Below are 72089 nucleotides of genomic sequence, written 5' to 3' on the forward strand. Positions count from 1 at the left end.
GTCAGGAAAATCCCCCGGAGATAGGAATGGCTACCCACTCCAGTATTCTTGCCTGGAGAATTCCATGGACAGAGGCGCCTAATAGGCTACAGTCCATGGCATCACAGAATTGGACATGACTGAGTGACTAACACTTCATTTCTTTTTAACTGTATCTTCTTGTACTATTTTTAAGCAGTTGCTCTAGAGACTACAATGTGCCTCCTTAAATAGTCACAATCCACATAGAGTTAATACTGTTTCACTTCATGGAAAAAGTTGAAACCTTATAAGTGCATAAGTACTTTTATTCTCTCATCCTGTTACAATGCCTATTATAAATCCCATACAATCGTATAATTTTTGCTTTAATATACTCTGCTTTATTTCTATTTGAGCATATGCACTGTCAAAGTGAGCACCTCATTTATCTTTTGATCTATTTCTAGACTGTCTCCAATATGTATTTGAACTGAGAGTCCTAAAGGCAATTTTGTAGTGTTTCATGTGTTTTAGATGACTGATCCAAAGATTGTGTTTCTACGTACATGTGTTTGTAAGGGCTGAACTTTTGAAAAGAGTCATTGTAGGAGACCAAAGAAGAATGAACCCATATGGTGTTTGTTGTTGTTTTATTTTAAAATCCAACTTAGTAAGTCCTTGGTCTTTCCAAAAATAAATTTTAACTTCTAAATTTCATTTTTCTATTTTTGCTTTGCTTCTCTTCCACTGACCATCCCCCTTCTTTCCTCTGTGTGACACATGGAGTCAGAAACTCCTTATTTGGATAATTTCAGGTACAACTTTGGAGACAAACTCCAGGAAATGAACCCTGGAGATTCAGTCTGACCCTTATGGTGTCCCACCCTTAGAGACCTCGAGGTTATCATCCCCATATGAACCGCAGCTTTAAGACAGACAGGAAGTGAAATGTCTTGATGGGTAGAGGGAGGTGCAGTCCCAGAGATTACCCCTTTCTAAAAAATGTATCGCTTCATCCTGATTCATCATTCCATCAAGTATTCATGGATGTAAGACGATGTGCCTGCAGGCCCCGTTTAGAGTGCAAAGTGCCCCCAAAGCTCTTTAACGGGCCACTCTTTCTTCAGATACAAAGTGCTTAAAATGAACTGACCTCCAATGGCTCTCATTCAATTATAGATATTCAGATAAAACCTCTATTCATTTTTGCAACTGAACCAAAGTCACCAGGCAATCTAGTGTTTGTCAGACCAAATACAAACAAGTATATATACATGTACCTGCATAATTACCTGTATGTTTTGCATAATTATGTAAGCATGTACCTTCAGAGCTACAAAGTTTATTAAATTTTACAGCTGGGCCTAAGACAGGCATTAAGGTGAATTGTAAATGTAACCTGATTTAAGCCATATTTAATTTGGCTTGAATCTTCAGCAAAGAAACGAGGCTCTTAAGACCCTAATTTAAGAAACCAACAGCAAACAGGAAACTGTTCTTGGTGTTTTTCACCTAATAGATGTGCAAAGAATTTGTACTTGAAATTGGATGATTCATGTATTAAAAGAGAGATTGAGGCTAAAGCCCCACTCAATTAATTTGAAAATATGGAAAAAGCAATTGCCAAAGCATGTAATTTATTAAATGTTGGTGGTCTCCAAACTTCATGTTTATTTTATTTTATTTTTTATTTTTCCATTTATTTTTATTAGTTGGAGGCTAATTACTTTACATCATTACAGTAGTTTTTGTCATATATTGAAATGAATTAGCCATGGATTTACATGTATTCCCCATCCCGGTCCCCCCTCCCACCACCCTCTCCACCCCATCCCTCTGGGTCTTCCCAGTGCACCAGGCCTGAGCACTTGTCTCATGCATCCAACCTGGGCTGGTGATCTGTTTCACCCTAGATAATATACATGTTTCGATGCTGTTCTCTTGAAACATCCCACCTTCACCTTCTCCCAGAGTCCACAAGTCTGTTCTATACATCTGAGTCTCTTTTTCTGTTTTGCATATAGGGTTATCGTTACCATCTTTCTAAATTCCATATATATGTGTTAGTATACTGTAATGGTCTTTATCTTCCTGGCTTACTTCGCTCTGTATAATGGGCTCCAGTTTCATCCATCTCATTAGAACTGATTCAAATGAATTCTTTTTAATGGCTGAGTAATATTCCATGGTGTATATGTACCACAGCTTCCTCATCCATTCGTCTGCTGATGGGCATCTGGGTTGCTTCCATGTCCTGGCTATTATAAACAGTGCTGCGATGAACATTGGGGTGCACGTGTCTCTTTCAGATCTGGTTTCCTTGGTGTGTATGCCCAGAAGTGGGATTGCTGGGTCATATGGAAAGTTCTATTTCCAGCTTTTTAAGAAATCTCCACACTGTTTTCCATAGTGGCTGTACTAATTTGCATTCCCACCAACAGTGTAAGAGGGTTCCCTTTTCTCCACACCCTCTCCAGCATTTATTTCTTGTAGACTTTGGATAGCAGCCATCCTGACTGGCGTATAATGGTACCTCATTGTGGTTTTGATTTGCATTTCTCTGATAATGAGTGATGTTGAGCATCTTTTCATGTGTTTGTTAGCCATCTGTATGTCTTCCTTGGAGAAATGTCTGTTTAGTTCTTTGGCCCATTTTTTGATTGGGTCATTTATTTTTCTGGAGTTGAGCTGGAGGAGTTGCTTGTATATTTTTGAGATTAATCCTTTGTCTGTTGCTTCGTTTGCTATTATTTTCTCCCAATCTGAGGGCTGTCTTTTCACCTTGCTTATAGTTTCCTTTGTTGCGCAAAAGCTTTTAAGTTTCATTAGGTCCCATTTGTTTATTTTTGCTTTTATTTCTAAAATTCTGGGATGTGGGTCATAGAGGATCCTGCTGTGATTTATGTTGGAGAGTGTTTTGCCTATGTTCTCCTCTAGGAGTTTTATAGTTTCTGGTCTTACATTTAGATCTTTAATCCATTTTGAGTTTGTTTTTGTGTATGGTGTTAGAAAGTGTTCTAGTTTCATTCTTTTACAGGTAGTTGATCAGTTTTCCCAGCACCACTTGTTAAAGAGGTTGTCTTTTTCCCATTGTATATCCTTGCCTCCTTTGTCGAAGATAAGGTGACCATAGGTTCGTGGATTTATCTCTGGGCTTTCTATTCTGTTCCATTGATCTATATTTCTGTCTTTGTGCCAATACCATACTGTCTTGATGACTGTGGCTTTGTAGTATAGTCTGAAGTCAGTCAGATTGATTCCTCCAGTTCCATTCTTCTTTCTCAGGATTACTTTGGCTATTCGAGGTTTTTTGTATTTCCACACAAATTGTGAAAGTATTTGCTCTAGTTCTGTGAAAAATACCGTTGGTAGTTTGATAGGGATTGCATTGAATCTATAGATTGCTTTGGGTAGTATAGCCATTTTGACAATATTGATTCTTCCAATCCATGAACACGGTATATTTCTCCATCTGTTTGTGTCCTCTTTGATTTCTTTCATCAGTGTTTTATAGTTTTCTATGTATAGGTCTTTTGTTTCTTTAGGTAGATATACTCCTAAGTATTTTATTCTTTTTGATGCAATGGTGAATGGTATTGTTTCCTTAATTTCTCTTTCTGTTTTCTCATTGTTAGTGTATAGGAATGCAGGAGATTTCTCTGTGTTAATTTTATATCCTGCAACTTTACTATATTCATTGATTAGCTCTAGTAATTTTCTGGTAGAGTCTTTAGGGTTTTCTATGTAGAGAATCATGTCATCTGCAAACAGAGAGAACTTCACTTCTTCTTTTCCTATCTGGATTCCTTTTACTTCTTTTTCTGCCCTGATTGCTGTGGCCAAAACTTCCAAAACTATGTTGAATAGTAGTGGTGAGAGTGGGCACCCTTGTCTTGTTCCTGATTTCAGGGGAAATGCTTTCAATTTTTCACCACTGAGGGTGATGCTTGCTGTGGGTTTGTCATATATAGCTTTTATTATGTTGAGGTATGTTCCTTCTATTCCTGCTTTCTGGAGAGTTTTAATTATAAATGGATGTTGAATTTTGTCAAAGGCTTTTTCTGCATCTATTGAGATAATCATATGGTTTTTATCTTTCAATTTGTTAATGTGGTGTATTACATTGATTGATTTGTGGATATTAAAGAATCCTTGCATTCCTGGGATAAAGCCCACTTGGTCATGATGTATGATTTTTTTAATATGTTGTTGGATTCTGTTTGCTAGAATTTTGTTAAGGATTTTTGCATCTATGTTCATCAGTGATATTGGCCTGTAGTTTTCTTTTTTTGTGGCATCTTTGTCTGGTTTTGGAATTAGGGTGATGGTGGTCTCATAGAATGAGTTTGGAAGTTTACCTTCTTCTGCAATTTTCTGGAAGAGTTTGAGTAAGATAGGTGTTAGCTCTTCCCTAAATTTTTGGTAGAACTCAGCTGTGAAGCCATCTGGTCCTTGGCTTTTGTTTGCTGGAAAATTTCTGATTACAGTTTTGATTTCCTTGCTTGTGATGGGTTTGTTAAGATCTTCTATTTCTTCCTGGTTCAGTTTTGGAAAGTTGTACTTCTCTAAGAACTTGTCCATTTCTTCCAAGTTGTCCATTTTATTGGCATAGAGCTGTTGGTAGTAGTCTCTTATGATCCTTTGTATTTCAGTGTTGTCTGTTGTGATCTCTCCATTTTCGTTTCTAATTTTGTTAATTTGGTTCTTCTCCCTTTGTTTCTTAATGAGTCTTGCTAATGGTTTGTCAATTTTGTTTATTTTTTCAAAAAAACCAGCTTTTAGCTTTGTTAATTTTTGCTATGATCTCTTTAGTTTCTTTTGCATTTATTTCTGCCCTAATTTTTAAGATTTCTTTCCTTCTACTAACCCTGGGGTTCTTCATTTCTTCCTCCTCTAGTTGCTTTAGGTGTAGAGTTAGGTTATTTATTTGACTTTTTTCTTGTTTCTTGAGGTAGGCCTGTAATGCTATGAATCTTCCCCTTAGCACTGCTTTTACAATGTCCCATAGGTTTTGGGTTGTTGTGTTTTCATCAAACTTCATGTTTAAAGTGGGGGGGGGGGGGATGATATAGTTATTCTGACAGTGAATGAAATAATGCACATTGCTTAGTGCAATGTCTAGCATGTAAGAGTTGCTCAGGGCCTTTCACTATTATCATGGATTGTATTAGTATCACATTAAATTGCCAACTAAAGTCAAAGTGAAATAGTGTTTTAAGTCATTGATTAAAAAGAAAAGATGACTTTCAAGCAGGAGCAATGATACTGCTTCTATGTTTTCTAAATCTCTGAACATGTGGGTATTTTAAGGCTCCTGAAGAAGACTGCCGAATTTATAAAAAGAAAGATGATAAATTGGAGACAGAAAGGACCCCCGCAGGTCAGCATCTGTGCTTCAGTGAGGTACTAGCCCCGTGGGTATTTTGTGCATGCTTAGTCACATCCAGCTCCTTGTGACCCCATGGACTGCAGCCCATCAGTCTCCTCTGCCCATGGGTTCTCCAGGCAAGAATACTGGAGTGGGTTGCTGTTTCCTACTCCAAGGGATCTTCCTGACCCAGGGATCAAACCCTCATCTCCTGTGTCTCCTGCATTGCAGGCAGATTCTTTACCCACTGAGCCATCAGGGAAGCCTAGCCCCATGGATGGGAACCAATTGAAAAAAAGATAAATTTGTGATTTTTTTTTTTAAGGAAGCAGAAAACACTGAAAGTGTTTTGTTTGTTCCAGAGTAGACATAACAAAAGTTTACCTGTCATCCCTAGTTTCCCACAGCTCTAAGGCAAGAATCTCAGGTGGAAAGGCAAGAAAAATATGGGAAGCAGCAATGCAAAGGGCAAGAACAGGGCCTTAGGAAAATAAATCCGTGGGCCCTGGGCTCACTTAAGTGGGGCCACATGTGCTTTTCACCTGAACTGTAAAATCCAAAGGGTAGGAAAGTTTCTTCAATTTTGTTCACCGCTGCATCTCCAGGACATAAACCAGTGCCAAGCACACAGTGCGCTCTGAGTATTCTGGAACAAAAGCAAGGAGAGAAAGTGGAAGATACTAAAGGGTTAAGGTAGTAAAAACCTGTCTTCTCTCCTTAGATTTGGGGAATGTAGCAGTATTAGTGTATATGCATAGTGTGTATGTGGGCTACCCAGGAGGCGCTAGTGGTAAAGACCCCTCCTGCTAATGGAGGTTAGACATAAGAGATGTGAGTTTGATCCCTGGGTCAGGAAGATCCCTTGAAGGAGGGCATGGCAACCCACTCCAGTATTCTCGTCTGGAGAATCCCATGGACAGAAAAGCCTGGCAGTTGATGGTCCATAGGGTCGCAAAGAGTAGGACACGACCGAAGCAACTTAGTACACATGCACAGATAATGTGTAGTTAGTAGTAGTTGTAGAGTACTCACATGTAGTACTAATACATGTGAATACTACACAATAATACAAAGTATGTAGTACAATACTATAGTGTGATGCCCGAGCACTATACAGTTGTAATTCAGGGAATTTAAATTTAGAACCAGCATTTGTGAAATCATCTGATTCTTCTTTAAATTCTCAAATTAATTGCTGCCAAAATCTGAGATCCTTCTCAAGCTTGATTCTTATGTCTTTGTAGATTAGGACTCTATTATAGATTTTTGATATTGTCATGGATTATTATTATTAATTTTATGATGTGAATAGATGGTATATAATTGATATATTAATTAACTATGTTAATATTATCACCAAAGCCAGAGTAAAGATGATAGGAAAGTATTTATTCTCAAACAGGTTGATAGGGTTGACAATATACTGGTTTATTTTGATAGTCATGGAAAAGACAAGTACATTGATTACTTTCAAGTAACCTTTCCATTGTACTGATCTTGAAGGAGGAAACAGACAGAGCTGGACTTGATCTTAGGCCAGGCTGCAAACATTAGGCTACACGCATGGTCACACTCCCAATGGACTCTGAACTTTGTGCCTGGTGTCTATAGAAATGGCATACCAATGGAAAACCAGACCCCCCCCCCCCCCACCCCCCCCCCCCGGATAAAAGAGCCTCAGGACTTGGACTCTCCGTTGCCTAAAAGAATATGCTAATTATCTCTGTAACAAAACAAAATGGTAGATTCCATTATGTTTATTGGGACATGACCACAGGCCTATTGGTAAACATCCACTGTTTATCTAGTCTTGTGACACATGAGTTATGGGTTAATTTTGATCGAATCTTTTACCTTGTCCAGACTAGTTTCAAGGAATTTGGGGAGGTGGGTTTGAGCAAGTACACTTAGGGTATATAAGGTTTTCACAAAAACTGGTCGGGGTCCTTGGCTAAGAGGAGACCCTGCCTTGGGCCCACCGGTGTAATAAACTGCACTCCACTATCTGCATTGTTCTTCTGAGTGAGTTTGTTTTCCAGAACTCATGGCTACAACAATCTAATTAAAGATTTCGGTTCTCAAAGTCTGTAATTTTATAGCTAAAAAACACTTCCTCTTCAGTGATTTGAAAACGGCTAACTGTAACAAATGCTGAATTCATTACAATTCAGTGACATTGTATTCTTATTTTAAAATGTATGTAATTTTAAATTAATATAATTGTGTTCTCTTGACACTTTAAAATGTATATCTATAATTAAGGAATTATGTTCGGAAGAAAATGTTGAATAGAATTCTTTGAAAATGTTTCATTAAATAATGCAAAACATAAATGCTCAGGCACTTGGGAAGTGTTGAGGTTTGAAAATTAAATAATCATTTACTTTATCTAACATTATTAGTCCCTCTTAAAAGCTTAAATCAATACCAATGTTTGTAGATGTTGTTGACATTGTTTGAGATGCTTGACTCTGGTTTAGGGAGTTTTGCCTATGCCCTCCAGTTTCCTTTGAATAAGCGGCAAAATATTTCACTCTGGATCCCAAAGGAGAAACTTATTCCTGGCCCCTTCAGCATTAAGTGAATTAATATTTTTGCGGACTGAATTATTAAGAGGCTAAAAGAAGTCTCTATCTCCATTTCACAGAAATAGGTGAAGCTGAGAAAATATAATTGTCAGTACACTTGTCAGAACTCTACAAATCTGCACGAGCCCGTTTTCTGCGTACACTGAAAGCTTCTGCATACCTTCTCTGACCTGTCAGCAAGTGGAAGGAGAGGGAAAAGACTGTTCTATTGGAACCAACTGCAACAGAAGGAAGAAATGAAAGCCATCAGGCGTGTGCTGACAGCTGATCTAGTCATCAGTCCTTTCACACTAAAGCTCCAGCTCACCCTACTGCCAGGGACCTGAGAAGTCTCAAGGTGTTCGGGGACCACTCTGGGAAGGGACTTTTATTAAAGTGGATCTTCTCTCCCACTAGGGCATCCTTGGTGGCTTGGATGGTGAAGAATCTGCCTGCAGTGCATGACACCAGGGCTTGATCTTTGGGTTGGGAAGATCCCCTGGAGGAGGAAATGGCAACCCACTCGAGTATTCTTGCCTGGAGAATTCCATGGACAGAGGAGCCTGGTGAGCTACAGTCCATGGGGTCACAAAGAGTCGGACGTGACTGAGTGACTAACACTTTTACTTTTTCTCTCCCACTAACACATGGTAAATTCAGCCACCCCTGACAGCAGCGGCTTCTCCATAGTCTTCTATGGTTCCTGAAGCTAGAAGAAACCTTTCCTCCATTTGGATCTCTTGGTAATTTTGCCTTTCTTACACTAGTAGTAACACTATTAGGAACTAACACTCATCAGGAAATGACTATGTATCAGATTCTGTGTAACACATTCTTTCCATGAATTACCTATACCTTCATAACAAGCATAGAAGGTACATTCTGTTAACATCTTTTTACAGATCAAATTAAAAGTTCAGAGAAACTAAGTAACTGCTCCATGCCCACCTACTTAATGGTTGTGGAGCCACAATTGGACTCCCAGAATCCATGCTATGACCCCACAGATTATACTGACTGCCTAGGTTCTCTAGAGGACAGGACCCATACACTATCCATCTCTACATCCTAAGTCTTCCTTTTCTCCTGCTGATGCAAAGATAGAGACTTGCCCAAATGTCAATACGTAGTTTTGGAATTAAAACCCAGAAGTGAATTGGTCTTTGGTTTCACTCTGGGCGGGAGAACAGGCTGGCTTGTTATGACTTCCTCACTGAGGGACATGAAGGGGTCACATAGCAATGTGAGTTAATTGAGAACAGAATTGAAGGTAGAAAGGTTTTCTCCCTATGCCTTCAGAATTATAAACCACGTGAAAGGCAAACCATGGTTGATTGTCCGGGTAACCCAGAAAGTTCCTCTTCTCCCTCACCCTGTCTAATAAATCAAATCTATTTTCACTTGGCCACCCCATTGAATACACCCAGAATTCTACCATCTTCCATAAGACAACAGTAGAGAAAGATCTTTAATACAAGTCAGCCTTTGAAAGTACTTAGTATGGGAAAATGTGGTTTCTATGGACAAAAGGCTCAGTCCTGAGAACGTGATGGCACCCGACTATCTCCCAGAACAGAACTGAGGACACAGTATTTTCCCTGTCCTGATGCACATCTACACTACTCCAGCTGTCCTTATTTCTCCTCTGCTTAATGGAGAAAAAGTAGGATGACCAGAGGTGGAGTAAAGAGAAGGATAAAATGTGCATCCAAAAAATGGGCACTGGAGAGGGGAAAAAAAAAAGCTATTTTATGTTTAGGAACATGGTCCACTGTCTAAACCCCTGGAAAACAGAGAAAAACAAACACAATTCAAGTGATAGATTCTTTAGCTGTTATTAAGCCAGTTCTAATGGGCTGCACTGGCGTGTGTGCAGGGGGAGGGCTGCAGAGAGAGGGAGATGAGAGCTGAGAATAAAGGGAAGAAAGGGGAAAAAAATGGGGTCAGTGAGTTTCCAGGCTCTGCAACAGGGAGGTTTGGCAGCTCTGGCTCCTAAGGAAGCCAGGCCTTGTGATTCATCACAGACCAGATTCCTGCTGACTTCAAAGAGAGATGTTCAGGGAGAAGATGCCAGCATTCAGGAGGGAGGCAAGTCTGGCCAAGTAATTGTCATGACCCCTGAAAACGTATGCTACTCATTTAGAGATGATACTAAACTATGGTTTGTGTAGTAGTCATCACCCTAGCAAAGAATGGGAAAGAGAACTTAATGGTCTCAAGCTGAGGCATCTCTCTCTTCCTCTCTGTCCCTCTGCTTTTCTTTTGTGGATGATGACATTGTGGTTTATCTTAACATGTCTCAAAGTCCTGAACTGTGGGGAAGGACAGCATGGATATAATTCTTTTGATCTTTTTATCAAAAATCAGGGCAAAATTAAAACCTCTCAATCAGAAAAGATTATAGGTGTTTGGCCTTATAATTTGCTAGCCATCTGGTCCTGACTCCACAATAAGTGACAGGTGAGTCTGTGCTGCTGCTGGCTGCTGCTAAGTCACTTCAGTCGTGTCCGACTCTGTGCGACCCCATAGACGGCAGCGCACCAGGCTCCCCCGTCCCTGGGATTCTCCAGGCAAGAACACTGGAGTGGGCTGCCATTTCCTCCTCCAATGCATGAAACTGAAAAGTCAAAGTGAAGTCGTTCAGTTGTGTCCGACTCATAGCACCCCCATGGACTGCAGCCCACCAGGCTCCTCCATCCATGGGATTTTCCAGGCAAGAGTACTGGAGTGGAGTGCCATTGCCTTTTCCGGTGAGTCTGTACAGAAACAGCTAAAGCCATTTCCAGTGTCTGCATCTTCACCACATACCTCCTCAAATGGTAGAAAGTGCCTAGGAGACTTTGAGGGTAGACCCTGACAATATGGAATAGTAAAAGTTACACTTCCTACTTTTAAGGAGCTTCCAGTCTAATTACGGACATTAACAGACAGAAGAAGCAAAACACAGCTGCAAAGTCTGTGGGTTCTGAACATGGCCAGATGGGCCCAAAGACTAATTGTGGGCTTGTTTCCACTTGAAATTTGACTTTTTTATTTTGTTCACTGCTTTCAATTTCCTCACCTTTGTGGTCTGGATGAAAATCAAAGAGCTCAATTTTAGACAAATGAACAGTTTGAGGTGATAAGTGGAAAATGAGAAGGAATTAAAATAGTGCAATGGGAAGGTAAACGTTAGTGGGAGGAGGAGGGGGAGATCTGAAAGTCATCTGGAAAGAGGGGATGGCCAAAGCTTTAGGGCATCTTTGAGAAAGTGACGGGAAGAAATGCTGAGGAGAGTGGCAGCAGGTCAAGCATAGCCAGGGTGAAGATGGCAGGGAAGGAGGAGGACCAGAAGAGAGGTGTCTGGTGAATGGAAGGAGATAAGTGTTTCTCAGGCAAGGGGAGTCAGGGTTGACAATTACAGTCATTCTGTAAAATCTGTTAAGGCAGGGACCACACCTGTTCAACTCACTGTTATTCCCAGGACTTAGTACAGCCCATGCCACAAAGCAGATACTCACAGATATTCATCTAATTAAGGAGATTGTTGGGATCCAGCCTTAAGTTCAAAGCCTCCATTCAAACACAGTAGTAAAGGATGCCCTTCTCTCAAGTAACTTGTTTTCTGATTTAGCAATGTATCTGGTGCTCAATAAAGTCAAGTCCATTTTTAAGGCAAAGGTGAATCAAGGTGGGGTAGAGTTCCACGTTGATATAGATTTATCCAAATTGTGGTTTTGTTTTTAAAGATGATTTTCACAGATTCCAAATATGAAACTCAATATCATTCACTCTTCAAAAGTGGTGAGAAAGTTCTATGTTCTGAAAGGTCACAGTGGGTAAAGAAAGTCAGGGAAGGCTAGAGTTTTAAATTCTGCCTTCTGTGAGAAGCGGGATTTGGTGGGTCAAAGTGGAGGAACTTTCACTTTCACAGTGCAGTTAACTCTCTTGGCTAAAGGTTAGTAATGTGTCAATCATTGGGCTGAGAGAGGAAATACTTCTTCTGAAGAAATTGGCCAATGCTTTATCCTTTGTCATTGTGGTCTGTGAACTTTCACTATATTCACAACATGAAAAGTAGATAGGAAACTGTTTTGAACGAGGGCTAGATTAGTATCTAAAGAAAAGAGAGAAAAATGAAGAGATGCAATCCCAGGGCGTGGGAAAGGGAAGGGAGGGACATTCCCCAATTCCCATCCAATGTCGCCATTGTTAGTAAGACCGCAAAGAAGGAGGCGGATGGGTGTGGCAGACAGGAGGTTACCGGAAGAGGGGACTATGAGAAAGGTCAGGTGAGGTGGGGAAAAGACTAGGGAAAAGTTACGCCAGGTATTTCAGACCCTTCCAGAAAGAGCTCCAGAGCCAGAGAATATACATCCTAGTCTATGCTCTGGTATATCAGAAGGTTTCAGATCGGTGTTGTATCAAAAGAAAGCAAAAGACAAACTCTCATTCAAACATTCTCATTCCTAAAAAAGGTAGGAAATATCAAGGTATGGGGTAAAGACAGAGCACAGACTTTAGAGGCAGACAAACCTGAGTTCAGTGGACATGAACTTGAGCAAACTCCAGGAGACAGTGGAGGACAGGGAAGCTTAGCATGCTGCAATCCAAGGGATCACAGAGAGTCAGACATGACTTAGCAACTGAACAACAACAGACTTGAGTTCCTTACTTAACTCAGGAACTTGATCAAGGTACCTGTTTATGTGAATAAGAAAAGTTAGTCTTTCTTCATAGATGTGGGTAGGAGAATTAAATGAGATAATATATGTAAAAGGATCTAATGCATAGTGAATGCTCGACTAAGTAATCTATGCTGGTTCAGGAAGAAGGCAGCACATGGTTAAATGCAAGAAACAATTGTTTGGTTCACATCCCAGCCCTACAATTTACTTCCTGTGTGACTACAGCAAGATTTTTAACCACTTGGGGCCTCACATTATTGCATCTATATAATGGGTATAAGAAGATCTATCTCTCAGGATTTTTATGGGCATTAAATGACATGATATTTATAGCCCTTGGCATAGTACCTGGCTTATATTAAATGCTCTGAATAAATGTGTTAGATACTATCATTGAAAGATAATCAAAAGCTGTACATGCGCTAAGTTTAACATAAAAAAATTTCTACATGAGAGATCCAGTGTGGGTTATTTATTTATTTATTTATTTTGGAGAAGGGTAAAGTAAGACATAAAAGGCAGAGTATGTGCACAGAACTGTAAGATACATGTCCCCATGACAGAAATAAAGAAGGCAGAGATTCACTGAGGGGGGAATTCATGGACATTTATGGTCACATTATTCTGATTGGCTGAGGGGATCAGCAGGCTTCTGGCCAGTTTTCTTTCCGTTCACGGAAATAAAAGTTCAGTGTGTTTGAAAATGAACTAAGTTTATTCCCCCTTATTATTCTTGATAGGAAGGATTTATTTATGTAGTCAGAGAAGGCTTGTTTCTGCTAAGTGAAAATTTGGCCTAGGGAGTATAATAATAAGCTAAATGGAAACTGGATAAAAATATGTTTATTATGACATTATTTAATTTGTTGATGTCCCTACATTCCCTACCTAATACCATGAAAGAAATTCTCAAATAATAATACAGTTGGTCAAACTGTTAAAAGTGGGGTCAGCTTGTCTGTATCTGTCTGAGCTGGATTAATGGCTAGTTTCTCTGAGCTGGTTACCTTGACAACCCAACAACTCCTCTCCAGATGTGCCATCCACATCAGGGGTGTGCATATGAGAAATGCAGAATCTCATGCTTCGAACTTCAGACCTACTGCATTAAACCCTGAATTTTAATAAAATCACCAGGCAATTTATCTCTAATATTAAGATTTGGAAAGCACTGAGTGTGTGGAGTTATGGCCACATAATCTTAATCATTACAGTCATCACTTCAATCCAATTAACATGGACAAGAGCTATGATAATTAGGAGTGAGTGGATATAAACAGCAACATTTGTTACTTGATAGATTTCGCTCAGTGCAATAAAGAGTTCCCTTAGCTCAGGAAATCTTAGGAAATAAACCTGAAATTTAAGAAAATAAAATGATGAAAGTATGACAGTAATCAACCAGAAACTATATGCTCAACAGAACAACAAAACAATTAGGTTCTGTACTTCCTTAGAGTAAATTCAGCCTGGACTTTAGAACTTCACCTCAGCCACTTTATAACCAGGTGACTTTGGGTAAGTTGCTGCAACAAGTTTCTTATATCTGAAACGAGATGCTAATGGAACCTACTTCATGGACCTACAGGGTCTACTTTAAGTTATGAGGCTTAAATGAGTTAGTATGAATGCAAAGAACACACAAATGTCTGTGTCAAGATTAGTTATTATTAAGCATTAGACATTTTAATATTATTAGATATTATTATGAATAATGCCTTAGTTTTGTTGGATTTCACAGTTCCCTTCTCTTTAAACAATTTTTCCCAACATATTTCCATGGTTTAAATAAAAATAAATTTGAAGAACAATCTTAGAGTATTGATAAGCCCCTTGGATGACTTGGAATTTCCAAGACTTCACAGCCAGGTGAGTGGAAGATGCCTGCTTTGGGTCTGTGCTCAGTCCCAGCCTCTCCAAACCCCAGGAGACTCATAACCACTACAACACAGGAGTCTTCTAAAGAACCACCCTTCCCAGAGGGCAGTGTGTGTACAGGAGGAGAGGATGCTTAGAAATTTAAAACTATTTTAAATCGTTTATTTATGACATCCTCCCTTTTGGGGCATGTCTCATTACGGGTTTGAACAACTTGATCATAATCATCGAGGCACACACAAAGCAAGTTACTAAGTTATTTGTTCTTCGTCAACACCCATCTGATAGACTTGAACCAGCAAATGAACTATGGATATGGCACAAACTGGGCATGTAATTTGCATTTGGTTCTTAATGAAACCTTTGGGCCAGTCTAAGTAGTCAGGTCACATATGAAGAGATCTGATCAGAGCCAACAACAGATGATCATGGGATCAAAAAATCTGAGCCAATGATTTCTTTTTAGTTCTTTTCCAGAAGGTTTAAAATATACCTTCCTTTGTGGAGAAGCCAAGATGAGGGGCTGCAGGCCACGCTTATGCTCCAAAAAGCATAAGGTAAGTAAAAGGACGCTGATGGTGATAACTTTGGGACCAGCCCGTGTATGTTGTCATCCATAAAAGGTGCTAGCAATCCAAGAGGTTTTGAGAGGACATTTGCACACCGCAAAAGTTAAAATAAAGTTGCAAAATTCAAGACTGGCTCCCAAGCAAAGCATTGTGCTGAAAGTGCTTAGGTTTACCAGGTGAGAAAACTGAGGCTGAAAGAGGTTAAAGCTTCTCACAGCTGGTGAAAGAACTCATTTAAATCAATGGGCCTATCGTCCTCACTCTTCTGTATTAGTTGACGAAGGCCATCTTCTGCAGAAAACCATCTACGTCCTTCTCTTCATGTGCTCTGTGCTCTAAATTAGACTACTGTTCCCCTACCCTCTCTTTTCTAATACCTTACTCCGCATTCTATCTCTAGCTTTACAAGACTCTCTGTAACCCTCCTTTATCTCTCACCCCCCGTCATCTCCCTTGAGCTCTCACTTAGCCTGTTCTAGTGGGAAAGGCTTGGGCCTCTCCCAGGGTTTCCCCCAATCTCATCCCTCCAGCATCAAGTGGGGCTTAAGAGGCAATGTCTGCCCCGGACTCCATACTGCTCTGACATCTCTTGATGTTGATATTATTACCCAGGTTTGCTGGTCTTTTTTCTGGTGGTCATTTTGGAGGCAGAGAGGAAGGCTAAAACAGACAGACTTTCATGCCTTATGTCAGCCTTTTCAGTACCCTTACCACTGGTGGTTTGGGAAACATTTTTAGCGGTATGAGGGCAACTATTTTGTTTCAATAGTTATTTTTACAGATACCTTCTATCTTTGGTAATGAATGCTGATTTTCCATTTACGGTTACAATGTAATGCTCTTTTTTTTTTTTCTATTTCTATAACATCTATTTTTTAATTTATTTTTTAATTGGAGTATAATTGCTCTACAATTTTGTGTTAGATTCTGCTGTACAACAACATGAATCAGCTCTGTGTACACATAAACCCCACCTTCTTGAGCGTTCCTCCCACTCACCCCCATCCCACCCCTCTTGGAGCGCCCAACTAAGCTCCATGTGCTATACAATAACTTCCCAGTAGCTATTTTACACATGGTAGTATATATATGTCAATCCCGATCTCCTAATTCATTACACACATATACACACTCTCGCTGAGTCCAGAAGTTCATTCTCTACATCGTCCTTGCACAGAGAGAAGTAAGTCAGAGAGAGAAAAACAAATACCATGTATTGATACATACATATGGAAGGTAGAAAAATTGGTACTGATAAATCTATCTGAAGGGCAGGAATACAATGTAACATGTTATTTTAAAAATAAATTGCTTAAGAAACAATGCAAGTTGACTATATATATATATATATATATATATATATATGTTAAATGAAAGTACAAGTGGACCACAGAAATAGCAAAAGATAGACTGAGGTTTAAGAAATATTGCCTCAAGATAAGCCTTAAATCTCATATGCCCCAGATGAGCTCTTCTTGAAAAGTGGCCCCTATCTTTGCATGTGTGGTTTGGAACACCTTGAATGGGCCCACTTCTGTTGTGTGGATTCATAGAAAATCTGTGCTTTCAGGGCACTCAGGGAAGGAGTGTCCAATTGGATTACAGAACCAGGACCTGCAGAAGAACTGTTTTCTGCAACCACTTGCTGCTCAGAGTGCACTCTGCTTCTTACCCACTACAGTCTTTAGATCGTCCCTGTTGGCTCCGTGGTGAAGAATCCATCTGCCAATGCAGAAGATGAGAGTGAAATCCCTGGGTCGGGAAGATCCCCTGAAGAAAGAAATGGCATCCCACTCCAGTATCCCTGCCTAGGAAATCCCATGGACAGAGGAACCTGGTGGGCTCTAGTTCATGGGGTCACAAAGAGTCAGATACAACTTAGCAACTGAGCATGCACGCCTGGGAACTAAGATCCTACAAGCTTTAGGTTCACTAAGCCTGCATGCCGCACTACTAAGCGTTCTCTGCAGTCTGTGTGCCACAACTGGAGAGGCCTGCATGCCGCAACAAAGATCCTGTGGGCTGCAACTGAAGACCTGACTCTATCAAATCAGTCATAAATATTAAACAAATAAATGCTCTTTAATCCATTGTCTTTTTCAAGTTCTTGCTCAAGAGGTAGGCTGATATATCAGGTTTCAAGGCAGAAGACATTGGGAGATTGAGGAACTTGCTCCATAGCCCAGTGGCCAAGCTTTCCAACCTCTGTCTGTGAAGCTTCAAGTATTTGCCTCGGGCTGGACCTTCAGGCCACGATCACACTAATACTGGAAGTAGCATAGAAAAGCAGTTGTAAGCTACTAAACTTGTCTTTCTTTCCACCTGAACTGTGACCCCAATTAGCAACCTGTCCTGTGAACACACCTCATTTAGGAAGAGCAATGATAAAGTAGTATTTATTGAATGTGCTAGGTGCTTTGTATACATCATGTCTTTAATCCTGGAAGAATGTTCTCATATAGGTGAAAATGCCTAGATAATCAGTTCACAGATTCTCTCTCTTCTTTCTTCCATTTCCCAAGAACCCAAATATATTTTTATTTGAATGAATCGAAACCTTGTTCAAGTTGCTTCATCATTTGGCTGATGTGGTATCTGGCACCCTCTAGTGACAGAAAGATTCTTTGGCAGAAGTGACGTTCCTAGATCTTCAGCCATCTCTACAGGCTTGTTTAAGACCCATCGTCCTTACGGAAACTTTAACAGTCTATTTGTAACAACTAATTTTGATAACAGAGAATTTCTTATACCAATTATAAGCTCTTATGACCTACTTGTTAAGGCTCTTTTTAGCTGTAAGACTGTGGCTTAAACAAACGTTGAGACTGTATTGAGAAGGGTAACTGTAGGTAGTCTAACTTTCGATTTCAGGACTAAGTCAATTTCAGACTCAGGCGACACTATCAGGCTTGGCCCTTCGGTGTGATTTCTTCTCATCATGGGTTGACTCTGCCTTCAGCTCTGGCAGGAGCAACCTCATCAGTTCTGTGCCACAAGTGTTTCCACTTCAAATACAGTGGAAAAAAGAAAAAAGAAGAGCGTGTGTTCCACTGATTCCTGGAAAGCTCACAACAGAATGTGATGTGCTGGTTGCATTAACCAAGTAGGGTTCCTTGTCCTCCTCTCCCTTGTTTTACATACACACACAGACTCTAGGATCGGTGTCACCCTGCTGTAATGATTAATCTTATGTGTCACCTTGACTAGGCCACAGGATCCAAAGACTTGGTACTTCTCTAGGTGTTTCTAGGTGTATTTCTTAGAAGGGATTGATATTTAAATCAGGAGACTTTGAGTAAAGCAGTTCCCTCCATAGTATGGGTGGGCCTCGTCCTATCAGTTGAAGGCCCTAAGAAAAGGACTGACCTCTCTTGAAAGACAGGGAATTTTGCCAGCAGATGGCCTTTGCAATTCTCCCTTGGGTCTCCAGCCTGCTAGCCTACCTGGCACATTTTGGAGTTGTCAGCCTACATAATCACATAAAACAATCCCTTACAACACATCTTTCTCTCTCTCTCTGTTTATATATAGGTCTATGTAAAAATAGATAGATAGATATAGTTATATAAATCTTGGTATCTATGGCTAATCTGTATGTATCCTACTGGCTTTGTTTTTCTACAGAACCCTGACTAATGCAACCACGTCAGTAGCTAAGAAGACGGAAGAGGAACAAAGGCAGCTTGGAAGATGTTGTTACCAGGAAGAAGGGGAGAAGATGTAGAATAATCATGAATGTGCACTACAGATGGGGGTTATTAAAATCAATTTGCTGCTATTTAGTAAGAGAAATTTTGTTGACAAAAATTTTAAAACATTAGGGGATAAGAAATAAAAAGTCTTGGTGGTAAAAGGGTATTGGGGGTTTTCTTCCTCCCAGCTTTTTAAAATAAGTAGACATATGTTTAAATGTTATTCAGAATGAAAAGTTCAACGGCAAGGATTTCTTTAGAGTAAAGCAGCAGGCTTTAACTTACATGGTATGGCTTGAGTAAAACCAGAATGGTTGTCCAAAGTGTCTCCCACATCTGGTGGAGTGCCCGAAACTCTATTATTAAAATTGTATCTCTTTGCCCTTGAAGGCCTGTAAAAATGTGTTACTAAAAGAAACTGTTAAAGATGTCTGAACTGTTTCTTCTAGAATACCAGCATTCATCAGGTGTTCATTCAGTAGGTGTTCTTCAAAGAACTCCATAAAGAAGACAAAGGAGGCGGGGAGCAGTATAGATCACAGTTCCATCTTAGACAGTCAGAATGCATATTAGCGTATTGAGGGCTCAGAGAACTCTTAGATTAGGAGACCTGTTTAAATTAACCCAGAATTTTCTAAAATCATTTGATCATGTTAAAGTTCCTACTACTATTTCATTAAACTTAAGGGTTAGGTGTGTGTGTGGAGTGGGGGAGATTTGAGGGGAGTTAGAAAGAGCAATGACTCAGGAGCAAGAATATCTAAGTTTAATTCCTGGATCTACTATTTACTAATTAAACTGTCAATGTTGCTTAAACTTTTACGGCTACAATTCTTTATAAAGCAAATATAATAATTAGCCACCTCACTGGGCTAAAGGTGGCAAATATTAGGTATGGAAGAAGCATTTGTGAAAGTTGTTGACTTATGATTCACTCACAAGAGATGTTGATTTTGTCAACTGTCTCACTCTCCTCTGTTCCTTCCTCCCTCCTTTCTTGCCTTTCTTCTTATGATTTTTTATTTCAATAAACTTCTAATTTCAGAATAGTTTTAAACTTACAGAAAAGTTGCAAAGATAATACAGAGTCTCCATATGCCAGTCCCTCTACACCCCTCCCCCCAACCTCCCACCATTCACTTCTTTTTGTGTCTGTTTTGGGTTGGGAATTGTAGGAGCAGGACTGGTCAGCTAGGATCTTCTTAACAGCACTAACAATCTGCTGGGCAGTGAAGCAGGAGACAGATAAATCCACACCTGTAAGACAGGGCCATGAGTGCAGAGCAGAAAACAAGGAGAGCGAAAGCATTTAGGAGGAAAGCATTCAGCTCCCAACCTTGAGTTGGGAGTCAGGAAGATCTCCCAGACGAAAATGTCTTGAAAATGTCTTCAGAGAGGGATCCGGATGGATGAGGGATGAGCCAGGCAAAGCGGGGGAAAGGAGAGTGTTCCTAACGGGATACAGCCAAAGGGCAAATGGACAGCACAGCGCAGGTGCAGAGCTTAGTGGAGGATGCCAGAGAAATACTGACCATTTCACCGGTTCCCAGCTTACCACCTAATTCAGAATCACGCTCATGAAGGATGTCATTATACAAACCTTCTTCTGTAAAACTGTTGCAAAACTGGCTAACCGGAATGATCAACTTTTCCAAAACAATAGTGACTTCGAGCTGTTAACCAAAGCACTAAACTATACTTTTTTTTTTTTACTATAAAGAAAATTGGCCAGGAAATAATGAGTAACAAAGGAGAGGAAGTAATTGTAAGCTTTTAATCATGTAGCGGGAGCTGTGTGATTTGTCTTAGGATTGAGCTCTGTACTCCTCGTGAGAATAAAATATAAAGGGTCCTCCCTCTTCGGAATCCCCACAGCACAACATCTGAACCTCTGCCTTGGAGAACTGCCACTTACAGACACTCATCCGGGGTTCCTGTGAGCCTCTAACGTCGACACCACGGCACACGGAGCTGAGCCAAGACTGGGTCTGCTCTGAGAATCCCAGCAGTCAGCCGAGGCTCCTGCTCCGAGCAAGACGTGTGCGTTCCGCACTTCGGTCCTCCCCAGCCTCCCCAGCTGAAACTGCAGAAGAGTTTAGAAAGGACGTGGGGCCCATTCTCAGGATCCTCACCTGAACCCGAGCATGCCAGTCGATCGCGGAAACGCTCCCAACGGGGAATGCCCGCTTGTGCAACAAACGCTGGCTCTTTCCCCGCTCCCCGTTCAACACCCCGGCCCTCACCCCACCCCCCACTCCAAGCGCCGGGTTGCAGAATCAAAGGCACCCTCCCCTACCCGGGCGTTCCCCAGCTAAGCTTCCTCCTCCAACCCCCACCCCCTGGCTCCGGGGACGTTTCTTTTGGTCTTTTCAAATGAGCCACCAGCAGGTGTTCAGACACGCTGCTGGAGAAAGAGGAAAGCGTCCCGAGAGTAACAGTGCGTGAGCCCCCGGGGCGGACCCGGGAGTGGCGCACTCCTCCAGGCCGGCTGGAGCGCGGGGTGGGGCCAGTCGGGGCGCGCTTCTCACCGGGTGCGTAGCTCACCCTGGTGCCGGTTGGAAAGGCTCCTTCACTTCGGCGATTGCTGCACAGCCATGTCCGGGATCTGGGTTCTCTTGTCACTGGTGAGTCTTCTCTGCTCGGCCACTGGGCTGGCGCGGGACGCACTCTGGGGGCGGCCGGGGGGGTGCGCGCGTGGGCGGCGGACTTAGCCGGCTGGCTCCGCATGACTGCTGGGATTTCTCTTGAGGGCGAGGTCTCAGGAAACCAGGCTACTCGTTTTTCTTGGGGCTGGATGCGAAGCTGCGAGCCCGCGAGGCAGGCGGAACATCCCTGGGAACGCGGTTTGCGGCGCCGAGGGATTGGGCGTGGGGGGGCTGGCCGGCGCCGGGGAGGTTTGGGGGGTCGCTGCAGGGAGAGCCCCGTCTGAGGCAGGAAAGGGTCTTCTGGACAAGTCCTTGCAAGTCTCGCTAAGGCTGTGCTATGAACATATGCGCCCCGGGGCGGTGAGAACTTGCACTCTCGAAATTGAGAATACAAGTTTTTCCAACACTTCCCAACTTTAGGGAATAAATCAGCCTCGAGGCAGTGGTTACACCAGAGGCTTTGGACCGCACCGTTTCTTTCTTGAAAACGTTATCTTGGGGCTGAATGCGCCTTAAAGAGACTTGTTTACCTTTTTGTCGCTACACAGAAAAAGAAACTGTTTTGTTTCCCTTCCGGGAATCCCTCTCCTTGAGAGGGTGAGTCACTATCTCAGGTTTGCCCTTTTTTTTTTTTCCCCTCTCTCTCTCTTCCGTTTTTTTAATTTTTATTTTTAAATCTTTCGTTGTTTGCTGGACGGGAGCTAACCCGGGCCCCGTTGCTCAGGCGGTGGTACCTGCTGCCACCGCGCACGCGCTGAGCAGCCTGAACTTGGCCTAGAAGCCTAAGCCGCATCCACCTCTTTTGGAGAGCCCCTACCTCAGATATCCCGGCTTGGTGATGGTGATCGAAGACTCTGGCCTCAAGGGGTTCATGTGGGTTCCGAACTCTCTGAAAACCAGTGGATTCTTACTTACTGGGACTCATCGATGTGCTAGGCAGTGTGATAGGAATGTTTATGAGTATGATCTCAGTCATTTCTTGCAGCAGCTGCGCAGTATCTCCATCTTACATATGGCAAAATGGGGTTCAGACAGCTTACGTAAGTCGAGTCCAAACAGTAAGAGGCAGGACTGAATTTAAATCCAATTTAGATCCCATTCCAAAGCCTGGGGGGGTGGGAATGGGGGTATCGACCACACTTATGTCCAGAGGACACCAAGAGTTGGGGGGGGGAAAAAAATCGATGTCTGGAGCCGTCTTATGGTTGGAAAAAAAATTCTCCCTGGTCCTTTTGGAGGTAATGTACGATGGTTGGGCTCCTTTAGAAATTTTCTTTGAGAAAATTTGAGATTCAAAGTTGGGAAACCATTTATACAACCTCAGATCACATTCTTCCTTGTCAAGAACCACTGCCTTATTGCAGTCTTGGTTGCTTTGACAATCTCTTAGGTCTTGGAACAACAATTCTAACAAGTATAGCAAAATTATCAAAGCCCAGAGCTACATTTTACTTTTATAATAATACTATAGTGTCTCTACCAGGGGTACCTGTTTAAAGCACCACGAACTGCTTTTCTGAAAGAATGCACACGTATTCATACACACATATGTGCAAATACAGACTTATATTTATTTGTATATGCATATTATTATATCTATGATATAAAACATTCATTTATTATTGTTATATGATATAGAGCCTCAGAAGTGAATGTTTATTGAATAAAATGTGTTAATACAGATGTGTAGAAAGGAAAAAATCTGATATAACTGTATCACCTAGATAGTCCTGTTTACACTTTATAGTATATCCTCTATTTCCCTTTTCTTGGGTTTAGTTACACAGAATCCTGCCCTGCCCCCATCAGGAGCCCAGCATCACGCCTTTGTTCTTAAAGAAGTTTCCACACTATTCTGTCACCTTGTGTGTCTCCAGAAAATGCTTGCTTTTATGACTTAGCACTTAGTGGGGCTTATTTACTAGTCGCAAATAAATTAAACCAATTAAATCGAGGCGTGAGTGCTAACTGCATGGAACACAGAAGCAAATTTAGTTCAGCCATGTCAGTGGACTGTAAGCGGATGGGAGGGAGCAGCCAGGCTTTCTTTTTTCCTCTTTGTTTCTCTAGTCCTCTCATCTCTAGTGTGATCTGTCATCAGCAAATAGCCCACCCTTTACCTCTTTGCTTCTCTTTCCATCTTTCTTCCCTCTTGAAGTTAGCTTTCTCTCTCTTAGTTTCTGGGCATCGTTCAGATACAGAAGAAAAGGCAAAGTTACTTTAGAAATTTGTGTGAGAAATAGCTGTGAGCGCTGCTGCTGCTTCTTTTAATAGCACATAGTTCTGATAGCTTTTGTTTTGTAGTATTTAGGTCTATGGTTAGGCAATTACTAGATAGCCATTTTCCTGTCCTTTATTTCTTGTTTTCATTTCTTGTTTTCCTGTCCTTTTATTTCTTGATTCAGTTTTCAAAATTATGGGCAAGGGAAAGGAGAGGGCAGCTGAAAAAGAAACCGGTGTATTTAAAGTAATCATATAGGAGAGCTTTGAGAAGAAAATAAAGGACAGTTGTTTAATTTGTAATTTAATAATTTTTCCATAAACCAGGCTAAGAAGCAAGAAATAGGTTGTGGTATGTTTCTGTTTGTTGTTGTTTTTAGCAGGTTTTCCTTATCTCATGGTAGACTTGAAAATTCTTTTGAATAAAAAAATATTATGAAATGTAATTTAAAACATTAACAACCAGGATGTAAAAACATACATTGATAAAAGATGGCAAGATTGGGAGGCAAAAATGAAATTGATATATGAAGATCCTCAGGACCTTCACTGCTAGCTTCAATTAGATGAATGAAAACTCTTTTATTGTCCAGCTCCATAATACAATTACCACCCTTAGTGGCAAAACTAGAGTTTAATTTAGCAAAACAGTTTTTACTCTTGCATTGAGTTTATAGAAGGAGAAAAGTGAGATAGAGGCAAAGAGGACTCAGGATTTTGATGCTGTCTGTAAGTAAGTTTCTTTGGAACACTAAACAAGTAATTTACTTCTAAATAGTTCCTAAGAGTGGACATGTCCGCATTTCAAAGGAACCTCTCTGAAGGCTACTAGCAGTATACCACAACTGCTAAGGAGTAATCACTTTCTAAGAGATGATCAAAAACCTGAATAAGGAAATCCCCCACTTGAAAACCCCTAATGAGTTAAGTGCCTTTTGGTAAATTATCTTGGGTTCCAAAAGTCCCTTAAATGAGCACATGTTTTGTAATAGGTACTAAAAACTTATTGACTTATGATGAAAAGTAATATAAAGGTAATAACATGTATAGCTTGTTAACCAAAAAATTATTTGCCGAATCACTGTAAGTACCTTAATGGACAGTAGTATTCTTTTTGCTATGTGCTTGCATCTATTTACAAAAGTGGGAAAACAGCATTTAACTACTTAATAAGTCCTTTCATTTCCTTTCATTTCCTGGAAGACCTTTGCTTTGAAATGAAATAGATAAAATGAATAAATAAACAAAAATGAAATAAAGTACTGTATATTTTGCTTTGTATGTAATTGGATTCCTAACACCAATTGAGTATCTTCCATTCAGTCTTAATCAGGAGCAAATAACTCAAATGTACTTGCCTACTTTTATTTTCTTTGATGTGAGAGTAAGACCCAAATTAGAAAGTTGATCATTGTAAGACTATTAACTTCACCTTCCTCAGAAGGAAACAGGCTGGTTCTCCTCTTTGATCACAGTTCCCTTCTTGATTTGGAATGAGCTTTTGTGCAACTGAGTCATCCCCATCTATGGACCAGTTAGAAACAGCAGCCATTGCTTACTGGACACCTGGCTAGAGACCCACTAAGTGGGGGGTGATAGTAACTTTTGTATGAAATTATGCATTTTCATTAAGGCTAGTCTTATAAATTAGCAATCTGACTGCAAACTCGTTCGGCAGATATACTCAGCCCAGCAAAGCAAGGGAACCTGCTATATGTAGGTATTGTTAAGCCGTGAACTGGGATGAACTTGGGAAATTAGAATAAACTTTTTTTGGAGTCATTAATGTCAGGCTGTCCTATAGCCGAGTGATGCTGCATTGTAGATTTAGTCACCTCTGTGTTCTGGGACACCATAAAAATATAACCTGTGAGAATCATCAATACTTTTGATTTCTGAGATCAGAGATCTTGGGAAAAAGAGAGAGAGATAGAAAGAGAGAGAAAATGTAATCAGAACATGTGGCATAAGGTTCCCACCCCTTGCTGAGGTTTGAGCTTTGGTTTTTAGCCATCTTCACAAAAGGATCTTTGTACCTCATAGACTGTTTTTTCATATGAATGTCTGTCTTGGGCGTGATTTCAAAAATTGGACTTACATTGCCCCAGACTGTGTTTTTATTTTTTAATATTTATTTATTTGGCTGCACTGGGTCTTAGCTGCAGCATGCAAGATCTTTAGTTGGAGCATGTGGGATCTAGTTCCCTGACCAAGGATCGAACCAAGGATCCAATCCAGGCCCTTGCATTGGGAGCATGGAGTCTTAGCCACTGGACCACAAGGGAAGTCCCCACCCCAGACTGTATTATGACTATGCTGCACTGTCTTGACACATACAGACTGTATATAGGCAGGTATGTATTTTTAATATGAGTTGCCCCATTTAAATGTTGGAGGATTTTGATTTCTCTTGGAAAATGAAAGGTCTGGACCCACATGCCACCTGGTCCCCACCCTCCTGGATCAGAAGGCTGCCCCTTGGGTCCAGGTGGACCTCTTCATTTTGACAGCCCTGCCTACACCTTGTTGTCTGTTCCACCTGGATGCTTTACTCCTGTGACGCCTCTGGGCATTTGAGATTTCTTGGGCTCTAGTTTAGGACTCGGTAATCCTCCCATTTCCTCCACCAAAGATGACTTCTCTTCCTTTCAGGCTTGTTTTTAGAAGGGTCATTATTTCTCCATGCAAAGTCAAATTCTGATTGGCAAGTGCAGAGCACAGAGGCTGTTGGTCTGTAATACTCTTCTCACATGTCCATGTACTCACCTGCTAACCTCAGATTTCGCTTCCTCCAGCCCTGAAGACCTTCCCAGGTCTTTAGCTGGGAGGAGCAGCAAAATAACCAGGGTTATTAGATACTAAATAACAAGGTTGAGCATAACCATGAGGAGGCCCCATCCTCAGAGATCCTGATTCTGTAGGTCTGTGCTGGTACTGAAGCGTTTCTTATCTTTAATGTATCACTGTGTATGTGTGTGCTGAGTTTTGTCCACCTCTTCGTGACCCCATGGACTGTCGCCCACCAGGCTCCTCTGTCCTTGGGATTTCCCAGGCAAGAATACTGAAGTGGGTTGCCATATCCTTCTACAGGGGATCTTCCTGACCCGGGGATCGAACCCGCATCTCTGTGTCTCCTGCATTTCAGGTGGAAACTGAGCCGTTGGAGAAACCATCGCTACATGATTCTAATATTTTTCAGGGTTTTGAGGACAGTTTTTCTAACTCTAGCACAAAACCCCAAATCTAATCCCAGATAGAATTCTCTAGGTTTCCTCATTCTATTTTATTTATGACTTGATTCAGTCAGGAGTCTAACCAATCACTTAATCTACTGACTTGACTATCTCTCTCCTGGTCTTCCCAGAAACCAACCTTAATGAAGACCTTACTGGAACAAGATTACCTTGTGTGTTTTTATTTACACACAAAAAATAAGAACGAATGAAATCTTCACTTATCTCTTTAATACTGAAAATTTTTTCTGTGTTTAGAAAATTTAGAATATTTGTTTTTATTTCAGTTTTCCAATAATGCACCTACTACAAAATACCATCACTATTAATATTGTCTCACTTTCTATACAAATATATTAGAGATGCATTGAACAATCAGAAATGGTGGACTATTAATGGTTTTTTAGAAGTTCTTTTTCCTAAAGTGTTGATAAGTAACTAGAAGTCTGAAAAGGAAATGACCAGTACTCATCTGTTGTTATAGTTATGTCCTGGACAGTAGGGGACAGTGAAATTTCAACTTCATAGTGGTCTGTAAGACTGGGAAGTTCAGGTTCTTACGGCCCCTGAGGATTCCAGTTCTGAAGACCATTTTCAGTCTCTAGTCTGTTCAGCACAGTGATGGTTGAAGATGGGAAATCCTAATACTCAGCTGCAAGGGATTCCCAAATGTGTGTGCACCACGGACCTCCCTCAAATCCAGACTCTGAGGGAATCAAGAGATGGTGGTGTGGGCCGATAGCATTCATTTCCTGTGGCTGCTGTAACAAAGCACCGCCAACTGGGTGGCTTAAACAACAGAAATGTATTTTCTCTCAGTTCTGGAGGTTAGACGTCTGAGATCAAGATGTCGACAAGTTTGGCTCCTTCTGAAGACCCAGAGGTAACGATCTGTTCCATGCTTCTCTCCATGGCCTTCTCCCTGTGTCCTCATATCCTCTTCCCCTTGTCTCTGTGCCCAAATTTCCTCCTCTGAGAGGGACACCAGTCATATTGGATTAGGGTACACCCAATGACCTCATTTTAATTTCCTCTTTAAAGACCCTGTCTCTAAATATGGTGACATTCTGGGTTACTTGGGATTAAGACTTCAACAGAAGAATTTGGAGGTGAGGGAGAGACAACTCAGCCCATGAGAGTCTGACTCTCTTGATCCAGCTGTATGACATGGACCAGTCATCCGACCGCCAGTTTGGGGCAGAGCTTCTTCTAACAGATGAAGGGCTTGGGTTGGTCATCTCTAAAACTCTTCCCCATGATCACTGGAGAGCTTGTAGTCAGTCTGAAGTATGTGCTCAGTATGAAAAATTCTCACTGACCATTCTAAGCATCTGTCTTCTTACTCTGGTCATTTGAAGGACTGTCATTTTTCACCTTCTGACACCTTTTTTTTTTTCTCCCCTGCTTTTAAAAATTCTTTTCCTGTTGTTTTGAACTTCACTGAGAACAGAAAAAAAGATGATTTTTTTTTTTTAAACTTCCTTTTCAAACCCTGGCTCATCTCTTAGGGCTAATTGCCACACTGATTCTTTGAAGTAACCCTAATGGGATTCTCAATTTTTTCCAGTAGTTTGTATAATTCAGTCACTGTGAAGCTACTCTATTTTTAATTGCCCTGTTAGATCTTGAGTGTTTACAATTCCTGGGAAAGCATGGTGAGCTTGTCAAAGGGGAGTGATACGCCTCAAGGGTGGTCATCGATTTCTGGATCTGGCCCTTCCTTTGTTTTTTCTATGTAGTAACCAAGTTGGCTATGAAAAGTGATCTATCATATGAGGCAATTAATTAATATAAAGTCAACCGTCATCTGATACAAGGGACAAACTCTCCTGTCAACCTGTTTTTGAGAGTTTCAAAGGGAGCAAGTGCAAAGATCAATGGTAGGCTAGGAGGATTCCTGGTTCCTAGCTATTCATTGCAAATCCCTGCCCCCACAAGGGACTCACAGTGCCTTTGATGGCAGTGCTCAGAAACTCAGCACCCAGATGGGAGGAAGGGAAACCCAAACTCCCCTTCTTTTCAAGAAGCAGATCAGGGCTAGGAAGTTTCCCCTTCCCTGCCAGCCAGAACCCCAGCCTGGATAGCCCTGTCACAGTTTTCCCAGACTAGAGGGCTTGGGATGGACTTCTGGTTTTCAGAAGGTTCCTGCTAACTTCCTCCTCCCTCAACATGCATTTGTTTTGAAGGTTCATTGTAAAATTAACACTCAGGCATCTTGCCCACAATTGTCTGAAAACAAACTGCAATGTTTGCATGCCTAAATGGAGAAAGCAATTAGGAAACTGATTTATAAACCAGAACTAGAGTCCAGATTTGCATCAGAGGTACTGAGTCTTCCCTTAGCCTGTCCTAACGGGGATTATCCAATGAGTCATTTCACATACTCTGTTCAGCTTCCTCAGCTATAAAATAAGAAAGTAATAATTCCTCATGTGTAGGTTTATTGTGGCGACCATGAGGTGATATATATGAATGAACTTTGTAAAACCCCAGGCAAATGTCAAGGGAGAATAGGTAAATGACTCTAGGGTTTGGTTTCCTGACAACACTTTCATGAATGATTCAGAAGGACTCTATCCATTCCTCCTAATGACATTATGGTCATAATATTCTCCTCACTTGGGATGCTAGATATGAATTGCCACTTCATTGTCAGAACTCTCAGTATTCTTAATTTAATAGACTGTAATATTTTTATGTGCCATTTCTCAAAATGAATTTCACCAGGTTTTAGGCTTTATGCTGTTAACGCATCTACTAGGCATGCTAAATAACAAATCTTACCTTTCTTCATCATTTCATAAGAAATTTTCTGATTTGCAGAAAATATTAAAATCTTGTAGATAATGAAAGACTCAAGGAGATCCATTTTTTAAATCTCTGTAGAAGTTGAGCAGATAGCTACATGGTCCCTTTCTGCTCTGATGTTTCAGGATTCTACAGGATTGCAGTATCTGTGGTTATGATTGGCTCTATGATCCCACTACACTATGTCTTTATTAGTCAACATGTTAATTACCTGTGTGGTTCAGGAGACATTGATCTTTATCTCTGTTAATAGCTAACTGCTAATAATATTTTTGCTGAGGACCTCAGGTATGTCCCCGTTTGGGCTAAGCCAAGTTCCTCTGGGTGTGACTTGCCTGGAAAGCCCTGTCAGCTAATCATCTACTTGCAACAAGTCAGTTTTCTTATTCAGTGACCTTCACAGACAAGTCTTCCTAAATGAGCACTGCCTCACACCTCAAATTTTCCGTGCCCCTAAGCTTGCCTTATTCCTTTAAATAGTCTTATCCCTCCTGGTTATGTCGCCTGTTTCTTTGTTTCTTCATCATTTCCCTCCATGTGATGCCTAATATTATTTGTCTACATGACTGGACCATGGCACCCAGATATTTGTTCCAACAGTACTCTGGATGTTTCTGTGAAGGCTTTGTTTGTTTGCTTTGTATGAGTTGAACATTTAAAGTGCTAAACTTTGAGTAAATTAGATACCTTCTGCAATGTGTGTGAGTCTCATTCAATCAGTTGAAGGCCTTAGTAGAACGAAGACTGAGACCCTTAAGGTAGAAAGAATTCCGCCAGACTGCCTTTGAACTTCAGCTGCTCTCCCTCTGACTCTCCAACATACTGACCTACTCCATCAGCTGAATCTGGACTTGCCAAGCCTTTCCAGTTGTGTGAGCCAATTCCTGAAAATCAATCAGTCTCTGTCTCTTCATACACACACACACACACACACACACACACACACACTCACACTCACTCTACTGGGTCTGTTTCTGTTGAGAAGCCTGACCAATACACTTCATGTACACATAAATGCTATAAGAGCTCAGAGAAGGCAATGGACCCCACTCCAGTACTCTTGCTCGAAAATCCCATGGACGGAGGAGCCTGTTGGACTGCAGTCCATGGGGTCGCTGGGAGTCCGGACATGACTGAGCAATTTCATTTTCACGCATTGGAGAAGGAAATGGCAACCCACTCCAGTGTTCTTGCCTGGAGAATCCCAGGGACGGGGGAGCCTGGTGGGCTGCCATCTATGGGGTCGCATAGAGTCGGACACGACTGAAGCGACTTAGCGGCAGCCCCAGCAGCTATAAGAGCTGAGTCTTTATCTGTATACTGCTCTGTTCCCGGAGTCTGTCTGGCACAGAGCAGGCACTCAACTGGAGAAGGAAATGGCAGCCGTCTCCAGTATTTTTGCCTGGAAAATCCCATATATGGACAGAGGATCCTGGTAGGCTATAGTCCATGGGGTCACAAACAATCAGACAAGGCTGAGTGACTAAACAGCAACAAAGGTACTCAGCAAGGTATTTGCTCATTTAAATAATTGATTAATGTATCAGCTAATATTATTCCCAGCAGAATCTAAAACTGAGGTCCTTTTGACTTTTTAACCTTTGTTATGATGGTTAATTTTATTCCTTTTCTCCCCATTTGGTTATCATTTTCTTTAGTTTATCTGCTTTTCAAATCTTTAACTAATTTTCTGGCCTTTTCAGCTTTTTTGAAAAACAATTTTTGAGCATTCTGATCATTTAGTTCTTTGTGGATTTCCTGCCTTGTCACAATTAAAAACACCCCAGTTTCTGCTAGGAAAGTTTGGGTTAAATCTTTGCATACTGCAAACTTGAGCTAATTTAAAAACTTAAAAAGATGCAAGCTGTGTGGAAACTGCTTACATCGTATCATGTAACAGTTAGAATATGCTCTTTAGACCCATCTTTCTTTTTTTAATACTTGACATAATTGTTTGATGCTGAAGTAAGTAGGAAATGTTTCCAGAAATTGAACTCTCTGAAGCTGATGTGATCAAATATGAGGTGAGTTTGGTGCTGCCAGTATCTGCTTCAGGGCCAATGTGAATGTCTTTCACTGGTCTACTCCAAGATTCATATTTCTCAAATTCTGAATGTATTTTGAACAGAGACTTTTGATTTCCAGTCAAAAACTTCAAAACTTAAGTGAAATGTATTAGCAAGGACATTTCTTTCAGACAGTTCCAGAAAGTTGAGTATATGCACAGTGTTTTTAGAAATAACACTAATATAACAATTCATAAATGTAAAATGTGCTGCTCGTTTGAGCACTTGATCATTTAAACCAGGAATTGTGGACCTGCTCATAATATTGTCACATGATTATTGAATGAAATTAGCATACCAAGGAAGATGGGCCCTATAGCTGGAGGGCACACACACACACACACACACACACACACACACACTATTGTGCATCAACTTTGAACACCTTTGAGCTGTCAGTTTTGACTAGTCCAATTTTGACTCAAATCTCTTTGAGTTTAAATCTGTGGCATTTTCTTCAGTTTCTGGTGAGAAACCAGAATTGAAAGAGGAGAGCAAGTAGTATCTCACTGTTAACTCCCTCTTTCCAGGCCTTGAGGTGGCTAATAACACAAAGAAATTGCTCCTACTCAGCTTGGTTGCTTAGAATCAGTTTTCCATTATCTGTTGTAGAAGGGGCTTACCTATTTCTTCTAGCTACAGATATTTGTACATTTGTGCAAGAATTTTCATGTGCTGGCATTGTCTGGAGTGTTATATGGTTAGTATATTTAATTCCTGACTGTCACATAGAGCAAAGTTTGTGATAGAATGAGGATCCTAAAACATGAGTGATTTTCATTTGAAAGCCCTTCCCATCTTAACAGTGAATGCTTTGGTGTGATTTCAATTACATTATTTCCTAAAGTGTCCAATTCAGTTACTGTTCATTAGCTATTGATTCTATGATTTAGAAGAGGGACTAATATTAACAGGATGATCTTCTGTAGAGAAGGTAAGAATTGGGGAACTGTCATCTTGAAAAGAGACATTAATACTGATAAATATCTTTAGTTCAGAGATGCTTTAGAAAAAGACCATAGGTTCAAATGTGTTTTAAAAAGTAAAAGTCAGGCAAGTAGAATGTTAAAAAAATTCCCAAATGATTAATATATTATAAATAACACATCCCTGTGCAAGTCTGCTTTTGGAAACTTAACATTCATTTTCGATGATAATCAGTGTTACACAGCTGTCTATTCACAGAACCTGGCACAGAGTATGTGCTAAAGAAATGTCTGTTGGGTTGAAAAGGCAGTGGTTTGATAGTGAAGCCAGCACACTGAGGCATAATTCCTCTGATCTGTTTACCAGCTCCAGTTATTCTTTAAATAGAGTCGTTGACATAGAAAAAGTAAGCTACATTTTACGGTGAGTTGGGTGAGCAAGAAAAACACTTAATATGAGTAAGGTGACTTAGACAAGTCCTAGCTCTCTGCTTTTTGCTCATGAGTACCCTGGATAAGTCAGGTATTTTCTTGATATTCTGGTGTGATTTTTCCTCCTGGAGTCTGGATGTTAGTAATGGATTTTTGTTTTTTTATTTATTTTTAAAATATTTTTCTTCCTTTCTTTCTTTGACTGGGCTGGGTCTTAGTTGCCACATGTGAATCTTTGTTGCTGCACAGACTGTCTCTCTAGTTATAGCATGTGGGCTCCAGAGCTTGTGGGCTGCAGTAGTTGTGGCATGAGGGCTTCGTTGCTCCTTGGCATGTGGGATCTTAGTTTCTCCAACCAGGGATCGAATTCATGTCCTCTGCATTGCGAAGTGGGTTCTTAAGCACTGCACTACCAGGGAAGTCCCTGGAAATGCATTTTTAAAATCAGCCATCCCAGAAGGAAAAGATGGCAACCACAACTCCTTCATCCTTCCTTCCTTGGAGGTCCCATGGTATCTTGTGACTTAGAGGGGAATGCAGGCTTTGGTGACAAAGGTGGAAGGGCTAAAAGGGAAGATTTGGGGACTCCTGTGACAGGATTTATACACAAAGAATGTTTAGTTCCCTTAACCCAGGAGATGCCATGAAGTAGAAAAAAATAATGTATGCCATGAAAACTGTGAAAAATGACCTTGAGGGAAAAAACCCTCAGAACTAGTAGCTTAAAAAATTTTGATGCTTGGCAATGAATTTACATATTCCACATAGAATGAAAGATTATTTAACTTTGTGTTTGGAGAGACAAACAATAAATGTTTAGAAAACCTGAGAAAGAAATCAAACAGACATTAACCCCAAATGTTTCTATACATTTTAGGAGCTCATTTTTCTGAGGAACTCAAGTCTACAACTGACTAAGATAAATCTGACACAGTGTCCCTTATGGATTTTGTCTCCCAAACAGAGGAACCAGTATTAAAAGAAGTTCATTTTTCCTGAATAAAAGTGAAAAAAAATCCTGTGGGATTTATTGTGAAAGCCACCAGGCTCTTCTGTCCATGATTGTCCAGGCAAGAATACTGGAGTGGGTTGCCATTTCCTTCGCCAGCAGATCTTCCCCACCCAGGGATTGAATTTGAGTCTTCTGCACTGTTGGCAGATTACTCACTGTCTGATTCACCTATTAGTGCTGGTTAACCAGGAAGGATTTCATCAGCACTGAAGATTCTGTCACTATATATAAAAAAGGGAGAAATAGAAAATTCTATAAGCTAAGTACCAGGTTTGGGAGAAATTACCACTTTTTATCATCACAGCCCTTCAAAACAGAAAGTACTGTTGTCCCTTACAGATGAGGACATTGAGGATCACTGAGGTTATCTAACTTGCCCAAAGTCAATGTCAACAGCAGAGCTAGGATTCAAACCACAACTGTATTTAAATTTCATGTTTTTTCCCAGTCTGCCATGTTGTCCCTTGCTGGAACTTTATGATAATGCAACAATAATAAATAATAATAATATTGCTTACCAGACACCTGTTTGTTGTGTGTCTGGAATTGTGCTAAGAGCTTTAAACGCATTATTTTATTTATCACACCAAACCTGTGAAGAAGAGATTATTTCCACCTTACCGAAGAACAGAGACTTGGAAAAATTAGGTGACTTTTCCTTCAATCTTGTGGCTGGTAAGTGGGATCCTTGACTTTTGAGGCCAGAGCTACCATCTATGATGCTGTTTTTCTGGGGTGGTTTGGAGAACCTGAGGTTTGGACTGTTATGAGGTTGACCTGCTCCTTTTTTGGAGATGGGTCTGTGGAAGGATGCCTACGTCGATCTGTGTGCAGCAAATAAACACAGCCGTTTGGGGTGAGTTAACACCTTTTTACCAAGTTGCTTAGTTCAAAAGTCAGTAGAATTCTCTTCATGCTTTTCTTTTACAGATATTTATCTCTGTTGCTGGACCATTGTCTAAAGGTGAAAAGGCCCACGTGGCTGGTATCGACTCTGAGGCGCTGAAATTGACTAAGAATATTACTGAAGTGAGTTCCTGCCCAGAAGGCCTACATCGTGAGCACCAATTTTGTTGTCTGCCTTGTCTGCCTGGTATGTTATACACACGCAAACAAAAAAATCCAGTAATCAGAGTGAAAATCAGGGTAAGGAGTAGCATGTAGTAATACTGAAGAGTGTTTATACGCATTTAGTTCTCCTGCATTATGGCATGACTGAAAAGAAAAAAAACTATGACATTATTTTCCCAAGACTAACTTTTACATTTATTTACTTTTTAATTGAAGGATAATTGCTTTACAGAATTGTGTTGGTTTCTGCCAAACATCAACATGACTCAGCCATAGGTGTACATATGTCCCCTCCCTCTTGAATCTCCTCCCCACCCCACCCTTCTAGCTTGTCACAGAGCCCCTGTTTGAGTTCCTTGAGATACACAGCAAATTCCTCTTGGCGATATATTTTATATGGTAATGTAAGTTTCCATGTTACTCTCTCCCTACATCTCAGCTTCTCCTCCCCTCTCCCCATGTCCATAAATCTATTCTGTATGTCTGTTTCTCCATTGCTGTCTTGCCAATAAATTCATCAGTACCATCTTTCTAGATTCCATATATATGCATTAGTATATGATATTTATCTTTCTCTTTCTGACTTACTTCACTCTGTATAATAGGCTCTAGGTTCATCCACCTCATTAGAACTGACTCAAATGTGTTCCTTTTTATGGCTGAGTAATATTTCATTGTGTATATGTACCACAACTTCTTAATTCATTCATCTGTTGATGGACATCTAGGTTGCTTTCATGTTCTAGCTATCGTAAATAGTGCTGCAGTGAATGTTGGGGTGCATGTGTCTTTTTCAATTTTGGTTTCCTCAGGGTGTATGCCTAGGAGTGGGACTGCTGGATCATATGGTGGTTTTATTCCTCCAAGGCTAGCTTATTTTATCTTTGTCACACTAGTTTGATGTGAGCATGAGTAAATATAATTTGTAAATGACATGTACCTCAGAAGTGAGAGGATTTATTTGTTTAGCTCCATTTTTCAATACCCAAAAAAGACTAGTTTGTGGATATTAAAATTGACCACATCAGAACTGGTTAGAATGTATCATAATAATTGTGGAGCTCTAAAAGCAAGAAACTTCTACTCTTAAGAGATATGTCTCAACACTTCCCTTCAATCAGAAAGTCTCTAAGAAAAATGTTTGTCCTAGCACTGAAGCCTGCAAAATACATTTGCATTTTGCAACTGAATAACTAGATGAGCTAGAAAAGCAACGGATAAAAACCAACCATTTTTTAAAATCAGTATTTTTGAAATGAAAACCCAATTTCAGATCGGAAATCCTCTGAACACTAGCAAATTAAAAGCTAAGCGAAATGCAGTTGTGCAGACTTTTATTTTCAACACGGAGTAGAGTTGACTACTATGATATACAGATAAGCATTTCCCAGCTGCATCATGAAGGAAGACAGGAAGATAATGGAAAACAGCACATGGGCATATGCAATAGATTAATAGAACCATAAAGGATGGTAGTAGGTTTCATATTTGGCTTTCCAGGCCTCCAGTACTTAAGCTGCTAGACAGATGTGGGCCCTGTTTATGAAAAGATTCTAACCATCTTACTTGGCCTTCTCTCCAGGTTTTAACAACCCTTATGGAAAATCTGTCATAATCCAACCCATTTATATTTAAGCCTATTTATATTTAGTCTTCTACAAATGAGAATAAAGAATGGCTTCCTGGCTTTTTGTAATCTGCTGGTAAAGAATCCACCTGCAATGCGGAATACCTGGGTTTGATCCCCGGTTTGGAAAGATCCCCTGGAGAGGAGAAGGAAATGGCAACCCACTCCAGTACTCTTGCCTGGAAAATCACATGGACAGAGGAGCCTGGTAGGCTACAGTCCATGGGGTCGCAAAGAGTTGGACACGACTGAGCGACTTCATGCTCACTCACAAACACCATCTACTTGTCTTATGAATTGAGATCTTTACTCATATTTTTAAACCCTAAAATGCAAATTAAAATGAAGATAATATGCTTTGCATATCAAGCTGTTAAGGACTTTTGTTTGCTTGCTTTTTTTGTTTTGCTTTATTTTATTTTCATTTTCAAAGTGATCTCAGTCCTAGTGAGTTTGCTTATGAAATAAGCAAACTTGCCTACGTCACTCTTGGAATGTAAATTGTTAAAACATTTTAAGAAAGAAATCCTGATATGCGGGTCAAAAATTTGAAAATCTACTGATACTATAATAGATTTGCATATGTATAACATTTCACTGTGATACCCAATGATGTGAGATTAAGTAAATTTCAAAGTATTCAAAGATTGGAAGACTATGTATCAATCAAAATCATGTCTTCTGATATATTTCTGATACAAACCTCAATGTATATAAATTTCCTTAAGAGAGTTCTAACTGATCTGCTGGCTGGATTAATTGATTCTCTCTGCTCCATCTCTGAAACATCCTGGATGGTGTTCAATATGTACTAAAAATCTTCCCACTTCTATTCCTTTTTGAAAAAAAATTTAAGCTTATCAATATCCAAATTGTTTCCAAAAATTTTTGCAATAGTAATATATAATTTAACATTACATAAATCAGTAAACAAATACACAGAAAAAACATTTAATTTCTATGAAAATTATTTTTAGTGCTTTGTAGAATTTCAGTAAAGTCGAGCTACTAAAAAAATTATTAATGAATTAGGTGGAGGCAAAATACATGGGAAAAATAATGAAACTATGAAAGCCTTTCATACAGATTATTGAAGTCTTTAACTTTTCTTTCCATCAAAAAGAAAGGAAGAAGGAGAAAGAAAAAAGAAATTGTAAGTGATACATTTTGTATGTGACTTAAGTGTGAAAAAAGCTGGAATTCTAATAACTTGTTTCTATATCACAAAAGTGGCAAATAATTATACAGGTATACTTTATAAACTGAATTATTTGTAGTAATTTTTCTGTGATCCCCTATGTGAATTGACATTTTTTTAATAAAAAAAAAGTCCTTATCACATCACCATATCCAATAAGAAGGATTCTATGGTACACTGCATACATTGCACATATATGTTTATATATATATATTAATATATATACACACACACACACACACACAGGTATGTATTTACTCACATGTATATATGTGTGTATTTATATGTGTAGGAATGCACCAAAATAATATCTCAGAGTGGTTGATATATAGGTGCTTTTTACACTTTCCTAAAATTTATACAGTGAGCATATGTAGTAGTATACTCAGAAACAAATACATTTTAAAATATTATTTTCAAGAAAACAACTCCTTTTTTAATATTGATAAATTTAGGTTTTACACATTGGAAGAAAGAAAGAACTTGTGCTATTATATCCCTGTCATGCCATAAGCATTCTGCAAGGTAATTCATTAAAGAGGTCAGTCCATTTAGAAAGCAGTATAATTCTACTGGCAAGCAATTCAAGATGTACTTTGACTTGGTTTTCTTAAACATACTGCTGCAATGATATAGAACCCTGATACCCTGTATTTAAATTTGGTTCTGAGTTTCCACAATTTGTTTATTTTTTCCTATTGACATATCATTGCCTTTGTTTACTAAAGTATATATGTTTAAATTTCATGGCTTGTTTATGTATTGAGTAGTATTTTGTTTTATCAAAAAGAATGCTGTGAAAAGAAATTATTAAGAAAGTCATGTTCCTAGGAAAGATGGTATACATAATTTTTGCTGTTCATGCGAATAGGGCAGATTAAAATAAAGTGCATACCAGCTATCTTCAGGAAACATCCTGGAAGATATTACTGGACACTTTACTAACATCCCATTGGCCAGAATTTAGTTACATGACCATGCAAAGGAGGCTGGGAGATGTAGTCTTGACTCAGGACAGCCATGTCTCCTAGTAAACACTCTCTTCTTATGAGAGAAGGAAAAATGGATATTAGGTGAATCAGGGATCTCTGCAACATTGATTGATCTTTTACAAAGTTCTAAATTAAGAAAAATGTAAAGACATTGTAATGTGTTGAACTGTGTAGTAATCACCATTTGCAGTTAGGTTTTTGGCACCTATAGTGGGCATACCAAGTAAGTAGTTCCCCAGTAAAGCGATCCCAGGAAGGCAAACAAGGAAGCTTTGACTTCAGAGAGCGAGTTACGGGACAGTGTTAAAAAGGAAAAGGAAAGCAAGTGAAGAATCATGTTCTGGTACACACATTCTCCAGTGCAGCAGGTAAGCCACTGGGACTGTGAGATGAAGGCAGAGAAATAGGACAGATCCCCTGACCTGTTTTATCAGAGCCCCTGAAAAGCTTTGTCATATTAATAGCTTGTAATATGATAGCTGACATCTTTACCAAGCAGATATTAAATTGTGTTTCATAGTTTAAGTTCGGGCATGACACTGCTTTCAAATCTTCCATCTGACACTTACAGGATGATCAGTGTATTCGGGTTTGCCCAAGACTTCCCCAGTTTTAGCACCGAAAGTCTCTCATCCTAGGCAAACAGGGATGATTGGTCCTCCTAGCTATTTACAAGCTTCATGTCCTTGGGCAAGATACTTGATTTCTTTGAGTCTGGTTCTTTAACTGTAAAAGGGGAGTAGTAATAGTTCTGACCTTTTGTGATTATTGTGAACAATAAATGGAATGTGTTAATAGTGTGTAGCAGAGTGCTTGGCTCAATAAGTGTTAATATTATTATTTATTGTTACCATTTTAAGAATTATAACAGGTTCATGTACATTTGAATGGGTTCATTTGAATGGATCTGATGAGTTCATATACATTTTACCTGCATTCTTCTGAATAGAACTACATGCTATATTGGAATAAGTGAAACTGAGAATTTGTGATGGTCCTATAACATATTGCTCATGAATGACAATGAGCTACTGTAACTGAGGAATTTTCTTTTAAAATTTAACATAAATCTCAAGTGTTTCTTCTCTCACTTTCTCTGTATACTAATCCACTAATCTTTTGTTGTTACTGCCATGGAATCTGAAATGAGAATATTTTCTGAACAGTTACGTAAAGTAATTGTCTGAAATGTTACAGTAAATTCGAGTAGCACTGTCATATATACATGCTGGTTCTGGGCCCTAGCTTGAAAGAGCTGAAATCACCTAGTGGAATTTTAAGTCAACAGACAAGCCAGCAACTGAGACAATCCCACCTGTACTTAAAATGGCTCCCCTGTTCTCACCTAGAGCCTGTCTACTCCAAGTATAGTTTATAAGCCAGCAAAATCCACATTACCCAGGAGTTTGTTAGAAATGCAGAATGTCAGGCCCTGCCCCAGACCTACTCAATCGGACCAATGCCGAAACCCTCATTTAGAGATTCTGATTTAATTGCTCTGAGATGGGACCTGAGTGAGAGAGTGAGTGAAAGTCGCTCAGTCGTGTCCAACTCTTTGCAACCTCATGGACTGTAGCCCACCTGGCTCTTCTGTCCATGGGATTCTCCAGGCAATAATACTGGAGTGGGTTGCTGTTTTCTCCACCAGGGGATCTTCCTGAGCCTGGGATTGAACCTGTGTCTCTTACATTTCCTGCACTGGAAGGCGGATCCTTATGTATACATAAAGCTGATTCGCTTTGTTATATAGAAGAAACTAACACAACATTGTAAAGCAATTATACTCCAATAATAAATTTTTTAAAAAAACTAAGAAAAAGACAAATAATGCTATGAAGTTATTAAGAAAGTCATATACCTGAAAAAAACAGAATAAATTATTTTTGCTGTTCATACTAGGGGGGCAGATTAGATTTTGCCTATTCTTTTTATTTAGATGATTACAAGTTTAGACACTACTTAGGCTTTTCTCTTAAACTTCCCTTTATATTTTCTCTTTCATCTTTCTCTGTTCCCTTGCTGTTCCCCTTATATTTTCTCTTCTTTCACTGTTCCTTTGCTATAACCTAGCTTCCCCCACAGCAATTATCATCACTTGCCATCTGTATTTATTTGTGCATTGCCTGCTTCTACCTTGAGAATGTGAAATCTTTGGAGACCAAGGACTTGTCTTCCAAGGGTATCTCCAGCTCCTAGAAAGTGCCTGGCACACAATAGGTATTAATAAACACTTCTTAAGGAAATGAATTTTCCAGAAGACAGTGTTGTATGAAAAAGAAAGTGAAAGTCACTCAGTTGTGTCCAACTTTGCAACCCCATGAACTATACAGTCCCTGGAATTCTCCAGGCCAGAATACTGGAGTGGGTAGTCTTTCCCTTCTCCAGGGGATCTTCCCAACCCAGGAATCGAAACCAGGGTCTCCCGCATTGCAGGCAGATTCTTTAGCAACTGAGCTATCAGGGAAGGCCATTGTTGTATAATACTTAACTAATAGCAATCCAGTGATTCATTTTATTTTTAAAGTAAAGGAAAACAAACATGAATATGATTTAAAATGTTGTGTATTAAGATAGCAAACCTGGTAATAAAGTTCATTCCTACACATTATAACAAACTATGTCACTTAGTGGCAAAGGAATAGAAAGAAAGAGGAGTGAAAAGGAAACTGTGAGCACTTACTGGGCAGGTCCCTTGCAGTTCTTTTAGCTGTGCAAGTGAAGTGTGATTATCTCCAACACATGTATGAAGAAATTCGGTTCAGAGAGATTAAGCAGCTTGTTAGAGATATTATTGCTGTTCAAAAGTTAACCAGTCTTTAGAACTTCAAATATTCTTTTCCTTAAACAATACTGTTCTTGCCAGGATTTGTGGACTTTGGAAAGTCAAATGAGAAGTCAGAGCAAGAATTGGGTCATCTCAGTGGCCAGTGGCAGTCATCTCTTAATATGAATATATACTTAGCAACCTTCTTCCCTCCTCCCCCCAAAGCTGGTAAAGGCATCTCTTCCAGTGCTTTTGGTCATTCTGACCTCTTTTTCATATGTTCCTATTGCTAATCATCCTATAGATGTAGGCATAGGAACTTCCCTGGTGGGCCAGTGGTTAGAAATCTGCCAATGCAAGGGACGTGAGTCCGATCCCTGGTCCAGGAAGATTCCACATGCTGTTGGGCAGCTAAGCCCATGTGCCACAACTACTGAAGCCTGAGTGCCCTAGAGCCTGTGCTTTAGCACAAGAGAAGCCACTGCAGTGAGAGGCCTGCACACCACAACTCGAGAGTAGCACCTCCTCGCTGCGACTAGAGAAAGCCCGTGTGCAGCAGCAAAGATCCAGCACAGCCAAAAATCAACCAGTCAATCAATAAAAATTTTTTAAAAATGAAGTAGGCATAGCTCTCAGTAACTCTTTTAACTTTTGTCTTGGGAGAAATTCTGTCTCTTGATACGATTTTTCAACAACCTTCTCCACTACTATATTTATATTTCATTAGCTTAGCCCTTCCACTCATGTTTCAGCAGTGTTTTTTTTTTTATCATCCCTGCAGACTTCCCTTGCTGTTGCATGACCACCTTGTGTTTAAACACTTGCTCCATTTTTTCCCATGGGCAGGCGAACGGAAAACCAGTGATTGCAAACACGACGGAGGTAAACCAGAATGTGTGTTCTGCATAGAGGGGAAAGAGTACACAGACACAAGGCATCATTCTGACAAATGCATAAGATGTAGCACCTGTGATGAAGAACACGGTAAGTGTCTTTAAAAAACATTCAAAAGGGACAGATCATGGTACTGCATGTAGCACCACGTATAATACAGTCAGAAACTGGGACCTAAGCTGGTGCTATGTCAGCCTACAGGAGGGAGAGGGTGGGGCTGATGGGGATGAAGCAGGATCAGGTACTGTGTGAATGACCGGTCTAGACATTTATGGGTCAAGTCTAGGCAGTTCTTCCAGATGTAAGAGAATGACTAAATGTAAGCATGATGAACAGGACCCATCAGCTCTAATCAGAATTGCAGAGACTTTTTTTCCTGCCTTGATTTATGCTTGTAAAATGGCTTTTGTTCTTAGCCAGAAAGAGCTCAGAAGCCTGCAGATACAAGGACAGGGAAACCCAAGAGGTGGGTGGACTGCTCCCCCTTTCTCTGAGGATCTGGCTTGTCCTGATAATTACTGTTGAGGACCTGAATTTTCATGGATATTCTAGTCTGTCTTGAGGGTTCAGATTAAAATAAAGCAGAAGTACTCCCCATTTTGTTAGACATCAAGAACTCTCTGAACATAAAGTTTTCTTGTCCCTGTTCAGTCTCTAAAGCAGTATTTCTCAACCCTGACTGTATAGTGGAATCAAACAGGAAGCTATGAAAATTGCCAACATTTAGATCCAATTTCAAGGGCTTCCTAGTGGTTCAGATGGTCAAGAATTTGTCTGCAGTGCAGGAAACTCAGGTTCGATCCCTGGCCTGGGAAGATTCCCTGGAGAAAAGAATGGCTACCCACTACAGTATTGTTGCCTGGAGAATTCCTTGGACAGAGGAGCCTGGCAGGCTACAGTCCATGGGGTCACAAAGAGTTGGACACCACTGAGTGACTTTCACTCACTCTCTCACTCAGGTCCCAACTCAGAGTAATTAAATCAGAATCTCTAAGTAAGGGTTTTGGCATTGGTCTGATTGAGTAGGTCTGGGGCAGGGCCTGACATTCTGCATTGCTAACAAGCTCCTAGGTGATGCTGATGTTACAGATCTATAAGCCATACTTTGAGTAGCCAGGCTCTAGACAAGAACAGGGGAGCCATTTTAAGTAAAGGTGGGATTGTCTAGGTTGCTGGATTTTCTGTCTGCTTAAAACACTGCTAGATGATTTCAGCTCTTTCAACCTGGGGTTGTCTATTTGGCATTTAAACGCTAGTTATGTTACTAAAGGTTTGATAGTTTGACTGCTGATGTCAGCGCTGGATCTCAAAAACCCATGCTGCTCCTGCCCATCCTTTTCATTGTTCATTCATCAAATTGGTTTTCTAGGGCTAGAAGTGGAACAAAACTGTACCCGGACCCAGAATACCAAGTGCAGATGCAAATCAAACTTTTTTTGTAACAGTTCTCCGTGCGAACACTGTAACCCTTGTACCACGTAAGTTTTAGTCTTTCTCTGGTTAAAACAGTAGGCATATCTCGAGAGAAAATGATCTCCTGAAAGGGAAGCAACACTGGCTGAGAGTGAAGAATTTGGGTTTTAATCTTGCTTTGCCTCCAAGAAACTAGATAACCATTTTTTCCCCCAAACATCCTGTGTCTAAATATTTATTGAACACCTCCTGCATACTTGATTCTGTGCTGGCTGCTCAAGCCATTGATGTATGCAGACACATGCCTGGTCTTGAAGATCTAAGGCTAGAGGCAGAGAGTGTCAAGGAAGATGATGGTTATTATGTTCAGACCATATGGTAAGACTTGTGCTTCAGATTTTGAGTTATATAGGAAAACCTTTCAACTCTGGGGGGGTGGGTAAAGATATGACACATGACTTGAGTCTTGAAAAAAGGAAGGAAAGATACTTACCTGGTATATACAGATAGAAAGGACATTTCAGGCAGGGGAACAGCAACTGCAACAAGGCAAATGGAAGCTCTGGAGAACAAAGGACCTGGCTGGAGTTTAAGAAAGACTGAGAAGGAACCAGGTCAGATCATGAAGGACCTGTCTTTCATGCTAAAGTGCTTGATTTTAACCCAAAGATAGGACACCTGATTCTAGGTTTCACTTTTCTTCCGATTAATCAGGTGATTTTGAACAGATCACATAACCTCTCTGCACTTTGGTTTCCACACTCATTTTGTTGTTGTTCAGTCACTAAGTCATGTCCAACTGTTTGCGACCCCATGGACTGCAGCATGTCAGGCTTCCCTGTCCTTTACTATCGCCCAGTGTTTGTTCAAACTCATGTCCATTGAATTGATGATACCATCCAACCATCTCATCCTCTGTTGCCCTTTTCTCCTCCTGCCCTCAATGTTTCCCACCATCAGGGTCTTTTCCAGTGAGTTGGCTGTTTGCATTAGGTGGCCAAACTATTAGAGCTTCATTTTCAGTATCAGTCCTTCCAATGAATATTCAGGGTTGATTTCCTTTAGGATTGACTGGTTTGATCTCCTTGCTGTCCAAGGGACTCCCAAGAGTCTTATCTAGCACCAGAGCTCAAAAGCATCAATTCTTTGGTACTCAGCCTTCTTGATGGTCCAACTCTCACATCCATACATAACTAATGGAAAAACCATAGCTTTGACTATATGGTCCTTTGTCAGCAAAGTATTGTCTCTGCTTTTTAATACACTGTCTAGTTTTGTCATAGCTTTTCTTCCAAGGAGCAAGTGTCTTTTAATTTCATGGCTACAGTCACCATCCACAATGATTTTGTGGCCCAAGAAAATAAAGTCTGTCACTTTCCATTTTTTCCCCCATCTATTTGCCATGAATGATGGGACTGGATGCCATGATTATAGTTTTTTGAATGTGGATGCAAATAATACTCACTTGTCTTATCAACATCTTTTCTGTGACAATCAGATTGGGTAATATGTGCTGTAAAAATTTGTCAAAGCTCACCTAGTTAGGGAATGGGCAGAGCCAGCTTATAATTCAGATAATTTGTCAGTATTTGGCTGTCTGAAGAAAATCCTACAGGGACTTCTTGAGTGCCCTATCACTAGTTGATATAAAAAAGGAGGTCTTTAGGGGCTAGCTAGGTAGACTCCATAAGCAGCAGCCTGGGCAGTGGGCTATTATCTGAGCATTTTACTGCTCCATAACTGTTTTGAAATTGCTTTTGGCAATTTATGATTTTAAGTTTATTAGCTAATTAAACTTTATTTTTATGTCTATTCTTTTTTCTCACATGTTGATATTTTAATGCCTTTTTTTTTTCCTCAAGGTATTTTTAACCCATAGTCATTCTTTAGGATATTTTCCATCCAAACACCCAAATTATGTTACGAATTTGCACCAAGTAGATGCTAAAAGAAACTAAGATCGTGTCATCCGATCTCATTAGGCATGCATGCTTAGTCGCTCAGTCATGTCTGTGTCTTTGCGACCTCATGGACTGTAGCCCGCCAGACTTCTCTGTCCATGGGTTTCTCCAGGCAAGAACACTGGAGTGGGTTGCCATTTCCTTCTCCAATCTGGTCCTATCACTTCATGGCAAATAGATGGGGAAAAAATGGAAACAGTGACAGACTTTATTTTCTTGGACTCCAAAAATCACTGTGGATGGTGACTGCAGCCATGAAATTAAAAGACACTTGCTCCTTGGAAGAAAAGCTATGACAAACCTAGACAGTGTTTTAAAAAACAGAGACATTACTTTGCTGACAAAGGACCATATAGTCAAAGCTATGGTTTTTCCATTAGTTATGTATGGATGTGAGAGTTGGACCATAAAGAAGGCTGGGTGCCGAAGAATTGATGCTTTCAAACTGTGGTGTTGGAGAAGACTCTTGAGAACCACTTGGACAGCAGGGAGATCAAACCAGTCAGTCCTAAAGGAAGTCAACCCTGAATATTCATTGGAAGGACTGATGCTGCAGCTGAAGCTCCGATACTTCAACTGCCTGATGTGAAGAGCCAACTCATTGCAGAAGACCCTGATGCTGGGAAAGATTGATTGCAGGAGGAGACAGGGATGACAGAGGATTAGATGGTTGGTTGGCATCACCGAATCAATGGACATGAGTTTGAGCAAACTCTGGGAGATGGTGAAGGACAGGGAATCCTAGCATGCTGCAGTCTATGGGGTCGCAAAGAGTTGGACACGACCGAGTGACTGTACAACAACAGAAAGCTAATCTAGAAATATTTGAGGGAATATGTTTGCCCGAGATGCAAAAACAGATAAAATGTCCCTGGATTTACAGTACGTTATTGAAAATGATCAAGGAATCAGTCCATCAGACTTTTTGAATTCCCTCTCTGTTTTTTTCTAGGTGTGAACATGGAATCATTGAGAAGTGCTCACCAACTAGCAACACCAAATGCAAAGGTTATTATTTCTTTTTATGATTATACTCTTCTTTCTCCCAAACTCACTGTAAAATACGAAGAAAAGGCAATCCATTTTGATTCTATGAGTACTTTGTTTTCATCTTTTTTTTAATAATCTTAAGAAGTACGTACTTTCATATACCATGTACAATGTTCCTATCTACAGGATCCAGATCTCACTCAAACAGTTTATGGGCCCTGCTGATCCTCCTCATTCCAATAATTCTAATAATATACAAAGGTAAGCTCTTACTTCATTCAAATGGCAGGTTGAAGTGACTTGGGAAGCCATTGTTTACAAGAATTCCCTTCTGTCTTTTACTTGTAAGAAAGCTCCTAGCAGGTAGCAACTCTGATATAGAGTTAAATTCCTACTTCTAAATGCACCCCTGAGAGCTGATAAGAATAGATGATATTATCCTTCAGCTACTGTTTTTGAGCAACCATTCTGGGGCACTGATTGGATATTCCCATCCTCCCCACGAACAAGGGCATTTTCATTTAGACAGCAGCCAAGTTGGCCAAGAATTGGAAGTAGTCCTTCACTCTACATTGAGATAATCCCCTGCATAAAGAGAACTCCAAGAGCAAAGGGATTGCGGCAGACGCTTGAGAAACTCATCCCTCTCTGTGCCTCTTCTCCCTTGTCCAGACCCCATGTTTTTTAATTATTTAACCACTTTAACCTTAAAGACTGTGGCATACCTTTTATGCAAGAGTTACTTAGTAAAATCATCAGGTAAACAAAAATTTGGAACACTTACAATTGTACTCTGGGCTTCTCAGGTGGTTCAGTGGTAAAGAATTTGTTTGCCAATGCAGAAAACACAGGTTCGATCCCTGGGTCAGGAAGATTGCCTGGAGAAGGAAATGGCAACCCGCTCCGGTATTCTTGCCTGGGAAACCCCATAGACAGAGGAGCCTGGTGGGCTACAGTCCATGGGGTCACAAAAGAGTCGGACACAACTTAGCGACTAAAGCAACAGCAATAATTATTCTAGAAAACTCCCATTAGATCATTCATACAACACATAGCAGAGCCAACTTTCAATAGCACTGATACATCCAATTTTTCTTTTCTATTGGAACAAACCACTGTTTCTCCAGGTCAACTGAAGATAAAAAAAAATTATCTTGCCTTGAGAGGTTGTTTAGCTGAAAATATAAACTCAATGTTTAAACACTTTAAATGCCACTTCATGGCAAACCGATGTCAACTTTCTGTAACCTATGGCTTCTCTGCCCTGCTGTAGCCATGTTACCCAGCTTCAAGCCAGTGAGACGGAGTGGTGATGGCCACACAATAAGGCAAAAGCCAGCTTCAGACTAGGCCAGTGTGTGGTAACTGGATGGCTCCATTAAGATGTGGCATATCAGGACATTCCAGATGGTCCAGTGGTTAAGATTTCATCTTCCAGTGCATGGGGCATGGGGTGTAGGTTCGATCCCTGGTTGGGGAGCTAAGAGCCTACATGCCTTATGGCGAGAAAACCAAAACGTAAAATGGAAGCAATATTGTAACAAATTCAGTGTGTGTGTTAGTTGCTCAGTCATGTCCTAGCTCTTTCTGACCCTAATGGACCGTAGCTTGCTGGACCCTTCTGTCCATGGAATTCTCCAGGCAAGAACACTGGAGTGGGTTGCCATTCTCTTCTCCAGGGGATCTTCCTGACCCAGGGATTGAACCCAGTCTCCCACGTTGCAGGCAGGTTCTTTACCATCTGAGCCACCAGGGAAGCCTTAACAAACCCAATAAAAGACTTTAAAAATGGTCCACATTAAAAAAGTATCTTAAAAAATTTTAAAGAAAGATGTGGCATATCTCTGTACCACTTGAATCAGTGGGATGGAATTTTCAAAATCAGGACAAATCTGCCTCTTCTGGTGCTTGGTTGCTGTAAATTTTAGTGAATGAATTTCTCCTTTCCTCTCATGCTTCTCTTAGTATGAGACTTTGTTCTCTCTTGCTTCCTACAAGACTGAGACCTGAGTCTGATAGATATTTCTTGGATCTTTCAGTGGTGAAAAGTCAACACGGGAAGAAAAAGAAGGGTTATCACAACTCTGAAGCCTCAAATGATGTAAGTGTTGACCAAAAAAATAATCATTCAGCTTTTTACTTGTTACCTTTTAAAAATTAATTAATTTATTTTCATTGGAGGCTAATTACAATGTTGTGGTGGTTTTTGCCATCCATTGACATGAACCAGCCATGGGTGTACATGTGTCCCCTACTTGTTACTTTTTAAAAAGCAAACCTTTATGGTGCTCGTGTGTGCATGGATTAGAGGGGCATCAAAAATGAATTAAGATATGGTGCCCAGTTTATAAGAAACTTCTATACAATAACATACAAATAAATTCTTATTAATAAGTTCTCACTTACACAAAGGGAGCTGACAAAAGGATATGGCCAAGCTTCCATGTTCCATGTTGGTATTATTCATGAACAGAAATGAAGGGCATGGATTCAACATGCCCAAGCAAAGAGATTACTCTGAAAGCCCACACTAAAGGCCCACCTCAGCTCTCTCCAGTCACTTGTTACCTTATCTGTCACCATATCTTTTTCCACCATGGAATCAAAGCATGTCACATCTCTAAAAAAAAGGAGTTCCCTGATGGCCTAGTGGCTTTCAGTGCCGTAGCCTGGGTTCAGTCCTTCTCAGGGAACTGAGATCCTGCAGGCCGTGCTCAAAGGAGAAAAAAAAAAACAGCCAAAGGTACACTGGGGAGAGTAACCAGCTCACCTGATGAATATTGATTTTTCTCACTTGGGGCCAGTGGGATTTAGGGTTCTTTAAATCAATACAGTACAAAATCATTTCAACTTAAACTACATTCTTGTGTCAAAAATTCAAATCGTTACAGTAAAGAAAATGTTAGAATGATGTGTACTATGTTTATTTTCATGGGTCTATACAAAGAATGATCTCAGCACATTTCACGAATCCCTTAGATTTCTTGCTTCTGTAAAAAGTGAACCACTATTCCCTTTGTTTCTGGTTAGGCTGGAACGTTTCAGAATAAAAATTTGAATGGTGGGAAAACCCTCCTTAGTCATTTAGTCTAATTTTATACATCAAGTAAGTGTACTTTCTTGAGTATTAAGGAAGAATTAGAAGATTGCATTTAGAGTATTCTAAATATATGTTTATTTCCCTCTCTCCTTCCCTCTGTTTTCTTTTTTTTTTTTTTCTCCCCAGGAAGGGAGGCAACTGAATTTAACAGGTAAGATTTTTGTCATTTTGTTTCATAGAGATGGCTTCCTTGGGAGTAACAGGCTAATTTTGCAGTTAAAATAATGTTGGGAATTTCAGTGACACATTGTGGGGTCTTGCTATTCCTTGAGGCTGCATTTCTTCCTGCTCACTAACAAGGGTTTATTAGGCAGTGTGTTTAAATGTATAACTAATACTCATTATTAAAAATAAGTCAGGTAACATCAGATGCTATATTCTTAAAGCTTTGTTTTCCTTCACAAGCAGTTGGGTATAGTATAGAACTCTGCCTAAACTCCTAGGTAATCTGAATTGTAGACTCAGTTGTATACTTACTCTTGGTGTATCCTAGTTCCAGTGAGTCAGTGATAAGATGGTCATAAACCCTTGGCCTGCCTTTTAGATTTGTGGATCATTGATCATCAGATCCATGAGGGTGTTAGAAATGAGTTTTTCTAGCTCTCTTATTATATAGATGAGAAAAGAAGACACAGAGATGTTACGTATCGTTCCCAGGGTATAGAGCAAATTACTGAGGACATAGGAGGAGCTGGGATAAGAACTCAAGGTTGTTTCTGTTTTTACTTTTCCCCAGTTGGCTCTTTAGATCTCTAGGACTTACCCATATTCTTAAGTACTGTAAGAAGAGAAATAACTGTGGTTTTTCAGAAGTGGGAATTTTGTTTGGAAAAACAAATTTTCAGAGATTCTTCTCTGTTTTTCAGATGTTGACTTGGGTAAATATATCCCTAGTATTGCTGAACTAATGAAAATAACTCAAGTTAAAGAATTTGTTCGGAAGAATGGTATAGAGGAAGCCAAAATAGATGATATCATGCATGACAATCTCCATGAAACAGCTGAACAGAAGGTCCAACTGCTCCGCAGTTGGTATCAAAGTCATGGGAAGAAAAATGCATATTGCACTTTGACTAAAAATCTCCCAAAAGCTCTTGCAGAGAAAATTTGTGACATAGTCACGAAGGACATTACTAATGAACGTGAAAATGCAAACTTGCAAAATGAAAATGAAAACTTGGTTTAAAGTGAAAAACAACTAACTCAGTTCTGAGAATATACTAAATGTTCTAAATATGTTCAAATAAGTTCTGAGTAGCTATAGATATTGCTTGGCTTGACTTTTTACTGGGTGTGTTTTCTTTTTTCATTTATTAGATTTGTAGAGCTAATATATTTGCTCAAAGCTATTCATAGAGCTAATAGCTTTGAGCATTTCATGATTCTGCCTTGAAGGATTTTTAAAATCTAGTTGGGTAGATGAACTCTGGTGAGAGTAAATACCCATGTTCATCTTCTTGCCTACTAAGTGTGTAAAAAATCATGTATTCAAAGATTGAGATCATGTTCAAGTGTGTAACATATGATTCTGTCAGTGTGAATGTAATTAATGTATGTGAACACAGATGCCTATCCACAGGTTGACCCCATTCCACGAATTAGTAGATGTGATCATTGTTGCCATGTGACAGTCAACTGCCTCTAAATTACCTCCCCAGCTCTACTGATAATTCTAGAGATTTTTCCATATTTACAAATTTTGTTTACACCTTTGAGAGGAGTATGTTCAGGGAAAACTTGCACATATCCTCTGAATATAAAATTTAATAAGGTTCTACCTCAAAGATCTTTGCACAGATTATTGGCCTTTCATAGTGAACTATTTCCATTTTGGATTCACATAGAAAATGCAGACTCAATTATAATGCTTGAATATTTTATATTTGTCACTGTAGATCAAATAACCTACTTCTTTCTCAGGTGTCAAACATTTTGATCATGAAAGAATTACTAGATCACTGTCATCTCTCTGTTTTCACCTTGATGTGCATCTAGGTAGACTGTGAACCCCCAGACTTGAAAGGACTTCCTAAGAAACACTGAATGATTGATGAAAAGCTGGGGCTGCCCTTAGAAACATCTAGCTTGGTTTGGAGAGGCCAGCTGCTCTTATGGAAGGTAGCTTTGTGGCATATCATGAACCCATGTCTATCACCAAAGCTGATAAGATAGATTCTTATTTTGTTCCATCCCCCACAAAGTGCTCAGTAACTTGCCATGTGTTCTCTCTTGATGTAAAGGCAGCTTATACACAGCAGAAGTGAAATCATACTGCTGCTGCTGCTAAGTCGCTTCAGTCTTGTCTGACTCTGTGCGACCCCATAGACCGCAGCCCACCAAGCTCCCCCGTCCCTGGGATTCTCCAGGCAGGAACACTGGAGTGGCTTGCCATTTCCTTCTCCAAGGCATGAAAGTGAAAAGTGAAAGTGAAGTCACTCAGTCGCGTTCAACTCAGCGACCCCATGGACTGCAGCCCACCAGGCTCCTCCGTCCATGGGATTTTCCAGGCAGGAGTACTGGAGGAGGGTGCCACTGCCTTCTCCAGAAATCATTATAAGTGTTAAGAATTGCCTGTTTTCTGTAGCTTCTTAGACAAGCCCCTCTCCCCACTATCACTTCCTTGCTTTTACATTTAAACACTTTTGAAAGTTTGTATTAACTGTGAATGTTAATAAATACTATTTATGTTTATATAGTTGTAAATGGAAGACAGTTATAAGCTGAAGCAGATGCTCAGAACTACCTAAAGAGCGTCCATTGATGGAAGATGCTTTTCCCTTATGTTTGGAAATAGAAAATATAAACAAAAATATTTTATTAAAATCATGTTTTTGGTATTTCAGGTTATCTCTTTTTTGGTGGGACCTTGCTTTTTATTTTCCCTTTTTCTATTTATTACTAACTGTAACCTGTTCATTAATCTTTCATCCATTCTCTGATCTCTCAGGAGGTATCTTCTTTTGAAAGGCTTTTAGTGGTTAAATCATTTCCTCTATAGGCTTCTACTCTAAAGCATATATCTCCTAAACAACACATAATTACTTATTATGTGAGGACTTACCATGACAGGATTATATATTAGGCACTAGAAGTGTTGTATACTGACACATGTAAATGAAATCTAGCAAAATGGTACAGATGAACGTATTTGCAGAGCAGGAATAGAGATGCAGACGTAGAGAACAGACATGTAGACATAGGCAGGGAGAGGAGGGTGGGACAAACTGGGAGAGGAGCGTTGATACATATACAGTGCGTGCGTGCTGCGTCACTTCCGTCACGTCCGACTCTGCAACCCTGTGGACTGGCGCCTTCCAGGCTCCTCTGTCCATGAATTCTCCAGGCAAGAATACTAGAGTGAGTTGCCATTTCCTCCTCCAGGGTATCTTCCCAACCCAGGGAGTGAAGCTGCGTCTCTTAGGTCTCTTGCATTGACAGGCGGGTTCTTTACCACTAGCACTACCTGGGAATCCCATGTTCCAGTACCATGTGTAAAATAGACAGCTAGTGGGAACCTGCTGCATAGCACAGGTAGCTCAGCTGAGTGCTCTGAGATGACCTAGAGGGGTGGGAGGGAGGCTCATGAGAGAGGGGATACATGTGTATGTATAACTGATTTACTTTGTTACATGGCAGAAACCAACACAACATTGTAAAACAATTATATTTCAATAATAAAATTCCTTAACAATATGTATAACTGGACATAAGAAAAAGAAAAAAGTAATTAGTTCAAAGGATTGGTGTTATTGGTAAGAAAGCTAAATGGGGATTTTGAAATATTCCTTCCTGTGTACTTTTTATTTCTGGCTCCATAAAGACCACTGGACTATCTCTCTTTTTTAAAATTTAATTTTAACAATACATTTTGTTAGTTCATTATTTCTCAATGTTATCATTTCAACATGTAAGCAATATAAAAACCATTAGATCATTTGCATTCTTTTTTGTTTTCCTAGTAAAGCCTTCAAAATCTGGTTTGTATTTTAGTTACAGTTTTAAGCACATCTCAGTTTGGACTGGCTGCATTTCAAAGATTCAACAGCTGGTGGCTAGTGGCTATGGTACTGATAGTTCAGGTCTCTATCTTTATTAGGGCAGGTCTGCAAATTTAACTCTAAGGCTGGTTTAGCCCTACTGCTAAAGTCCAGTACTTTTACCATCTTTTCAAGGGGTTCTCTTCACTGTGGTTGGTTGGAGTGTCATCTCCCACCCTCATGTCACCGCTGGGAATTGTTCTGCTTACAGCACCCATAGCTGTCCTTTGCTGGCTCTCGGAGTCTGATCTCTGCACATGCACATAGTAACAGCCCAAAGATTTCAAAGAATCTCTGCACAGATTTCTGGAACTTTCTTTCTGTGTAACTTCCTTCTTTTCAGTACTCTGTTGAGAAGTCTGGCAGCCTCAGCCTCCTAAATGCTACCCTCTGCCCCTCAACTTGATAAGAAGACTATTCTCTGCTTAGAGTTCCTCCTGTACCAGGGTCTGAAAAGAGCTTGTGGGCAGAAGGTCTGAGTGATCATAGGGGTCACCTCATTAGTTTCTCTCCTCTAAGGGACAATCTGTAATCTCTATTATCTGGTTTTCTAGTTCTAGACAACAGTGGGGCAAGATGATACTAGTTCGTCTTCATGGCCAGAAGCAGAGGTCCTACAGACACATCTCAGTTTATTGTGCTTCACTTTATTGCATTTTGCAGATGTTGTGATTTTTACCAACAGGTTTTGTGGCAACCCTACATCGACCAAGACTATTGGCGTCATATTTTTCTAACAGCATTTGCTCACTTCATGCTCATTTTGGTAATTCTTGCAGTATCAATATCTTGGACTTTCTCATGATGATTATATTTATTATGGTGATCTGTGATTAGAATCAAATCCCATACCCACCAGAGATGCTCAGAGGGCTCAAACCAACCTTTTGCGCACCAGGACTCGGAGACTCCACAGAGACTGAGACAGAACTGTGTTTGGGTGTCTCCTGAGGAGGTACGGGTCAGCAGTGGACTGCTGCAGGGGCAGGGGCTCTGGGTGCAGTAGACCTGGGTATGGCATAAGCCCTCTTGGAGGAGGTCACCATTAACCCCACCATAGAGCCGCCAGAACTTACACAGGACTGGGGAAACAGACTCTGGGAGGGCACAAAGAGAAACTTGTGTGCATGAGGACCCAGGAGAAAGGAGCAGTGACCCCACAAGAGACTGACCCAGACTTGCCCATGAATGTCCATATGTCTCTGGCAGAGGCGTGGGTCAGCGGTGGCCTACTGCAGAGTTGGGGGCACTGAGTGTAGCAGTGTGTGCATGGGACCTTTTGAAGGAGGTCGCAGTTATCTTCATTACCTCCACCATAGTTTGGCCTCAGGTCAAACGGCAGGGAGGGAACACAGCCCTGCCCTTCAACAAAAAATTGGATTAAAGATTTACTGAGCATGACCCTGCCCATCAGAGCAAGACCTGGTTTCCCCCTCAGTCAGTCTCTCCTATCAGGAAGCTTCCATAAGCCACTTATCGTTTTCCATCAGAAGGCAGACAGACTGAAAACCACAATCCAGGAAAACTAACCAATCTAATCACGTGGATCACAGCCTTGTCTAACTCAGTGAAACTACGAGCAATGCCATGTAGGGAACCCAAGATGGATGGGTCATGGTGGAGAGTTCTGACAAAACGTGGTCCGCTGGAGAAGGGAATGGCAAACCACTTCAGCATTCTTGCCTTGAGAACCCCATGAACAGTATGAAAAGGCAAAAAGATAGGAGACTGAAAGATGAACTCCCCAGGTCGGTAGGTGCCCAATATGCTACTGGAGATCAGTGGGGAACTAACTACAGAAAGAATGAAGAGATGGAGCCAAAGCAAAAACAACACAGAGCTGTGGATGTGACTGGTGATGGAAGTAAAGTCCGATGCTGTAAAGAACAATATTGCATAGGAACCTGGAATGTTAGGTCCATGAATCAAGACAAATTGGAAGTAGTCAAACGGGAAATGGCAAGAGTGAACGTCAACATTTTAGGAATCAGCGAACTAAAATGGACTGGAATGGGTGAATTTAACTCAGGTGACCATTATATCTACTACTGTGGGCAAGAATCCCTTGGAAGAAATGGAGTAGCCATCATAGTCAACAAAACAGTCCAAAATGCAGTACTTGGATGCAATCACAAAAATGACAGAATGATCTCTGTTTCCAAGGCAAACCATTCAATATCACAGTAATCCAAGGCTATGCCCTGACAGTAATGCTGAAGAAGTTGAAGTTGAATGGTTCTATGAAGACCTATAAGACCTTTTAGAACTAACACCCAAAGAAGATGTCCTTTTCACTATAGGGGACTGGAATGCAAAAGTAGGAAGTCAGGAAACACCTGGAGTAACAGGCAGGTTTGGCCTTGGAGTACAGAATGAAGCAGGGCAAAGGCTAATAGAGTTTCGCCAAGAGAATGCACTGGTCGTAGCAAGCACCCTCTTCCAACAATACAAGAGAAGACTCTACACATGGACATCACCAGATGGTCAATACTGAAATCAGATTGATTATGCTCTTTGCAGCCAAAGATGGAAAAGCTCTATAAAGTCAGCATAATCAAGACCAGGAGCTGATTGTGTCTCAGATCATGAACTCCTTATTGCCAAATTCAGACTTAAATTGAAGAAAGTAGGGCAAACCACTAGACCATTCAGGTATGACCTAAATCAAATCCCTTATGACTATACAGTGGAAGTGAGAAATAGATTCAAGGGATTAGATCTGATAGACAGAGAGCCTGAAGAGCTATGGATGGAGGTTCATGATGTTGTACAGGAGGCAGTGATCAAGACCATCCCCAGGAAAAAGAAATGCAAACAGGCAAATGGTTGTCACAGGAGGCTTTACAAGCAGCTATGAAAAGAAGAGAAAGGCAAAGGAGAAAAGAAAAGATATACCCATTTGAATGCAGAGTTCCAAAGAATAGCAAGGAGAGATAAGAAAGGCTTCCTTGGTGATAAATGCAAAGAAAGAGAGGAAAACAATAAAATGGGAAAGACTAGAGATCTCTTCAAGAAAATGAGAGATACCAAGGGAACTTTTCATGCAAAGATGAGCACAGAAATGACAGAAATGGTATGGGCCTAACAGAAGCAGAAGATATTAAGAAGAGGTGGCAGGAATACACAGAAGAACTGTTCAAAAAAGATCTTCACAACCCAGATAATCACGATGGTGTGATCACTCACCTAGAGCCAGACATCCTGGAATGCAAAGTCAAGTGGAAGCATCACTATGAACAAAGCTAGTGGAGGTGATGGGATTCCAGTGGAGGTATTTCAAATCCTAAAAGATGATGATGGAAAAGTGCTGCACTCAATATGCCAGCAAATTTGGAAAACACATCAGTGGCCACAGGACTGGAAAAGGACAGTTTTCATTCCAATCCCAGAGAAAGGCAATGCCAAAGAATGCTCAGACTACCACACAATTGCACTCATCTCACATGCTAGCAAAGTAATGCTCAAAATTTTCCAAACCAGGTTTCCACAGTACGTGAACTGTGAACTTTCAGATGTTCAAGCTGGACTTAGAAAAGGCAGAGGAACCAGAGATTAAATTGCCAACATCTATTGGATCATCGAAAAAGCAAGAGAGTTCCAGAAAAACATCTACTTCTGCTTTATTGACTACACCAAAGCCTTTGACTGTGTGGATCACAATTAACACAATGGAATATAATGGACAATTCTGAAAGAGATGGGAATACCAGACCACCTAATCTGCCTCTTGAGAAATCTGTATGCAGGTCAGGAAGCAACAGTTAGAACTGGACATGGAACAGCAGACTGGTTCCAAATAGGGAAAGGAGTATGTCAAGGCTGTATATTGTCATCCTGTTTATTTAACTCATATGCAGAGTACATCATGATAAAGGCTGGACTGGATGAAGCACAAGCTGGAATCAAGATTGCCAGGAGAATATCAATAACCTCAGTTATGCAGATGACACCTTATGGCAGAAAGTGAAGAAGAACCAAAGAGCCTCTTGATGAAAGTGAAAGAGGAGAGTGAAAAAGTTGGCTTAAAACTCAACATTCAGAAAACTAAGATCACAACATCTGGTCCCATCTCTTCATGGCAAATAGATGGGAAAACAGTGACAGACTTTATTCTTTTGAGCTCCAAAATCACTACAGATGCCGATCACAGCCATGAAATTAAAAGACACTTGCACCTTGGAAGAAAAGTTATGACCATCCTAGACAGCTTATTGAAAACCAGAAACATTACTTTGCCAACAAAGGTCTGTCTAGTCAAGACTATGGTTTTTCCAGTAGTCATGTATGGATGTGAGAGTTGGACTATAAAGAAAGCTGAGCACCGAAGAATTGATGCTTTGAACTGTGGTGTTGGAGAAGACTCTTGAGAGTTCCTTGGACTGCAAGGAGATCCAACCAATCCATCCTAAAGGAAATCAGTTCTGAATATTCATTGGAAGGACTGATGCTGAAGCTGAAGCTCCAATACTTTGGCCACCTGATGCGAAGAACTGACTCATTTGAAAAGATCCTGTAAATCCATGGCTGATTCATGTCAATGTATGACAAAAACCACTACAATATTGTAAAGTAATTACCCTCCAACTAATAAAAATAAATGGAAAAAAAAATCCTGATGCTGGGAAAGATTGAAGGCAGGAGGAGAAGGGGACAACAGGGGATGAGATGGTTGAATGGCATCACTGACTCAATAGACATGAGTTTGAATAAACTCCAGGACTTAATAGACATGAGTTTGAGTAAACTCCAGGACTTGATGGACAGGAAGGCCTGGCATGCTGCAGGGGTCACAAAGAGTCGGACACGACTGAGTGACTGAACTGAACTGAACTGTGATCGGTGATCTCTGGTGTTGTGAAGAGTAAAAGTGAAAGTGTTAATCACTCAGTCATGTCCAACTCTTTGTGACACCATGGACTGTAAAGCCTGCCAGGCTTTTCTGTCCATGGAATTTTCCAGGCAAGCATACTATAGTGTGTTGCCATTCCCTTCACCAGGGGATCTTCCTGAGTCAGGGATTGAACTTGGGTCTCCTGCATTGCAGGTCTTCCCTAATAGCTCAGTCAGTAAAGAATCTGCCTGCAAAACAGGAGACCTCAGTTCAATTCCTGGGTTGGGAAGATCCTCTGGAGAAGGAAATGGCAACCCACTCCAGCATTCTTGCCTGGAGGATCCCATGGACAAAGGAGCCTAGCAGGCTACAGTCCATGGGTTTGCAAAAGTCGGACATGACTTAGTGACTAAACTACTACCACTTCTGCATTGCAAGCAGATTATTTACTGTCTGAGCCATCTGCTGCCTGTATATATATATATATATACACACACATTTTTTAGCAATAAAATGTTTTGAAATTAGTGTCTGTAAATTTTTTTAGACATAATGCTAATGCACACTTAATAGACTAAAGTGTAGTATAAACATAACTTTTACATGCACTGGGTGACCCCATAATTTGTGCGACTTGCACTTTTTTTGCAATATTTGCTTTATTGCAGTAATCTAAAACAGAGTCCACAATATCTCTGAGGAATGCTTTGTACTTCGCAAGGTGAACTTGAGTCATAGAACACTCTGTACACGCTCTGGTGGGCTCCAGTCAAACAATTTCAGGTTCCTTTGGGAGGACGAGGGAAGTTCAGAAGGTCTTTGGACTTGGTGGCATGGCTCTTTCCCTCATAGTTACCCTTGAGTGTGACTGTTCCTAATAGTTACAACCATGTTCCAGAGTCTGAGGTGGCCCTTGGTTCAAGATCACCCTTACTGTGGTGAACATGGTCTGGTCCTCTTGGTGGTAGGCATCATGGGGAAGAGTATCACTTGTGAGCTGGACGGAAAAGGTTATCTATAGAAGGAGGTCATAGATCACACAGTGAGACTTTGCTTACACAAACAGCTTGGTCTTCTTCATTGGCTTGCACATGGAGCTCTCCTAACTCTGATTTGATCAGAAATTTTTAGCTATTGAATCAGTTCCTGCACAGCTGTCTAGATAAGTTATAGAATCAATACAATTAAAAATTTTTTCCACACTCACTCCTGAATGGTCTTTTATCTGAGTACAGAATTTTATGTTAGGATACTTGCAATTTTCCCTCATCTCTTTGAAAATGTTAATGTTATCTTCTTACATTTATTGCTGCCGAAGGAATGTCTACTGTTGGTCTAAATATCATTCCTTCAAAGATAATGTTTATTTTTTAACTCTGATAAGTTTTAAAGTTTCCCCTACCTTTTCCTTGGTGGTCTGCTGTTCACTATAATGAGCTTCAGTGAAGATTTATTTTTACTTAACCTATGTAATAAGCGCAAAATTTTTATCAGAAGGATAGGGCTGTAGTTTTTGTCCTGTCTGGAAAATTCTCAGCTATTTTCTCTTTCATAAGAGTTTCTTTTGAAACTCTTAGTATTATGCGGTGAAGTTTCTTGAGTATCTAATGTTTATTTTTTTATTTTTTTTTCTTTTTTATTTTTAATATATTTCTCTCTAAATGTTTCATTTGGGGGAAATTCCTCATCATTCTCTTTAAATTAACTATTTTTTTCTTACTAATCAGGTTGGCGTATTCTATCCACTTAGGTATATATTTTATTCTATACATTTTTCTTTCTTAACATTTCTAAGTGCTTCTTTCACATTTTCTCTTGTACTTACCTCATTTATACTTGATTTTCATTAATGATGTATTAGAGTTTAATAGAGTTTATTCCATCATCTTTCTCTGTATAAAGAAGATCTTATAGTAATTTTTAAAGTCTTTTTTAGAATTGCTTTGTTAAACTTTAACTGAAGCAATTTCATGCTGCTTTTGAAGTAAGGCAGGATTTTCTTCTTGCATTTTTGAGCTCTGTAGGTTCATCTTGAATAACAGATTCCCCCCTGCCCCCTCCCATTTCTCTACAGCCTCATCTGTCTAGTGGTTTTGTGGCTTCTTTTCCTAGGGCTTCCAGAGTCCTCAGTTCTGAGGCTGGATTTATAGATGTGTTACGCAACTCACAGTCCTCGGTGCCATTAGAGCTGTCGCATATTCAGTCAGAGGAGCCTGGGGTACAGCGGTCCATGAGGTCACAAAGAGTCGGACGCAGCCTAGCGACTCAACAACAATCTCCAGTCATGCATCTAGCGGCTTGGCTCAGCTCCGTGTCACGTGGCTGTTGTACCTAGGACTTCCTAGCTCTCAGACTCCAGGACTTCATATAAGCCATAGGCCCAGGCCATGGTTGGCAGAAGTTCTGTTTAGCTTTCTTGCACCAGTCAGAAAGCTCTGCCTCATTCCCTGATTTTAAGAAGAGAGGCTGGCCCTTGTCCTCTGCCTTAAGTGGGGCATATTTATTGTTAACTAAACCCATGAACAAACCCTACTTTCCTTCCAGGCACTGATCTCACAAGGCTTTGGCTTGTGTCCAGGTTGTTAATGATCTTGCAGTTGTTTTCCATTCTTCTAGGAAGGAAGGGTTTCTTATTCTTTAGCCTGGCTGTGCCTTTTCATTTTCCTTTTAAAGTGTGTTGTGGATCACTGCTATTTGTTCAGATTGGGAGGGGGTGGCCCTCCAGAAGCACGCTTACAATTCTAGATTAACCCTAAGGCCCCAATTTTGTCATTAGGTGATCAGAAACAATGCTTTGTTTTATGTTTTTAAGCTCCAACTCACACTTGAGTTGCTTTCAGTTTCACAGAGTCCTTTGATAAGAATAGAAGAACAGGGACTGTAGGATTTCCCAAGTGGACCTGAGTTTTATTATTGTGATACATCTAGAGACCTACAGATCTGGGGTTAAATATTTATTTTCTCCATAAGGGTAGAAATGCATATTTTAATGTCTTTGAGACTTAGTTTCCCCATCTATAAAATGGGAAAATTGTTTCAATATTTTGGAGTTTTATGATGAATAAATAAAACATGTATGAAGTATATGCCATGGTACCTGACTCTATACCTTGGCAGATAGCAATAAAAAAATCCAACTGAGATGCATAAGCAAAATGTAAATTGACTGGCATATTTTACTAGCAGTTCAGAGATAGGGTGAGTTTAAGCACTAATCTATTCTAGTGCCTCCAGTCATGATTTCCTATGATTCTCTTGGATTTACCATCTTCATATGGATCTACTTGTCAGACAGGTAGTGACAAGCTGCTTGGACCTATCTGTGTATCACAACATTCAGGAAGGACAACAGTTATGTAGGGGGACAAGACGTGCTGGTTGGCTAAATCCATGGAGCTCAATCTTGAGCCTGGGGTAGGATCAGGTTTCCCTGAGTTGCCAAAGATATAGTTGGGAGGAAGACCCTTGCTAAGAGGGTAAAAGGGGGGTTCTCAGTAGGAGTGCTAGGATGTTTTGGGTACCCAACTCAAACTGACAATAGAAAAATACAGTATCAGGTTGGCCAAAAATTTCATTTGGGTTTTTCATAAAATGCTATGAACTTTTCGGCCAACCCAATACATTACAGGACAGGCAGTCCAAAGGCATGGCTCAGCGATACCATGAAGACTGCTTGGACCAGCTCACAAGCATTAATTGTTCAATACTCAGGAATTTTGTAAGCCAACTGTTAAATTGTTAGCAGCTTTATATTACTGTGGTGTGAGTAATTACTTTGCTTTTTAAGTAGAAGAAATCAATCTACTATGAAACCCAGTGAATGTCAGGAGACTTGCAAGTTTTGCTTAAAAGTCCTACATTTAATTTCTAGCCACCATTCCAAGCATCTGTCTGGTAACGCTTACACTGATAAAGATAGGACCAAGCTAAAGAGTGGGACACACTGAGGGACTAAGCAGAGCAGAGGGAAGCTCTATCTTCTTCTCTTCCATGAGCAAGTTTGAAGGGGACTTTCCTGGTGGTCCAGTGGTTAAGAGTCTGTGCTCCCAATGAGGGGAGCCCAGGTTCAACCCCTGGTCAGGGAATTAGATCCCACACACCACAATTAAGAGTTTGCATGCTGCAATGAAGAGTGAAGATCCCACATGCCACAACTCAAGACCTGGCACAGTCAAATAAATGAATTAAATAGTGTTTAAAAAATGTTTGAAGAGAGGGGTTAGCTTTCTGACACCAACAGTAATCCTTTTTTTTTTTAATTTTTTAACAGGAGGGGAGTAATCTAGTGGTAACATTAACCACCTTGTGAGACATCTCTAGTCATCAGCCATCAGCTCCTATTGGAGCCACAAACCCAGAAACGCAGAGACTGGGTGCCACCAGTGGCCACCGAACCAGGAAAGCCGAGCCTTTCCTTTTCTTCCTGCTCACCTCATTTTCTCAGCTTTCTCCTCTTCCCCTTCTTCTCTAGCAATGACTTGAAATCACCTCTCTCTTTCCCTTCCCTCTTCCCCATCCTTGTTCTTTCCCTCCATCCCATACTTTTCTGTATTCTTTCCCTTCACCTTCTCTCACTTTCACATTGGATTCATCAGGAAAGTTGTGTAACCATAGCAAAAAATATTTTTAATTAAAAACAAAGCCTAAGAATCTAGAGACTCAGGATATGCTGGCCCCAGAAAACATTTTCATCAATGTACCTTGGACCTACTGTGTGTATGGCACTCATAATCTTGTGGTGTCTGTCCTCCTAGCTAACTTCAGCTACGAGGGAAAGAAATCTCAACTGCAAAATTAAAGACCAAAGGACTGGTCCACTGGTCCTTCAAATGCATCTGTGGTGAGTGAGGATGGCTCAGAACATATCCATCAATGAAAGGAGCATCAGGGTCAGCAAGAGAAAATGATCAGTAAAATAACAAGGTTACACTTTGCTTTCAAGTGGCCAGAAGATGGCAGTGTCTCTCCTGGTACTAACTGCCCTGCTTGTATCAAAGACACGCCTACAGAAACTAAGCAGTCATTTTCTGTTTTAATTCATTTTTAAAAATTTTTTTCCTAGTACAGGCGCAGCACAGAATGGAGTAGTAGGTCAAGGACTCAATCTGAAATCAGATAAATCCAAGTTTAGATTCTAGTTCTGCCACTAACTAACAATCTTGAATTTAACATCTCCAAGTTTCCATTTCCTTGCTCTTCTTATGATGGAGAAGAACAAGACGAAAATACATGGGCAAGTGTAATAAATTATAATGCACTATGGAACAGGTTCTTAACCATTAATGTGCATAGAATAACCTGAGGAAATTCTTTAAATGCATATTCCCCAGGTCTTTCTCCCAGAGATGTTCAGTAAGTCCAGGGCTGTGCCTGGGAAGGTGCATATTACCAAGCATCCTTGATAAATAATCATGATGCTGAAGGCTCTTGGACCACAATTTAAGAAACTGCGTTATGCAAATATATACCAATAGAAAGAGAGATTAAGGCACAGAAGTTATTAACTTCCTTTGTAATAGCACTAATTATTTTCTATTTTAAATAAAAATTTTTTGAAATCCCCTTTACTCATGGATTAATTAAATCAAAGAATTTTATTTTGTTCATCCTTTGGTGTTCACAGCAAATATTTGGAAATATTTACTGTGTGGTAATCAGATCTAGGGGAGGGGGGGAAGATCCCCTGGAGGAGGGCATGACGACCCACTCCAGTATTCTTGCCTGGAGAATTCCATGGACAAATGGGCCTGGCAGGCTACAGTTCATAGGGTCGCAAAGAGTCAGACATGACTGAAGCGACTTAGCACACATGCAGTCAGATCTAGGATAGTCTATAGAGCATCCTTGAAGGTTTTACCTCATTTATGGGTATATTTGGGTAACAGGACTTGGCAGACTCAACAGAATCATCTTGAGCTCTGCCTCTGGACTCCCATGGGCTTCTCTTTGCTTTCAAATAAGTGACCCAGTGCCTTCTGATAGTGGCTTCACCCTGCAGAAAGAGGTAGATGTGTAGGAAGTTTAGCAATGAAGTTTCAGGAGTCTCCTTAAGTTCTCTGTCACTGTAGCTATCACAGACCTCCAGGACTTTCGCCCAGTACTGGCAGGATTTTCACAATATCAAAGCAAAGATTCGCTGCCCCCTACTCTTCAGAGGGTGCGCCTCCACTGGGTTGTTGCCCCAGCAGAGAAGTTCCAGTTCAAAGCGTGCACAAGCGCTATGCAGTCTGGCCCCTGGGAAGCAGGCCTGGGGTAGAATAGCTCCATGTGACAACCCCAGAACCTGGACATGAGTATTTCTACTCTTATTTTAGGCATCAGGAGACAACAAAGCTTCCCAAAGGGGCTACAGAAACTTGCTTTGCTGGGACTATGTTCAGACTTCACACTAATATGGCAAGGAAGGTGCTTAATGGATCACAGAAATTTTAGTCTTTGAGAAAATCCTTGTTGAACTATTCTATTTGAGCCAGGCACCATTTTAAACCTGTCACTATAAAATATCCAAAGACTACTATTTGTGGAGCTAAGATTCTAGCAGCAGAAGACACATTACATAGTAAATGGACTTGATTGCAGTTGATCTTTGTAAATACCATTTGTTGAATTGGTGGAAACCTGAATCAGTGAATGAGAGGTGATCTCAATGCAGCACTTCCTTTTTTTATTTTGGTAGTTTTATTCATGCACCTCTTGCTCTTAGCAGTTGCTTAGAAAAAAGATTGAATACAGAAATGTGAGGATCATGGAAGTACTGTAAATCTGATTTAAATGTAATATAGCAAATAAAGGAATGTGATACTGTCTTTGCTTGACCTAAAATGAGACTCATTAATGCAGCACTTTTTGCACCCCATCCTGCCAAGTCCTTCTTGTGCAAAGCACACTCTGTCCTTGGGCATTTTCCTGACTCCACTACTTTTTCTAGGGATGACCTATGCCTCACACCTTAGTCATCTTTTCACTGAGAAAGGACTTTCTTAAGAACATTGAATTTGGAAAGTCCCTTTCTGCACCCCTCTTTTTTTGTTTTCAACTGAGATGAAATTCACAGAAGATTATCCACTTGAAAGTGTACAGTTCAGTGGCATTTAGTATATTCACAAAGTTGTGCAATCGCCATCTCTCTCTAGTTCCAAAACATTTCCATCACTCCTAAAGAAAACCCTCTATCCATGAAGGGGTCATTTTCTCCCCCTCCCCGACTCCAGCTCCTGGAAACCACCAATTTGCTTTCTGTCTCTAAGGGTTTAACTCTTCTGGACATTTCATATAAATGAAATCACATAATATGTGGTCTTTTGTGTCTGCTTTCTTTCATGGAACTGTATGTCTACGAATATTCAAGTGAAGCAGCAGATTTTAATTCTGCAGTGAAAAAAGGAAATGCACTACCTGCTAGTTCTTATCTGATAGTTTTAATCAGATTCTGATTGCTTTAGCTTCAGGTGACACATGCAATGCTTATCAGATTTATATTTCCTAGGGCAAGTTTTCTTTGGATAAAGATACAGAACAACACCTGAAACTAACACAACATTGTAAATCAACTATACTCCAATAAAAATTAAAAAAAAAAAAAAGAATCAGAACACACGTGGCAACAATAATAGCTTTGATAGGTCCTTGTGTAGCCTTTCCTCAGTTTCTGCCCTTACTGTCAATAAAAGCAAGCATTTCAATAGAGGTTTAGTGAGATTGTTTCCTGCAAGATATGAGACTGGAGGGTCTCAGATGTGGAGAGATTTGAGGTAGTCTTACTTTTTTCATTTATGGAGAAATATTTCTGGTTCTGAGTATTCATTGAAAGGATTAATGCTGAAGCTGAAGCTCCAGTACTTTGACCACCTGATGCAAAGAACTGACTCTTTGGAAAAGACCCTGATCCTAGGAAAGATTGAAGTCAGGAGGAGAAGGGGACGACAGAGGACAAGATGGCTGGATGGCATCACTGACTCGATGGCCATGAGTTTGAGCAAGCTCTGGGAATTAGCAATGGACAGGGAGGCCTGGTGTGCTGCAGTCCATGGGGTTGCGAAGAGTCAGACATGACGGAGCCACTGAACTGACTGACTGATTACTGGTTCACTCCAGAATCCTTTTAAATTTTAATTCCATCAGCGCATTTTATTCCCAGACTTTGAGGTAGGTATTATTACCCCTGTTTTAAGGATGAAGAAACCAAGGCTTTAAGAAGATAAAGCCTTATACATATTTATACATCTTTCAGCTGACAACTCAGACTGAGTTTTTACATTCTACAGAAAGTTCTAAAATAATGAGCAGTGTCATCTGCAGGAACTCTTAGTCATACCTACATCTCACTGGTAGCCTAATGAACTTTCATTGAAGACCAACATGGGTCTGACATGAGATTTAGAGTTATATGAAGAGGTGCTGCCCTCACCTAGAGAAGACTGTCTCAGCTGACACTCAATAAAGATGACCAGACCAGGCTCAAACTTTGCCAGGTATCCTTTATGCCTCATACTGCTTCTCACAAACTCTGTGTATGTGTATGTGAATTTCCTATTCTGTTTTTTTTAATTGGAGGATAATTGCTTTACAGTGTTATGTTGGCATCTGCCACAAACAAGGGGAATCAGCCATAAATAAACAGGCAAATAAACAAATATATATATATCCCTCCTTCTTGAGCATCCCTGCCTCCTCCCATACCCCACTTCTCTTGGTCATCAACTCTATTCTGTTTCAAGTCCACAAAATGTATCAGTTCCTAGTGAGAGCTATAGTAGCATTCTTGTTTCTATATGATGCTTTCAAGACTGCATTTGACAAAATGTTTGAAATGGAAGCTAACTGACTTTACAACACACACATAGACCTTTAATGTTAAACTTTGTTAATTCAATAAACATATGTTGAATATTTATACAACAGTATATTTAGCAGTCAGTTAAATGCTGGGGATATAGCAATGATTGAGATAGACATTGTTCTTACCTCACTAGTAAGAACTTATTTCATAGTGCAAATATATAGCAGAAAACATTTCCAGTAATTAACTAAATAATTATTTCTCTAATAAGGAATATCAAGAAAAAGTACAGGTGCTATGAGCTGTTTAACAGGGGAAACTATTCTAGACTGGGATGAGGATAGAAGACTAGGGAAGAGCTTCTCAAGGACATGATATCAAACTGTATTCTTCCATATCTAAATGTATCTCTGATGGATATGAACAGATATTCATGAAAAATTAAAACATAATTATCTCCAAGCAGTGAGCATTGGAATTACGTAGAATTATTCCTTTCAACACACACACATACATGAAATGAGTTATTTTTAAGGCATTTCCTATGTAAAGTACATGCACATTTATTGAAAGTTAGATTTAAATACAATCAAATGAAAAACAGATCATCTCTGCTGGTTTTGTATCCTTGACTCTGCAGTTTTTACTAAATAAGGAGTTACTTGATATCCATAGAGGCACTTAGGAACTCTCAGATGTTTTGTTTTTCCAAGAATTGGATTGCAAAACACCTACCACAACTCAAACAGTGACGGTGTCTGCGGGACCCTAATGACAGCCATTGTACGAGGCTAGTCCTTCTGTAACGCCGGGCAGAGAACCTCCCTTGTGATGTGCTCGCTCAGGTCAGAGCACCTTTGCCGGATGAGTATGCCAAGGAGGCTCCTGGGCCGTTTCCATGCTGTCTTGAGGGAAAGCCAAGCCAAGCATGTAAAAGCACATTCTGAGTGTACTTAGGCTGCATCCTCTTACTCCTGCGAATAACCCAGAATGTCAGGCAGGACATGACTGGGCTCATTTACCCTCTGTGGTAGTGAGTGCACATGAGTACCTTGTGCGGTAAGTTTAAAACATAGAGAATGTTCTCATATGCAGATTCCAATGCGCAGGGGTGATTGCTGATTTCCTAACATGGTTCTCCATTAGTGAATTCCAGTGATGATCCCCTGAGAAATACGGACCTAGAGAACCTGTAGATGTGCTTCCAGGAGCCTTGAATCCTCTGGAATCATGTATTAAATTGAGCTTGCGTGTAAATTTTTCTAGGAAACAGCCCATCCTTTTCATCAGCTTTTCTAAAATCCAGCTTGGAAATGAATTACAAATCACCTCCTTGAAGAGTATTGATTGACGTGTGCTTCTTAAGGGCTAGGTGCTCACTGAACACTTCAACAAAAGCCTGTTTACTAAGTAATTTACAAATGATAAAACTGAATCTCAGAGAAGTTATATAGTCCCTCCACCTGCTGCTTCAACAGCCCTGAATGAATTCATCTATTTAAAGTGTACAGTTCAGGAGACTTCCCTGGTGGCTCAGTGGTAAAGAATCTGCCTGCCAGTGCAGGGCACACAGGTTCCATCCCTGAGCCAGGAAGATCCCACATGAGCAACCAAGCTCACGCAGCACAACTACTGAGCCTGTGCTCTAGAGCTGGGGAACATCAACTACTGAAGCCATGCACCCTAGAGCCCATGCTCTGCAATGAGAAGCCACGGAAACGCGAAGTCTGCACGCCTAAACTAGACGGAAGTTCCCCTCTCCACAACTAGAGAAAAGCCCATGCAGCAATGAAGAACCAGCATAGCCAAAAAGTAATCTATCAAAAAATTAAGTGTACAGTTCAATGGTTTTTGGTATATTCAAAGAATTGTGCAGCCATCACTATAGTCTAAATTTACAACATTTTCATCACCTCACCAAAAAACTCATATTCATTAGCAATGAGTCCCCTTGTCCAACTCTAGGTAGGCACTGATCTACTTTCTATCCCTGTATCCTGGACATTGGATATCTATGGAGTCATGCAATGTGTTGCCTTTTGTGATTGGCTTTTTTCCACTTAGCATAATATTTTCAAGTTTCATCCATGTTATACCATGTACAGTACTTCATTCCTTTTTGTGGATAAATACTGTATACAATTACATTGTATAGATATATCACATTTTATGTATCAGTTGATGGATATTTGGGTGGCTTACACTTCTTGGCTATTACGAATAATGCTGTTTTGCACATTCATGTACTAGTTTTTGTGTGGACATATGTTTTCATTTCTCTTGGGTATATACCTAGAAATAGGTAGACTTGCTGGATCATATGTTAACTCTAGGGTTTACATTTTGATGAACTATCCAACTTTCCCAGGAAGTGACTACACCACTTTACATTTCCAGTAGCAATCAACGTGGGTTCCAGTTTCTCCACATTCTCCTAATACTTTTTACTGTCTGTCTTTTTGATGATATTCATCTTATGGGATGTGAAATGATATTGCATTGTAGTTTTTATTTTCAATTCCATAATGGCTAATGATGTCTGTCAAAATTTAGAGCCTATTGTCTATTTGCACAACTATGGAGATATGACTATTCATATCGATTACCCATTTTTGACTTGTCTTTTTATTATTGAATTATTAATGTTCTTTATAAATTCTAGACTTAAGTCACTTATCAGATACATGATTTGCAATATTTCTCCTATTCTTTGGGTTTTCTTTTCACTTTCTTAATATCATTTGCAGTCCAGAAATTTTTAATTTTAATACAGTCCGTTTTATCTATTTTCTTATCTTGTCACTTGTGCTTTTGGTATTATATGTAAGAACCCATGGTTTAACCCAAGGTTACAAAGATTTATTCTTATGTTTTCCACTAATGATTTCATGGTTTTGTACCTTTAGGTTTATGTCTATTTTGAGATCATTTTGATATATGGTGTGCGATAGGAGCCCAGCTTGATTTACTGGTATGTGGATATGCCCAGTTGTCCCAGAACCATTTGTTGTTCTTTCCCCATTGAGGCACCTTGGCACCCTTGTCAAAAATAAATTGACAATAAATGTAAGGGTTTATTTATGAACTCTTAATTCTATTCTATCAATCTGTGTATCTATCCTTATGGCAGTACCACACCATCTTGATTACAGTATGTTTTGAAACAGGAAAATATGAGTGCTCTTGCTTTATTCTTTTTGCCAAAGCAAAGATTGCTTTGGCTTTTGAGGTCTCTTGGAGTTTAGTTCAGTTAAGTCATTCAGTCGTGTCCGACTCTCTGCGACCCCATGAATCGCAGCACGCCAGGCCTCCCTGTCCATCACCAATTCCTGGAGTTTATTCAAACTCATGTCCATAGCGTCGGTGATGCCATCCAGCCATCCCATCCTCTGTCATCCCCTTTTCCTCCTGCCCCCAATCCCTCCCAGCATCAGGGTCTTTTCCAATGAGTCAACTCTTCACATCAGGTAGCCAAAGTATTGGAGTTTCAGCTTCAGCATCAGTCCTTCCAATGAACACCCAGGACTGATCTCCTTTAGGAGGGACTGGCTGGATCTCCTTGCAGTCCAAGGGACTCTCAACAGTCTTCTCCAACACCACAGTTCAAAAGCATCAATTCTCTGGTGCTCAGTTTTCTTCACAGTCCAACTCTCACATCCATACATGACCACTGGAAAAACCATAGCCTTGACTAGATGGATCTTTGTTGGCAAAGTAATGTCTCTTGCTTTTCCATATAAATTTTAGGATCTTTTTATACATTTGTGAAAAAAAAACCATGTAACTGCAAGCCACATTTTATACTTTATCTCCCTCTTCTTTCTCGATACATATTAAACTCAGAATGTATATGTTATTAGCAGACATACATGCTATTCAATATGCTGTGTTATTGAATAATGTTTCCATATTCAATTTTAACCAGACTGTCATCAAACATAAATCTAATTATGGCTGTCAAAGAAGGAAAAACAAAATATCTGTATTATGGTCTTTCAAAGCTATGGGAGCTTAATAATTTACAAAGTGTTGTGCTTCAAGGGCTTTCACATTGTTGATGACTTGTTATGGAATAGCAAGCTGTTAAGCTTACATACTTAAAGTCTAACATTTAAGATAAAAACTCAGGGGATTTATTGTTAAATTTTAATGATTTATTTCTGAATGATGAGATGGGGGTTGCATTCTGCTCTCAGGGAGCATTTTTTCATAAATAATATATCATAGTGAGAAAAGTATGTCTACCAACAAGAATTCATATTGTACATAATTGAGACTTTTTTCTTCTAAACTATATTTTTCAGCATTCCAAAGGGACCCAGAGTCCTATGATTTTGAAAAATTACACAATAGGAAAGTTAAGGAGAAAGAATGCAAATAAAATATTT

General features: G+C 40.1%; 1 protein-coding gene across 2 annotated transcripts; it reads left to right on the forward strand.

The window, feature by feature from the left end:
* Positions 1-21006: 21006 nt before the first annotated feature.
* On the forward strand, positions 21007-52891 carry FAS (Fas cell surface death receptor). Of its 2 annotated transcripts, none has more exons than XM_020895828.2 (9): positions 21007-21326; positions 34975-35101; positions 42543-42680; positions 43960-44068; positions 46917-46972; positions 47141-47215; positions 48994-49055; positions 50181-50205; positions 50921-52891. In XM_020895828.2, exons 1-9 carry the CDS (start codon positions 21297-21299, stop codon positions 51238-51240), a joined length of 942 nt encoding a protein of 313 aa, XP_020751487.2. In that variant the 5' UTR covers positions 21007-21296; the 3' UTR covers positions 51241-52891. The 2 variants fall into 2 exon arrangements, with proteins under 2 accessions (XP_020751487.2, XP_020751486.2); XM_020895827.2 differs by having other exon boundaries at positions 21026-21326; positions 34975-35137.
* The last annotated feature ends 19198 nt before the right edge of the window (positions 52892-72089 follow it).

The sequence above is a fragment of the Odocoileus virginianus genome, chromosome 7 (assembly GCF_023699985.2).
Source record: "Odocoileus virginianus isolate 20LAN1187 ecotype Illinois chromosome 7, Ovbor_1.2, whole genome shotgun sequence".
Lineage (NCBI taxonomy): Eukaryota > Metazoa > Chordata > Mammalia > Artiodactyla > Cervidae > Odocoileus > Odocoileus virginianus.

What these genes read in the sequence shown, in the direction of transcription:
- FAS (XM_020895827.2), top strand. Translation starts at nt 21,297, where the DNA reads ATGTCCGGGATCTGGGTTCTCTTGTCACTG. An exon ending in CACCTGTGATGAAGAACACG is followed by an intron (nt 42,681 to 43,959) that starts GTAAGTGTCTTT and finishes TTGGTTTTCTAG; the next exon opens with GGCTAGAAGTGGAACAAAAC. An exon ending in CACTGTAACCCTTGTACCAC is followed by an intron (nt 44,069 to 46,916) that starts GTAAGTTTTAGT and finishes GTTTTTTTCTAG; the next exon opens with GTGTGAACATGGAATCATTG.